Genomic DNA, 59140 nt, shown 5'->3' with positions numbered 1-59140 from the left:
ACTGAGCAATAATGAACTTTAAAATGCAGCTGCTGCCCGGAACTTCAAGTACAACTGGAGTTGTATTTGAATACAACCTGAGGTATCCTACTGAATAAATCTGACCAGATTAACTCTGACTATTGGAAAAGTAAGGTATCAGTAAAGGTAGCAATAAGGTCAAAAGTCTCCAACGGAAGCAAGTGAAGCTTACAGTAAATTATAGTGTTTAACTGGTTCACTGGGCTTCATTTCCTAACTGCAGCTGACAAGAAGTTAAAATGTAACTATACTTTATCAGGTTTGAAGTCAAAGGTATCACACAGGTGGAGGTTTGATGTTTGGGGTTCCCCCCTATGAAAGACTTATGAAAAGTTAAGAAGCAGAACATGAAAAAAAACCCACAAAGTTCAAAGTAAAAGAAGTCTGCTATCATAAGGTTCAAAAAAACACTGTTGCTACCACTAAGTTTTCATATCTAAAAACAAAAAAATCAGAACTCTTAACATCCTGATTTGGAAAACGCAACTAACATTCCAACCAACCTCAAACTTAATCAAGTAACAGCATACGTATCTTTTCCTACATAACCTTTTTGTGGAGTGTTTCAAAGAGCATTTTTATCTCAATTATTTTCAAGTTGATGTATTACATTCACAGAGTAGCTGCTATAATGTTGGCTACTATGCAAGACTGAACTTTACTTTTTGAGCAGCAATCAGATGCTCCAGGTCAGCACATTTTATGCCATTGGTAAGCGTGGGAGAGGTGATACAGCAGATCACTTCCAAAAACTTCAGGGATGGGGATTAAAACTAACGTTGCAGGAAATCAAAGTGTCAGCACCTGCATTTAGGATATGTACAACACACAAAATTAGAGCCTTTTTCATAATTACTGACCCAAAAGACTTAATAAGATGATATTCAAAAAAAAGAAAAATACTACTAGTCTTAGCCAACTGCTAGAAGTGGTGTTTCCATGCTACCTACCCACAGAACTGGATTTCATAAGAAAAAAATGGGGAATGAAGCTCTCCAGGTTGCTGATACCCAAATCTGCCTCCTTTCCTTACTGAAGCTTGGTACACCGTGTCCCAACAGAAGATTTTTAGTAACAATTCGGTTCTTCTGCTTCAGTAATGATATCAGGTATAATAATGATGATATAACAATAATCAACACCAGAAATTAAAAATTGTACATGATGAACTAAGTGTTACTAAATGCTGTCAAGAACACAGTAGTCATGCATCATTCTCCCAATTTCACCAACCATCTCGTTGCTGAAATACAGCCTTTTTCCACTCCACAGTCCACACAACTAGTGAGGCCGGGTGGCTGCTCATCAATTAAATACAGGGAACCACAAAAAACGTAAACAGGAGAGACACAAGGATCACTAATGCAAAAAGCAAGTCTTTGCAGGGCTTGTGCAGGAAGAACTTCATTAAACACAAATATTGCAGATGCATAGATCATGAGCATTAAATTGATGCGGGTTCGGTTTTTACATAACCGATATGGAAATGAGTTTAACACTCACAAGGCACACAGGATCACCTAAGGGGATTCATGGGAAAAGAAAAAACAACTGCATATCTCTGTCATACCAAAACCTTGGAATACGGCCAACCACCTGCACATGAGAACTACATTTGTTTCACTGGTTCAACATTTTCTCCTCCCAAGAATTACAAATAGCTCTCCCTTTACAAACTGACAAAGTTCAATTGAAAATACTCCCATTTGTAGGGGAGAACAACTTGCAAGATAAACTTCAGATCAGGGAGGGCTTGGCACCAAACATATAGTAATTTGACCAAGATAACTTAAACTTAAAAATGGGTTATTTGAATTCTTTTCTCCTTAGTTCGAATGAAGAGGGACTAAGAACAGTAAGCGAATCCCAAACCATGCACATCAGACCACAGCCACAAAACCTGCCTGTTCTTTAGAATCTCGTTTCAGAGTGCTAGAAATACTCTCAAAATTCAAACTGTGTTTTTACCAGAGCAGAGTGGGTATCTCTATCTAGGCCTAAGACCTTTTCAGTTTCTCAGATTAGTCTCTTAAGAAAAAGTGCCTTTACTAGTGCCACAGGACAAGGAACCCACCACCTTCAGAAACCAGTGATGCAATTGCACCTTTTCCCTCAATGCTAATGTCTTCTGACCATTCCTTTACCTTCCCTATTTTCTGACTTGATTTAGAGGAATGTTTCCTCAGCTGTACTACAGAACCAATTATTTTGGGCCCCCCAAAAAGTGACCTTAGTTATTTTGTATTGCACCAACTATAAATTGGGACTACAAATCTGAGAGAAAGTATTTCTGTGCTGCTTTTCAAGAAACTGCCTAACAGGAGTGTCCAATCTGCAAGTGATCTGCAGAGAACCAAAATTACAGCTCTCTCCTGTTAGCATCAGAGGTTACAAACAGTCCAGATGTTCAAGCTACCTTAAAGGGATGTTGCTTCTACCAGAAAACAGCTAAAACTAAGTCTGTGTAGTATTTAAAAATTTGTGTAGACACTCAAGTATTTCCAAGGGAAAAAATGAAAATAAGACTTCAGCTTGCCTAATCTTATGTCCCCCAGACATTTATCATCACCTGTGCCTTCCATGAGAACTTCCGTGAGAGAGCAGGGTAGGCAAGAAGCCTCAAACTCTGATCTCTGCACCACCACCACTATAGCAAAAACTGAAAACGCAAAAAAATGTCAAATGGCTTTAGAAACTAAAGTCATTCTCTTCCCCTTTACAAAATAAATTGTGAGCACAGCTAAACTAAAAATCAACCTATAAGCTTGAAACTAAATAAATTAAATCCAAGAACAGGACTTTATATCATACCTTCAAACTGCTTTTGGCAATTTCCTATTTTTGAAAGCATCTCAAACCAAAACCAAACATACCTTTTTATTCCATCAGCTTTCGGAGATCAGCATCTAGCAGGGTTCAAGCACTTGAAACTACTGAATCAAAAATAATCAACAGCTCTTGTACAACTTTTCCTCCCCAACAGACTGTTAAAGCCCAAAATACATTCTCTTTCTTAAAGAGTGCCAAAAACTATAAAACACTGACATTTCTGTTACTGTGTCCATTCTAGAAAAAGAAAATTGTGGCAAAATTCTTCTTAGCTATTATATAACATTACGAGGAACCATCACAAACTTTATGCACATTCAGTATCACAGTCCATATGGATTAAAAAAATAAATACTATCTCCCTTCTCCCCCAACCCCCACACCACTTTACTCCCTTGAACAAAGCAGGAAGCTGTTTTCCCCACTTCCTCCCCTCAAAGCATCTTCAACAGAGGTTAAACTCAGGTCCTATATATAAAACACTAGTAGGTTCTTCACACATGCTGACCAGACAACAACAAAGTATAACACTGATAATGTATAATATAGCAAGCATAACATCAGTTATACTGATTTCTTACCTACTCAAGTAGTTTCAGAAAAACATATTTAAACTGATATATCCCAATCTAGTGCAATAATCTCTGGCCCCTGGAAACAGAATACAAACACTAAATAAATCACAGTAATGCTAATTGCTTTTTAAATGCAACAATCAGAATGGGGACGGACTTTGTCATACTTGCAGACCATCTCGACCCATTCTTTTTTCTTAGACAGTATTTAACCTGAAGAGTCCATAGCATCTGTATTTACACAGGCTGAGATATCAATTTGTTGTTTTACTTTAACAGAAGTTCAGATTAGGTCAGTGCATTCCCCAGCATAACAATAAGATAAACAGAAAAGTAGTTGAAATATTATTGTTTCTAGACACAAAACATTATGAAAGCCCTAGTGTTTTCTCTCTCCTGTGCATTCTACTCTTCCCATAACAATTGCATAGTAGTTTTCAAACAGCCATCTGCTATGGAAGATTCAAAGTTACTTGTGTCCCTAACATATGCCAATTCTTAAACTTGGAACACCTGCATCACTTAAATGGAATCACACAGATCTTATGCCTTTAAACTATATAGTTATATTTAAAAGGTTTATATACTAGATATGGTGTGAAGGGAGCATGCAATAAAAGCTACTTAAAAAATATGGAAACTAGGAAATAGTTGAAAACAACTATTCATTCTTAATTTTAAAAGTCAAGACAAGAGAATAACACTTGCAGTACAGCATAACATGGAACTCACTATGCAGTACCATCTTTAGATATCCCCCCAGGAGACAGAAGGTTGAGCTTCAAATTGGATTGAATCAGTTGCATGTAATTTACCTCACTTCCACAAAAATACAAGTATAAACTGTGCCTAACTGATAGTTTGTTTACAGATTTTGAATAACAGACTACAATATCAAAGCCTGATCACGCCATACAGAAAGATAAGTGTTCTTAAATGCTTTTAAATAAGGTTAATTTTTCCCTAATATAGCAAAGGCTCCAAACTACACAAAAGTGTTGAAGAAATGTGTAGGTAAAAACTCTCAGATTCCTGCCCCAAAAGCTTGTTCTATTTATTCTGTGCTTTTATTTACCTAACTTTCTCTTCCCATGCTTGCTATCTACCACTTCTCACCAGCTATTCTAGAGCTATTCACCTATCAGTTCTGCAGTTGGGACATGTAAATATATATAAGCATACACACACCCATGTATCAGCTCCATCTGAAGAAATATCTCTGATCCCTCAATTTTATATGCAATATCTACCACCAAGTAGTTTCAAATGGGGAGGCAGAGGTGAGGTCTAAACTGAAGGAACTGAGGGAATGGGGAAGGATCTTCGTAATGTCTGTGTCAAGAAACAGGCTTGCCATATCCAAGCAAAGGTGCCAGGGAGCTGCTACTGCTACGAACTGCTACTCCTCCCAGGAATAACTGCACTCATTCCCAACTCCCTTCTCTTTATAAGCTGATGTGGGGTATCCTCAGAAGCTCCCTGAGTCACTGCCATCACAGGACCAGTAACTACTCATCACGATCTCCCAGGGAATAAACTGGCCAGTCACAGTGCACAAGGCAGTGACTATTCAGCTTTTTGGACATAATTTTTTGGATGATATCTACAGAGGTAGAAATCTTAGCAATTTTGCCTACAGCAATCTTTTTATTAACACAATCAGCATTAGTGGTAGATTAGATTCATTCAATTTAAGATCATGAAAATTCTGTCAATGTCAAAATGTTCAGCTGCCACAGGCACAACCCTAACAGTTCTTTCTGATTTAGCACAAGAACAGAAGTGGTGTTGACAAAGATTATTCTCATGCAAGACAGATAAAAATGACTAGGAACACCACAACCTATCTTCCATGCTAAAGCCTCTGCAGAGAATCAGCCTTTGTCCAGGTCTACTGTTAACTCCAAGTCCCCCTAAGGACTAAGGACATGACATTTACTAGAGAAGATGCTTCTTCATTTTGCAGAACTGGACAACAAAGTCAGTCTTTGCAATATCAGCTTCAAATGTGAATACCTGAGACCTTGTTTTATCATAACATCCTCAAGGCTTATGGTATAGATATTCCTTCTTTTAAATTCATTACACTTCTTTTATTCTCTTTTAACAGTCTCCCACACTGAATTGCTAGAGCCTTATCGTCTGGATCAAGCACAACAAAATTATCTGTATTTCTAGTTTTCACCACTCTACCCAGTTCTTATTTTATAAATATATCCAACATTATATTCAGTTACTCCAAACAAACAAACTTAACTGCATAGAGCTGGCAAAACTTACACAATTGTTGCCTTTGAAACTACTACAAAAAACAAGCAGTGAAAGATCAACAACATTAAGTCTTCTGTGAAAGGTTAAACAAATGAGTTGCATACTGCAAGACAAGTCTCGGCCATAATCTCACAGGGATCTTTTTAGCAAACCCAGGTTTTCTTTCTTCTCTTCTCCCTTGCTTATCCACACACTACTGGGGTATCTTTGAGCTCCTTAAATATTTTCTGCACAAGTATGATTAACATCACTTACTGTGACCTGAACTACAGTAGGCCCAAGGACTGTTAGAAACAATGATACTTCTTCCAAATGCTGCATTTAACCTATAGTGTCTCTTCCCACTTAATGCAACAGACTTGAGCAGTAATTTTTTTTGTTAAAAGTTGCAGTTTATGAAGACAAAGCAGAGAAACCTTGAGAGAACTAAGGAAAGAAAGGAGGATCCTAAGGTTTACCAGCAAGAACATATCTACCACAGTATTAAAAGACCTTTATAAAATCCCACTGTAACATTCTCTGGAGTACTTAATGCAAATCTGGTTAATGCATGCTAAAAAACATGCATCTTTCATATATGAAAAAAGGCAATGATGAGATTTTAGGATGATCAGGTGAACAGGAAATATCTCACCCAAACAAGAAAGAGTCTGGTTTAGCTGGTTTAGCAAAATTATACTATTACTCTCTGGAAACGCACTGAAGATAAGAGTGGGGGGAAGGAAACCCACATTAAAAAGAATTGCTACCTAAAAAAAAAATAATGTTGACAACTGCCACTGACAAACTGCTTTAACATACAACCTGAAAATTACAAATACTCCCAAAAGTATCACTTACTTAACTTTCAAGTACTCTTTCAATAGTTAGCTGACAAAACACACAAAGCTGGTTTTATCATCACTATCTCATGTAACTTCAATCAAAAAAATATTTTAAAAAGGGGAAAAAAAGGTCCAACCCAGCACTCTTCACCCATTTTCTAAAAAAGAAGACAAAAAAAGAAAATAGGTCACCACGCTACCTCCAAAGTGACCAGCTGCACCACTCAAGTGGCATGTCAGTAGTCCCAAGCTTATTGCTACAGACTCTGATGAAAAGTCAGCTATTTCAGGCTAACCCAGCCCCAGCTCTTGAAACATGAAGTTCTTACACCTCTATGGACCAGTTGCCAAAGCAGTGGCTGGAACTGAAAAAGAAAGGTCCTCCTGTGCCAAGGTCCGTGCGAACTCCACACAGCTCAGCTTTGACTATTGTCACTAAATGCAAGAAACAATTCTCATTAGAGCTGGTGACAAGGCAAGAATACCCACAGAATACCCATGTGAAGAACAAACCATGAAAACCCCAAAGCTTACAGCAAAAGCTTCTGGGCACTAGGCTATTGTATCAGACACAATATTTAGACATCTCAGAGAACCTCAAACTCAACTTTAGAAGTTTGGTTTGGGTTTGTTTTTAATATTTGTTCCTCTATTTTTGCATGCAAACATCGATCACTAGGAAGAACCAGGGATAAATACAAAAATCTCTCAAAACTGAAGCCATGTCAAGAGTAAATACTGTTGTTCAACTAGCTTGAGAGGATTTTTTACTTTATGATATCTTCTAGTGACAGTATTGGACATTTGCTATCTGAGACCGTATTTTGTCATTCTTCCTGGGACGTGTTCATGTCCGAGGGAATTAGGGATTATAATAGATTTGGGGGAGGGGAGGGAAGGAAGGAAGGAAGGGAGGACAACACATGCCTTAGAAGAGACAGAGCTGTATGGCAGTACACAGATACTTAGACAATTAACTGTCAAACACTTAAACAAGCTAAATACTAGAAAGAACTGCTTTTTTAGTCAATATAAAAGGCATAAGCAACCTTAACTGAGTCAGTCTGGCTAAGATCTATTACTTAAGTTTACCAGGTTTTAGAGCAAGACCAGACAAGAATAACGCTGAATTCTAAAACCTCCTAACATTGCAACACTTCTCCAGCCCACTGTTGTTCCTGGGAGGATTATTACAGATACAGAAGTTGTAAAGGTTCAAAGTTGTTTGGGTGAGAGCATGCAGAAGCAGTACAAAGCAACAGCCAGGCTGTATGCTAGGCCAGCTGCTCTCCCTCTGACCGATAAGCTACATTGAATTTCCTACTGGTAAGGCAGGTCAGTGACTACAGTCACAGGTCACAAACCCTGAACTATTATCCTCCTTTTTGTCACAGTAACTCACATAACCCATAGCTCCTTCCTCTGACATTATATAGTTTATGTTAAACTAAAGCTTAAATATAGACAAGAATTGCTAAAAGCTCATGGCACTCTAAGCTAGAGGGAGCATATTAGACACCCAAGTTCCATATTATGGAAGTGCACTGAAGTGGAAAGTTTGCCTATACGCCTCTTAAGGAACTCAAATAAACAAAAAAAAACAAACACCACAAAATTGTCTTTTGGTCCCTTACACAATAATGGAGTTGTCATCACTAGGCAAGATGACCAAGACAAAGCCCCCTGAAATACAAAGCTAGATATAAAATAGGCAAGATGCAGAATGTGTTCTTTTCCAAGTTGTTTTCCTTGATGCATAGCCACTGAAGAGAATTATAATCTTCTTAAGTTCTTAGAAAAAGTAAATACAGACAGCGTGTTCTCAACTGTGTTAGCGAAAACTTTCAGCATACCAATTAATTTTATCCCCCCAAATTAAAAAGACAAGCATCCACAGTGAAATAAACATGTGAGGACCACTCCTGAGCTTTGCAACACTCCAAATTCCCTCCTCAAAGGAACTATGCTACAAGAACCAGCTATCACCATGCTTTGGTTCACTTAGGCCAGCCAAACTGAAGCAGAATTTGTTTAATATTCCAACTTTACCTTAACTAACCTCAGAGAAGAATTAAACAACTCTTCTTTTGAAATGAAGTTCAGCAACAGTTTTCTACGACATCCCAAAGCAACACACCACTGTTCTGCTGCAGGGAAACCAATTCCAGAGAAGTTAGCACAGGCTTTAACCAAATCAATTTTGGAATGTAAATAAGGAGCCATTCACAGCAGTAATTTGCCCAGGGAAGTCAGTTGTCTACTGACAACCACCACCAAGTACCACCAAGGACCTCTACAAACCACAGATAAAAAAAGTTTTTGACACAGAGCATCGTTCTCATCTTTAAATACGTGACTGACTAAACCTGCAACACAATTTCTACCGAGGGGTTTGTTTCCTTCCTGCAGCAGTGTCACAAGATAAGAATCAGTGTGTGGTTTCACAGCGATTGGTGAACAATCTTCCACAGAGATTCTGAAGTATTCACACATATCCTCAGCATTACACAGAAGCAAAGCGACTGAAACACCCTACTGAGGAAACAACACATTGAGGAAATACTTCTTAAGAAACTACAGTTAATTTCTCTCTTTGCCCAATGCTTTGCCTAACCAAATCACCTTCTTTATCACAGTACTCTATATGCTTCATATGTCTTGTTCCTGCCAAGAAGTGGGCTCTTCGCCTGCTGCCTCAGTAACACAGAAACACCTTACTCTTTCAGTTCTGCATTTATAGGAAAGTCGCTTCCTATCCAAGTCTTTCTCACTCCATGAAGACTGCAGCTGGGAGATAGGCAGTGCACAAAGGACTAAAGAAGAACTTGCTTTCCAGTTTAGTATATTTCTTTCCTAACGATGATTTCAGATTTGCAATTCTGAAGGAAGTCCAGGTTACATTCTTGCTACCTCATCTCCAGATTGTCTTAGTATTCCTTAAAACTGTATCAGCGAACTGCTTTTGCAACTCACTCGGTATGAGTGACCACCAAAATATTTGAGGTTTTGTTGGGTTTGGGGGGGTTTTGTATGTTTTCCATTTGATTCCTTAGTATGTTTGACCTGGAGCTAACCCATTCGCCAGCCCAGTGATTTCTGGTCAAAACACAAAAATTAATTGCTCACCGAGCAACAAAAATTACCACATCACCAAAATACTAGAAACAAACACATGAAGGTGGAGAGGGGAAAGCTAATTAAGCCCTTCCAATACTTAGAGCCACGTTAGTACGTCCATGTGACGCTTCAAAAAACTGTAAAAGCCAACCTTCGTCCTCACAGCACCTCAGAGCGACTCCTTCTGCGAGGCGCTACACGCCGAGCAGGGCGCACACACACACGCATCTCTTACTTTGCCGCTCCGAACTCCCAAGTTTCACCCAAAGGCGAGGGAGCGGGACAGCTGCGCGGCGGGCGGCGGAGGCTGCCGGGGGCGTCGCTGTCCGCCCGCACCGCCCTTCCCACCCGAGGCCGGGGCGCACGTTTCTCCGCCGGAGCCCCCCGGCACCCCCCGTCGGGGCGGGGCCGGGAACAAAGCCCGGCTCCGTGCCACCCTTCCCGCTCCGTCCCGCCATTCCTGGCCGGCCTGTCCCGTTCCCAGCGCTGCCATCCCCCGCGGCCGTGACTGCCCCGGCGGTGCTCGGCCCCGCTGCCGCGGGGGCCGGCCGGGGCCGGCCGGGCGGGTGCGGACCAGGGGCGGGGGGGGACGAGCCCGGCGGCGGCCGCCGCTTTCCGCTCGGCCCGCGGGGCCGTGCGAGCGCCGCGGCCACCCCGGGGGCTCCGGGGGCCGCCGGCTGAGAAGCTGAAAAGGCTGGGCACGCACGGGCGGGGCCGCAGCAGGGGAGAAAGGGGCGGAAGAGGGCGGGAGACGACAGGGCGCGGGCCGCGGAGGGGCCGGGGGAGGCTCCGCGTCCCCAGGGCAGCAGGGCCGGAGCCCGGCGGGGGGGCGGCCGCCAGGTGCCGAGCGCACGCAGCACCGCCGGCCCCTCCTCAGCGCCGTCCCGCGCGTCCCCCGCGGAGGCGGGCAGGGCCGCCCGGCCACACGCTGCCCTCCCTCCCTCTCTTCCTTCCCCTCCCTCTCTCCCTCCCGTCCCCGCCGTAAACAAAGCGGCGCTGGCCAGGGCCGAGCCAGCGCCGCCAGCCGCACGGCACAGCCCGCGGGCTCCCTCTCGGTCGGGGAAGAGCACTCTCCTCCTCTCCCCGATCAGACACCACCGGATCCCGGCTCCGCCGCCTCACCTCTCCCGCCGCTGGAAGCTGCCGCAGCCCCGGGCGCCACCGCCTCCTCCTCAGCGCGGCTGCGTCTCCCCCCCGCCCTCAGAGCGACCCTGCTGGGACGCGGCGAGCGACTCTCGCCCCCGGCATCCCCCGCCGGCTTTATCCCTCGGCCGCCGCTCCCTCCGGCTCCTCGACGTCCCGGCGCGGCGCTCCCGCCCCCCCCGCCGCCCCATTGGCACGCGCCGCCCCGCCCGCGCCCGCGCTCACTGGGGCAGGCGCGCGGCACTCACGAGGCACCGCCCCCGCGCCCCCGCCCTGTTGGCTCCCGAGAGCCCGACCCGCCCTCCGGCCCCGCCCCCGCCCCGAGCTCCGGCCAATCGCCAGCCCGCAAGGGGCGTGCCGAGGCTCCGATTGGCGGCGCCCGCCCTCTTCCCGTGGCCACCATAGGCCGAGGCGGTGCTCGGTCCCGCCCCCCGGGAGCGCCCCGGGGCACCGCCCCCACCCCGGCCGCCCCGCCGGCTCCGGCACCGCGATCTCGGTCCCGGCAGCGCCGCGGACCCCGCTTCGTGCCGCCCGCCTTGCCTGGCAGGAGCGCGGCCAAGGAAGCCTCCGTGCCCCCGGCGAGAGCAGGACCGACCGCTGCCGTTAAGAAGGCCGGTATCATCAAGGTAGCCGGGAATAAAACCGCCTTCCGGGCACGCAGCATCAGCAGCGTGGCTGGGGAACATCAGGAAAGTTTCCTGGCTACCGAGGCCCCGCGGGTGCCCGTGCCGTCAGGGCGCTCCTTTCTCCCGTAGGAAGCGGTCGGAAAATCCGCCCTTCCCCCAAGCGAAAAAGGGCAAATACTTGTGTCTCGGCCAGCTCCACAAATGCTCAGATACCGCCTTTTTGCCAGGAATTATTCGCATTGTTCTACCAACGCCAGCCGCCGGGCTCCCCCGCAGGAGCTGCCTGGCTCCCGGGAAGCCTAGGGGGCAGGGAAGGGAGAGCTGTCGCCGCCCCAGCACAGCACATAAAGCAGTTGGGCTGCTCTGGCCATTGGAACTTTGATTTCACGCACTTCCCACCGGCGCCAAGCTGCAAGATTTATCGCAGTGCAAGTGACACTGGCAGCAAAGCAAAGTAATGAGATAATTACCAACATCACCCTCGGAAAATTCAGCTGGCGCTGGGTGGGACGGGACAGGATTTTACTAAGACAACAGGTCGAGTGGCTGGATGTAACAATGTATTTTTAAACAATGCAAAGATTTGGGAGACAATGTTAATAGAAACAGTACCAACATTAACATTTTGATAGTTAAAAAGTAACTCTATTTTCTGTTGAATTGCCTCAAAGCTTCGAGGCTTGAAAAGAAAACAAAGGGGAGAACGAAGAAAAAAAATAAATACACGTCGAGCAAGATAAAATAACACAAGATTTGCAGAACAGTATTAGAAAGAATGCTAAGTCACCATTTTCCCACAGTTAAACATAAGCCTGTTTTGCAAGTAATGTATTATAATAAGCATATCCAACAAAACCAGAACTGAGTGAAAACTATGCTTTTTACAAACGACAAATGCACCAGCACAACAGTTGGTATAGTTTCTGGTAGGAGAAGTCTAAAGTTCTGTTAAACACTTTGTACAATTCTAGGTTTTTTGGAGTAAAAAGTCCCTTCGTGCTCAACTACTTACGTCCATGTGCTGCATATCCTTAAGGCAGATATGTACATCAACCTGCAGAAACGCCTAGGAAAGGAAAGCAAGAGAGGAAAAAACAATGATATACTGGTAGCTGAGAAGAGGTTAACTCTTTCCTGTAGATTTAAGCATTTTGTGGAGTATTTTTTATTGTATTTTAACAGTTGTACCGCAGTCTAAATGCTGGGTGATAGAGCACCTAACAAGAAAAACAGGATTCATTGCTACTGGTGCTGTGCATCACTTCAGATATTTGGTTGAAGCAAAGTACATCACATGTTGGTTCTTATTTTGAAATTATCCCGAGTTAGGAGCTCAGCCTGATCTTCCCAAAAAAATGCATATATATCCATGGAATGGAGAGGAGCAGCAGAACCTCACCATCAGTGAAAATCAGACCACTGGTATTTAACCCTGAGCACCTGAACTTTAAAGGATGTACAGTGACACTACTTTCAAAACCCAAATTCTCCTGTTACCTGCCTGCTTTACAAAATAGCCCTAAGGACTGGTTAACATGTAAAGTACTTCACAAAATACATTACAGTACCAGTTAATAGCAATTATTATCTATGTGGGTAAAGTCCTTACTAATTGAGGCTTTGACTATCAGCTCCACAAAGACACCCACTCTTGGTTCTTGCTGATGTGCCATAATGCTTCAGGCAAATAACTGATTCTTTGTTTGCCACCAGTTATAGTAGTTACAACAATGCTCTTTTTTTGGTATGAGGCGCTGTCATTCTCTCGTTAGGGAGAGAGTGATTTTTCCAACACAGTCTTGTTAACTCTTGGCAGCCACTGAGGGACCAGAACGTCTCAGCTGTTACATTTTACCATATTTTCCAGAGCACCAAGCAAAAAACAGCAGCAACAAAAAAAAAAAAACCAAAACAAAACAAACAAAAAAAACCCACACACAACCAAACAAACAAAAAAAAAATCACTATTCCAGCTACGTACTTGAGTACATAAACTTGCAGTACTTGTTCTGTGACTTTCCTTACCAGATCAGCTTTTACCCCTACTCTCTTACACATCTACTTGTTTTAGTTATGTCTTACACATTATCATAAAACTAAAATAATATGTTAGGCCACCTCTTCGAGTGGATTTGTAGAAAGCCTTACACTAACTGTTAACAAGGGGATGAAAAAAAATTATCAGAAAGATAAGCTTTTAAACCACTTGACAGACTGCATATAACTAACCTTACTAATTCTTTGAGCTCTGGCTTCAAGAGTTCTGAATATTCACCAGTTACTTTGTTTTGCAAAATACTGCTATTAGAAACCATGTGACTTTCACACCTTCCAAGTTCTTATTAACCATAAGTAATCAGTTCATTTTAAAAGAATGTTGAAATGAAAGTTTTTCTTTTTCCTTCTTTCACTCATCTCCATCACAAGAAATAACTTCCAACTTCTAAATATTAACTATGAAGTTTCTGTATTACAGTATTTTGAATCCAAATATAGTTTCCTTTCTTAGATAATACTGTCATAAAAGATAAAAAGTTTAGAGACATGAGTTTTAATATGTCTAAAAATAAATTTGACTCCTAATGCAGTCCAAAAATATGACTTCATGCTTACAGCAAATTATCTATCAGTTTTGTAGATCTAGCCTTAAACCTTGCCAGAGAGCAACATTTTATGTTTCTCAGAAGGACTTGGTGATACCATTACCAATTTTAAAATGAAATTCTCACAGTTGCATGAAAGATGGCATGAGTATAAAGGAATTCATTGGCAGCAGCTGCCGCAAGAGAGGAGCCCCGAAGAGAAGATACAAGGACTCCCCGAAACAATCTTTCAGCCTTGGCCATATTGATCACCACCATTAGTCTACCCTGGCCTCCAGTCGGGAGGCCTGGAGACACACCATCTATAACGCTGCTGCTGCTTTTGAGAGCACACGCAGGATCATTCTTGAGGAGAATAGACGAGCAGGAAGAATCATGTCTTGCCTGTATCACCTGGGGAGTCTTCCTGCTGTACCTTCTGCAACTGGACTTGTCTATCTCACGTTGGCCTTTTTAGCCATCAGCGCACTTGCAGCAAGCGTGGGTAAAGCCCTTCCAAATCTTCGTTTACGAAGCCCAGCTATGAGGATGAAAGGAATTCATAGAGGTAGACCAGGTGTCAGAAACTGTGTCCTTGTTAACATTTCTTTCTATGCATGAACTTTATAAGAGGGCTGAGTACAGAGAACGAAATGCTAAGAATGTGGAGGTGCTCTATGCTGCCCATGGCCCTACAGCTGCAGTTTCAAGAGAACAAATGGATGTGTGTAGCCAGGTGAAACCTTCCAGTATCTCAGAAACAGGCTGTACTAGATAAGATTTTTGAAAGGACGGTAAACACACCAGTTTGCTGTATGACTGTAAATTTTTTTTCTCATTAGAAGTCTAAGGGACTTGAAGACAGTGAAGTGAGGAAATTGAATGGATAACTATTAATTTTACAATGGAGAAGCAAAATAGCAGCTTATTAATTTCTTCAGTGAAGGAAGCTGATTGCCATTTCCTTCCCATTGAAGCTCCACGTTTAGAGGATGTGCAGTTCATAAACATGCCCTACCCAAAAAAAAAGGCAGACTTAAAAAACCCATTGTAGTCTTTGCCTAGAATATACTGAAACACAAGGGGGAAAAGCATGAAATAAATTGCCTAAATAAGTGTACTTATTGTCCCATAAATAAAACAGTCATGAGCTGACAAGGCCAAAATCTTCTGCCTTCCAATTAATAATGCACATAATGGATGGTCATACATTGGACAGTGCTTAAACAGTATGGGCCCAGGTGACAGGCAGAGCTAAAGACTGCCTGACAACACCTATTACTTCCAATCTCATGCAAATTAGAAATGTATTTATGGTATGATTAGAGCTATGAATTAAGAATCCCACTATCCACAATTTCTGGTCCCATCTACCCAGCTTATTTCAAGAATCCAGCCTCAGAAACCAATCTCCTCTACAGCTTTCATTAGTCCATCTGTCTAGGTTCTTCACATGTTCACAGTGTTCCTTTTATAGTTGCATTCTCTACTAATTTCAGACACCTTTAATCTTGAAAACCTTCCCTCTCCTGTCTTCAGGCATGGGCCCTTCTTTGTACAACCATCAGAAAGCATCAAATTAAGTTGAATTACAGGATAAAGAGACAATAGCTTGCTCTAGGAAAGGCTAAAAGGGAGTGGTGCATTCCATGGGCAAGTACGGGCAGCTCAGGATGTGGTGAATTCAAGCCATAGTACTGCATGTTTACAAGAAAACGCCAAGGCATACACTGCACTACCAAAACATATGTTTGTTTTTTTCCTCAGCTTTTCCTGATTTCTATAAACGGCAAGCACCCGCTACAGCTGCCATTTCCACAGCATAAGCTAGAGGCAAGCACTCTCCTAGTCTTCCATACAACCCTAACCACGAAATTGGTATCACTTTCGCCCTTGCTTAGTCCCGATTCAGACAAGCTCTTTTTATAGGCAAGAGACTTTTTCGTTTTAGGAAATTCTGGCCACGCACCTTTAGCAGCCGGTTAACAAACCTGTGGGCAACATACCTACTCGAGCCAGGCACGGGCAGACCAGAAGACTTTTGCTACCCGCTATCAAGCCCAAGGAGCCGGTCGCCAGGCCGAGCAGCACCAATTCGCGTTATCCCTATGCCAATGCCGCGTTATCCCCGTGCCAGTCCCGCGTTATCCCTATGCCAATGCCGCGTTATCCCCGTGCCAGTCCCGCGTTATCCCCGTGCCAGTCCCGCGTTATCCCCATGCGAATCCCGCGTTATCCCCGGACCAGTCCCGCGTTATCCCTGTGCCAATCCCACCGCGCCGGGAAGGGCCGCCTTCCCCGGGACTCACCGCTCCGCGCATGCGCAGCGCGCCCGGCGGCGCGGCGCGCAGTTCCGGGTCAGGGCGGCCATGGAGGCCGGGCAGGGCCCCGGGCCCGGCGGCGACGCGGCCCAGGTAACTGCGCTGCTCGGCCGGGCTGGGCACACCTGCCGGGGCTGGCCGTGCTGCTGCTGGGGTAACGCGGGGGGCTCGGGCTCGGGGACGGGGCCGCAGAGCGGGAGTTCCTGTCAGTCACTCGGCCGCCCCTCCCCTGAGCTCCCCCCAGGCACGGTGCCCTTGAGGCCTCGGGGGCGGGGCGGGGGGTCCCGGCAGGGGGTGAGGAGGTGTTCGTATCTGAGAACGAGCCAGCAGTGTGCCCAGGTGGCCAGGAACGCCAGTGGCATCCTGGCTTGTGTCAGGAACAGTGTGGCTGGCAGGACCAGGGCAATGACCATCCCCGTGTACTCGGTTCTGGTGAGGCCGCACCTTGAGTGCTGTGTCCAGCTCTGAGCCCCTCACTTCAGGAAGGATATCGAGGTGTTACAGCGTGTCCGGAGAAGGGCAATGAAGCTGCTGAAGGGTCCGGAGCACAAGTCCTGTGAGAAGCGGCTGGGCGAGCTGAGGTTGTTTAGGCTGGAGAAGAGGAAGCTCAGGGGAGATCTTATCACACTCTACGACGAAAGGAGGTTGTAGCAAAGTGGGGCTTGGCCACTTCTCCCAGGCAGTTAGTGACAGGGCAAGAGGAAATGGCATCAAGCTGCGCCAGGAGAGGTTTAGGTTGGACATCAGGAAGAATTTCTTCACAGAACGGGCGATTAGACATTGGAATGGGCGGCTCAGGGAGGTGGTGGAGTCACCGTCCCTGAAGGGACTGGATGGGGCGCTTTGTGCCATGTGGAGTTGATGTACCGGTGTTCAGCCATGGGTTGAACTCAGTGATCTCAGAGGTCTTTTCCAACCTAATTGACCTGTGATTGTGTGTTCCTCCGGGTGCCATTGGCCTTTCGCACAGCTCTCCTGGCCAGCTGGTGGTCTGGAAACATGCCTGGCTGCACAGCTCTCATGGTGGGAGAGGGTCACACACCTCCAGCACAAACCTCTCACATGCTGGGGGAACAGCTGGTCAGCTCTCACTGAACACATATGTGGGAATCAACAACACGTGTTGTGTCACTGAAACCCTGAGAAATACTTAAAGAAGGCACTTCCTGACCTGTCAGATTTCATCTGCTTGAAAGGCCACTTGCAGGGACCAAAGCAGGCTTTTCCGAAGGAAAAGGAGTGAACTGAATTGGGATCTGACTATGCACAAAGTATTTTCTGCTCTCTCATATGGTTTGTAGAAGCGCTGATTTTTTTAATGATATATTTCACATGACAAAAGCCACTAGTTTTTTAAGTATAGAAAGTGGGTGAAACTACAGAAACTACAAGGTGTGAAAATTAGACATTAAGTTTTTTTGATTGAAAAATCCCCCAAAACCTTTGTTTTACTCATTCTTTTCTAATTTATTTCTTTAATGAAAGAGGGAAGTACCTAAGCCTTATGTGCCCACAGAGGAGGAGAGAAGACTCCTCAAGGAATGTGCTGAAGAGAGTGCCCGGTATAGAGGTAAGTTCAGTTTCTTGGTAAACTGTTTACTTTTATTCTACCCTTACCTTTTGCTGTTATCTGAGGCATTAAGGAAGGCCTGGGTCAATGTATCTCAGTGGTCCATCAACAAGCTTCGTGTGGTCTAAAATTGCATCCCAGTAAATGCTGATTCACGTAGTGTTTACCTTATTAAGAGTTTGCAGGCTAGAGTTTCGTGAAAGGTGCAAGGTAATTTCTAAGTTTTATTCTTGGCAACAAGATCTCTTCATAGTTTAAGTTAATGTGCTTATTAAAAGTCTGAAAATAGATGTAATTAATGAATCTTTCGTTTATGTTTCTGATTTTTTTGTTATTTCTGCATTTTAATTTTCAATTTTTATTGTTATTTTTAGCATGCAAGAATAAAACAGTTTCACTTCTAACCATTGCTTTCCATCTTTATGAAGAGTTGTGAAGAGAACAATATATAAGTAGTCACTCAACTTTTGGAGAAAATTTGTGCGTCTCTGCAAAGCCAGACATTTGGGCATAATTTCTGTAGTCCGTAGCATACTTGGTTTCTTTTTGCACCTGGTCATGAGGTTTGAACAGGCTTTCTGATGTGATTGTTACCTGCTGTTTTATTGACACTAGTAGACTACTCCTGATAGGTGGCTTGATAGAAACCAGGACAGGTGAAGAATTTAGCAGCTGATTTGCTAAATTTAGCAAACTGGGGCTCTGATTTCTTCTGGAAGTCAGTACTTTCAGAGGCAGCTTCTAAGGCATTGTGATTTTGATTTAATGAATCAGATATATGCCTTGTCCGTTGTTTTGGCAATCTCCTCTTCCACTTTTGTACAAATACTTGGAAACCTTCAGCATGTTTGCTAAAACGTAGCCATTTTCTGTATATTTGTGTAAGTGAAAAGAGCCAGGTCCATTAGTGGTATGATGGCAATTGGTTATGGCTTATTGAAAATCTCTCTTCTGGAAGACAAAGGGGAGAGGGAGTTGTTTGCTGTTCCAGAGGTGTTCTGCTGCTTGGCAATGTAACTCATAGCCCTGTGGGTCTTTGCACAGTCACTGAGGAAACAACATGAAGGTCCTATTGAGAAGCCCTAACAGTTTCTTGAGTCTTTTCTCTTTAGGGAGTTAAAACAGTAACCGAGAATTTTTGGAGGGGATGGGAGGGAGGTAGTGTGTGTACTGTGCTGTTATCTCACTGGGATAGCCTAAAGCCCATCACTATTTTCTAGGTCTCCTGTCTTTGTTTCCTTAGATTTTTGTGTTGACTGTATTAAATGCCTGCTGCTTGAACTTCCTCTTGCGAGAGATATGGGCTGTCTTTGTGACTGCCCTGAAATCCTCTCTTTGTAGTGAATCAGTTTTTGTTATTCACTGATGTTACTATAAATTTGTGTATTTTCAGTTTGTTTATTGAAATTTCAAGCTGTAGCAAATTTTTACCCATTCTTACAAACCCTCTGTGTTGTGGCATAGTTTCTATTGGCAGCTTCTGTTGGCAGTCATTTCATAATTCAATTTAATATATGCTATACTGGAGTTTCTAAATTTTAATCACATTATCATACAGTATAAATTCTAACACTGTTGAAAATTCACACTACAATCTACAACTTTAGCACTTTTAATCTTGCTAACAAAATCAAATCGTATTGCTACAACTTTTTCCCCATAAAACCATTGATAAGGGTACATTATATCCCTATCCTTATGTGCTATTGATATTTTCTGCCTTCCATTATTTTCTTCTTCCATACTTTTTCTTAAAGTGACATCCAGTCACATTTACCCTGAAATGCTGGTTGGACTCCTTACCTAGTTTAGACTTTCAGAATTTGTGAGGGAACAAACTCGTAATTTGCAGAGTATATTTTAATACTGTGACAAATATCATTTGTCTTCAGGTATGAACTTAATTAGCAAATTGTGTGCATCAAAACACTATAAACACCCAATGGTGTTGCAAAAATTTCTCTCCTAGGTAACTTCTACAGCCTTTTTGTAACTTCTACATTTTCAGACTTGCATAAAATTAAATTTCATGATGGCATATCTAAATATTTTATATAGTTAACTTTAGTCTTCTGTCATGTTCATTATTTCATTGTTCCTGTATCTTGTGTAGGGGTGGTGGTCTTTATGAATAGTTGCAAAGTTAATTTTCACAATAAAATAATTATCATTTCTTGAAATAAGCATTCCTTTTGTTTCTTGTGATCTGCAAATGCTTTTTGCCACCTCAAGTCTTTCAATATGATGAAACTGACATAAACTGCTAAGCTGATTGTGATAGGCAGTGATGTCTTAGGTCTTCAATGTTTGTTGTCTTCTCTGCATCCCTGGCCCTAACCCCAAGTTGTATAGTTTGACCCGTAAGCTACAGAAAAAGCTGCCCTGTTTGCTGGTGAATAAAACATGTTACTTAATTTTAATCAATTTGATTTATAGCTCTGTAAGAGTTAAACTTTTTCCAAAGTTCTTATGTTAAAACAATGTCAAGACTTTCGGTTTTCAAAAATTTTTAGGGGCCTTTATGCCTTCTGTCCTGAAGTGCGTGCTCTCTGAAGTTCTGCACGTTGATGCTGTAGTAGTTGTAGCTAGACCTTATCTGTAGAGCTTCCGCATGACATTGGCTTTTGTATTTTAGGAAGTACTCGTCTACCAGTACCACATAATTTGTAGTAGATCTTAAAAACTGGAGTTGAGAATGTTTGATAATTTATATACAATTTGTTAATTATATATGTCCTTATACTCTTATACAAATGAGCTTAGTAAGGCATAGCAACTGTCATTTTATCTCATATTTTGTTAAATGTGACTGAAAGTACTGAAAATCATATTTTAAGCAACTTCTTTTCTTCTTCACAGCTTTTCCTTTGGCTGCAGTAAGCATGCTTGGTACTAGTTTCTTAATTAGAAAAGGTAAAGTGTAAAAACACTTTGGTTTCATTTGAATTCGCTCAGGGGAAATATATTTTTGCTGTTAGTAAAGTTAACTATGGTAATATAATGGTCTAATCTACTTGTAACTAAAAGAAGTTTAGACTCTGCAGCTACATGATCTGAAGTTCCTCAAACTAAAGAAGGAGCTGAACTTAAAATGAAGGTCATGTGCATTTTATGTTGTGTGACAAATGCAATATCTCACTGATTATGAAACAGTATATTCTACAGTGTAATAACTCTATAATTAAATATTATTAAAGGGATAATTCTTAGATTTGTTAATTTTATGGGGAATTCAGATGGGGGGGTATTTTTCTTTAAGTGTAAAAGAGTAACTTGCTACCTACAAACATAACTACAGTTGAAGTTTTTCAGCTTAATTCTTAATATCTGATTACTAATTCTTTTTGATTCTCATTTTCAGGTGTTCTAAGAGATAGCTCAAGATTTGGCTCTTTTATGAAAGTTGCATGTAAGTAAAAGCTACATATAAATTCATCTTGTATTCATGCCCTATGTTCTGGAGTCTTACATTGGTGTAATTCCCATGAGACCAGCTGGTTGATTATTGTGAGTCCATTCTAGTAGAGTCATAGAATATCTCAGTTTGAAAGGGGCCCAGAAGGACCATAGAGTCCCAACTCCTTAATCCTCACAGGTCTACCTAAAACTAAACCATATGAGTAAGATGCTCCTTGAACTCTGACTGGCTTGGCGCTGTGACCACTTCCCTGGGGAGCCTGTTCACTGACTGACAACCCTCTCAGCGAAAAACCTTGTCCTAATGGCCAGTCTGAACTTCCCCTGATGCAGCCTCATACCTGTAACTGGTCACCAGACAGAAATCAGCACCTCCCCCTCCACTGCTCGTCTTGAGGAAGTTGTAGATGTAGACTGTGATGAGGTCACCCCTCATTCTTCTCTCCTCCAGGCTGAACAAACCAAGTGAACTCAGCTGCTCCTTGTAGGTCTGGTCCTTGAGACCTTTCACCCATCATTGGAAGTGTTTAAGGACAGGTTGGATGGGGCCCTGAGCAACCTGGCCTAGTGAAGGGCATCCCTGCTTGTGGCAGAAGGGTTGCAAGTAGATGGTCTTTAGGGTCCCTTTGCAACCCAAGCCATTTTATGATTCCATGATTTATCCACCGTCATTGAATTCGTGCTGTACCTTTTGTACAACTTTTGTTTATAAGCTTTGTATAAAATTGCGTGATAAATGCAGTGTAATCCTTTAAGATAAAAACATTGTAAACAAATACTCTACAAGCTTACTTTAAATTACATTACCATAATACACCCACCCCTCCCTTCCTAATTTGAAGGTCTTTTTTCTTGTATCTCACATGTCCCATTCAAGCTATTTTAATTACTTTTCTTCCCCTGGACATTATGTATGTACAATTGTAGGAAAACAGCAATTTCATGTGAATGATTTTTGGATTAAGTATAATCAAAAATAAATTAATAAATTAACCTTTTCAATGTAGTACAAGACAGTAAAACAGGAAGTTGCCATCTTGCCAATCTGCCCAGATGTAGCCAGTTTACTTCAGTGGGAAGAGGGTAAACCCCATGATTTGTGGTGAAGGAAGTTTTGTTTAAGCAGATAAATGAATGTGAGAGCCTAGGGCTCCCAGTTGTTTATGCTAAATTCTGCTTACTTTCTCTGAACACCAAACAATGGTATAACACAAACATTTCTAAGAAATAATGGAGTTGCAATTTTCCCGATCACTCCTACACATTTCTTGTTAAGCGCCACAGTCCCCCTATTTAACAGAACTAATTTTTTTGAAATCGGGGAAAAAATAAGGTGCAGCTGGACTAGCCAGGATGTCCTGCCTATAGGAATTACTATACTTGCCTCAGTAGTCTTCTAGGCACTCTGCCAATTTACTGGAAGTTCTAATTAGTCATAGCTGATACACTACATTGACAACATCCCTTCAACATAGCACAGAGCTATTGGTCCTCTGTCTGTCTTTGACAAAAAAGGGGAAGATCCGTATGTACTTCATGTTAGTCTGCCATGGGACCTGGCCTGTTTTATCCATCTCTGATCAGCTTCTCTAAGATCTTGTCACAGTGAATACAGAAGAAGCAGAGAACAACAATATCTAATTTACTGTGCTAACTTCAAAAATAGGATCGTCTGACTGTTAGTTCTGTAATAAGAGAAATCAAATATTTTAGCCAATAATTACTTTGAGTGAAACATCTTCCAGAGGGATGCTTCCACTTTTCTTGACTGGAAGGCCTCAATAAAAGGAGACTTTCTCTTTGTAGTTTATGCAAAAGATTAATCACCTTTTCTGCTTAGCTTTATTTTGCTAAATATTTAGTTTGAATTCTTCTCAAGCTGATTTAGGGGCTTGTAATTTTTCCCTTTGCACATATTTATAGTATTTGAGGTGTCTTTTTTATATTTACCTGCTAAACAGCTAAACCTTTACATTTCTCATTTGTAAACCTCACAGTTTTAGCTTTTTTTTTTTTCCCCTCGGAAAAGGATTTTTAACCTCCTTTTGAAAATACAGACATTGGAACAGGAGTCACAATTTCAGTACCAGTACAGCAGCCTAGGGTAATATCCCCTTTTCTGTTGATTCCTAGGCAATGTAATCTATAGTGTGAGAATCACAGACAGTTAATATTACTGGTAATTAACTCTGTCTTGACCTAAAGGTGATTGAGACTCTTTAGTCTTTATATGTAGGAAATACTCATTGCACATGAAAGAAGGTCTAGTCATTTTCTCCTACAGAGTCAGCAAAACTCATAATTGCCACACAATCCTTCATAGTCCATTTGACCCACTCATAAAACTTGAAGGAGCCAGCTGATGGAAATCATAAGTTTTAAGCCCAGAAATAACGATCTTGATAATTTAGTCTTATATCTGTGCAGCAGATGGAAATAGCTCAAGCACTAAATTGGAAGTGTTTGCCTGGTGATTGCAAGGGTTCAGCTAATTCAGTTGTTTGCCCTCTGGCAGCCAAACTATAGAATCCTCTTCAGAAGATACTGGGCCTAAATGTTAAGCTTATTTAGACCTCTGTTCATACTAGTGAAAGCCTTTGCAAGATCTGACTGTTCTACTGGATTCAATTAGTAGAATTTTCTACCTTTATTTACTCCTAACTGTTTAATCATTTTTGATAGTTAATTATGATTTTTGGATCTTAGGAAGAACTGATGCAATTATTTTTCTTTTTTTGTCACCTTTCATCAGGTACTAGCTGAAATCATCTGATGTTCATGCCATGTCTAAATCATTGTATTCTGTCTCTCTTCAGCTGTTGCATTTGGTTTTAGTACCCTTTGTCTGCAGAAAAAGCAGAGATGATTACTGCGTGTTTTTGGTTCAGATCTAAACTGTTTTATTTGTTAAACTTTCTTTTCATTCAAGATACTATATAATTTATTTGATATTATTATTATTTTTAAATTATGTTGAATATTATGGTATAGCATATAAATAAATCCATCTTTTTTTCTTTTTAAAAAGTTGCTGGAATGTGTGGATACCTGGCTGGAAAGATATCCTACTTGCCAATCTGTAGTGAGAAATTTAAGAAACTGAAGGATTCTCCGATAGGAGATGTTCTACGACAAGCTCAGAGACATAGTTCACCTAAGTAAGAATTTAATTCTCTTTTAAATTTAAAACTTACTCTTGAATAGGGCATTTTAAACATTACCAGATCGAGACTAGTTTTGCAGCTTTCAAAGACTTCCAGAGCTGCACTTTCTCTCATTCCCCATTATCCCAGATCTACCACTTTCAGGAAACTGTATCTGTATCAGTTGGCAAGCTAGAAAACATGCATTTTGAGCTCTCTGCATACAACTAATCATTTTGAGGAGTAGAAAAAGAAACATTTTACTTAGCAAACTGTATTCCTTGTAAATTAAAGAGTTTTCCCCATGGAATTTACTCACAGTAGTGTGACAGCACAAGTTGCCTCCTTAGTTTAGAAGTAAACTAAGTTAACTGAAATAAAATAGTGTTACATTCTGGCAGTTTTTCCCATAGTTCAGTTGGATTCAAGTAGGAAAAGGGTGGAAATGATTTCAGTGTTTATCAAAGGAAAGAACTCGGTAAACAATATCAGTGCAGGAAGAAGCATGGTGGTCAAACTTTCTGCTGTTTGTTTAAATCCTTTACATCTGTAACAGCATTATGCTGTACATATGAGAAACTCATCAGGTTCTTAAAACTATTTCCTGTTTTCTTCCAGAATGTTTTCTACCTCAACTGGTTTTTAATTGCAAGCTGCTTTCAGAATATCTCAATTAAACCCTTGGTTCAAAACTGGGAGAATAGTGTTTGGATAGTGAGTAGTGGTCCTCCTATGTATGTGCTAAGATTTGTTAAATGTTTCTAAAGGATTTGATTAAATTCTTAAGAATCAGATTTATGACAGTTTTTATTTTGTCTGCAAGGTTTACCTTTATTCTGAAATATTTATGGTTTTATGACCCCAAACATAATTTTAGGAATTACCTCTTCATATGTTTACTGTATAGACTCAGCTGAATTGGAGCTGGACTTGTCCCTTCACCCCCCTCCAGTTCCTAATATGAAATTGTCATGATTATTAACTGTGTTTACTCTGTGTGCAAACTTGTAAGTCCCTTCAACCTTGATTGATTGATTAATTGTTGAATGATTAATTCAAATTCGTGGCAATTGCGTTATCACTACATGCTATATGAGGGTTATAAGGTAGCAACAGAAATCATTACACTTCCATGGTCATTATATATGTACTAATTAGTGTATTTTGATAATTTGATTTGCAGTTAAAAATTGGTAGGGAGCTAAAAGATTAGGTAGTTTTTTAAAGCTGTCTTTCCATATATTTTAGAAACATAATTGAGGCAATAGAATGGATTCGCTCCTTATGGTTATTGTGAGAATAAAACAAAGCTAATTGTAAACGTTTTTCATAGGAAACTAAGCAGAAATTAAAAGATAAATAAATACTCCAGAGACGTTCTAGTGGCACCAAGTGCCATTCTTGATAGAGGGACATGTTGTGTACTGGTTTGCAGGGCCATATCATGAATGTAGCTAATGCTTTAAAATATCTGCCACCAGTTTCCAGACTATTCTTTATATGATTTTACCTCTCTCTCCCAAGAGAAAATTCATTAGCGTTTCTGCAGAATTCAGCAACGTGATAAACTTTCATAATTTAATTTCCCCAAGATAGCTGTTCGTTCTCCTTCTGTTCAATACTGATCAATTACAGCAGTTTCTAATGATGAAGGGTTTTAAACTGCAAATTCTTCCTAAAAGGCCTTTAACTCTAGTTCATACTAGCACTAGTTACGTGGGCACACCCTGTATTATTTGTGTCTGATAAGGGTTTTTTGTCTGAAGATTCCTTGGGGGAAGGGATTGTAATTTTAGTCTTGTAAAGTGCAATATGCTTAATCTCTTTTCTCTCCTGATCTGGAGATTTTCAGATATGAGTTAAGATTCTGTGAGGAAGGAATGAGTGTTGGGCAAAGGGCTATAGAAATCTTTGCAATGTAAAGGAAACATCCCAAAGTTTTTTTAAGATGATGATTCAGTTGGAAACTAAACCATTTAAAATAAAAGAGTATTTTCTTGAACTGCATGTATTGTTACTCTTATAGTTCTGTTTTAAACTTTTTTTAAATTTAATATTTAATTGTATTTAATATTTAATTGTATTCTTTTCCAGCCGTTCCAATCGGAAATCTGAATTTTCAGACATACCTTCTCAGTCTTTTACTGAATCTTCTTCTCCAAGGGCTGGATTTGCACCTTCTTCTAGCTATTCAGATGATTACAGCTCAACAGATAGAGGCCTCTCAAGTTATGAACCTATTCCATTCAGTGCTTCCCTGAATGAATCTTCACCTACAGGAATTACTGATTACACTGTTGAAGGTGAGTTTTGTGTTCATGTTTAGCAGTTGATACTACAAAGATTCTTGCCTTGTAGGTACTGCTCTTACTAAACTATGTGTTTTCATCCCATGCAAACATACATGATACAATACAGTGGTTTTGAGTGAAAGATCCTGAAGTTACCAGAATTGTTTTTTACACAGAAGAGAAATGTAAGTATTATTTTGTGTAACTGTAAAATAAATTCAGGGGTTTTTCATGTTTTGTAGCGCTAATTGCAAGTAAAGATCTTGGATTAACTTACCAGGTGCAATCTGTTGTGGAACTAATCCTGCAAAAAACTCAGCCTGACTGAAAGTTCTTTTTGATTGAAAGAAGGGTGAATACACCATCCTTTCACTTAACTGAATAAACCACAGCCTACCAATTCCTGCTGGCCCTTCTGAGGTGATTGCAGTTCCACCAACCGTGGTGCTGTAACTGGATACTGCTGTAACTCTGTGACACTAAACTATTTCTTTTTTTTTTATTTTTTTATAACGTGATAACATTTAGGTCTCCTGAGAATTGAATGAATATTGTGTTCTATCCGGAAACAGTCTGATTGTCTCACAGAGAACTAAAATGGTTTTCAAGTGCTGTACTGTACAGCTGTTCCCTTCCTTCCAGTATGAATTCTGCTCAGCTGTTGCAGGAGAAATGCAGGATTCTGAATTCAGATGTCTCTGGTACACAAAGGAGGAAGTTACTGTCAAATGCAGAATTTTTTACTTTGAATTAGTTTGGATTTTGTCAACTCCATTATGAAAAATGTTTTATTTCACAAAAAAAGCCACTGTGCCACTTGATTATAACTATATGAATGTATCAGGTGTAAATGTGTCGTGGAAATTGTAATTGGACTTCATAAAAAATATCAGTAGTTGGTAAAACCTTAATTATAGAACCGAGATTTTGCATTATAAATGTAGATAAAAAGATTAAAATTTTATCAGGTGACAGATGATGGTTACTAATTCTTTAAAGCAGAATGTAAAGCCTTAATGCAAACCCTCAAGCTTCACCCACATTTGTTTTCAGAAATCATATACATATCAAATGTGTGATTATCATAAATTTTACATCAAGTGACCTGAACTGTTTTGTCCATTAACTACCACATGGATGTTAGAATTTCCATTGGATAAAATTAAGAAAATTAATTAACTGCCAGTCTTTCAAAGCAGCTTGACAAAATTAAAAGGATAAAAGGAATGGATTAACTAAAGACCATATGCATTCTCTATTGTATTTAGAATTGCAGCTTCCTTTCATTTGGGATTGAGCAGTAATGAACTGGCATTCTAAACACACTGTAGCCAAATTTTGGTGTGTGATGCCATATTTAGTATATTTATAAGTTTGTTTTCTTTTCAGAACCTGCTCCAATTCCAGAAGAAAGTCGTAAGAAAAAAGGCATCACATACGAGGAATTAAGGAATAAACACAGAGGGACATATGATGTAATGCTACCACCAAAGGCAGAAACTCCAAACAAGTTTTTGCAGGAAAAACCAGCTAAGGAAGGTAATATACTCATTTACAGAAATACTTAGAAAAGTCAAATATTGACCATAATGTTAAAAATGGTTGCAAACATGATGCTTAATTCTGCACACAAGCAATTTATTTTTACAGTGTCTTCAGGTATCTCATATGTGATGTGGTCTGTAGTTTCTTGTTTCAAATTAGTTATTTTTTCTCAAAAATACTGAACATCCAATAGCAAATTATAATTCTTTTTCTCTAGACGTATTGCTTGGTGCCAGACTGAAAAGCTCATAACTTTTGCTTGATTGAGTATATCAAGCAACCTCTTTTAACAAAGAATTCTCTGAGCTCAGATTTTTACTGAAAAAACTGAAGAGTTTTAGCTATGGGAGGGGGGGTGTGTTTTAGATAGCATTGTTCTCTCAAAATAGAGTACATGGTTGATGGTTTTGAAGGGGAGGGTATTTATTTTTATGAATTGTTTCATGTGGAATGAGTGGATTTCTATAGAGGCATTGTTTGTAGAGGTTCATTTTCTACATTAAAACCCAAAGGAAGGAAACAGTATTTGGCAGCAATATTGGGATTTGTTTTCACAGTGAAAAAGAAAACTTTACTGAGCAAAATAAGAATGCAATGTCCTGTAGAATAAGACGCCATTCAGACAACTTTTTGACTCAATCAGTTTTTTGAAAAGGAGACACAAAAGCAATTCATAATTGCTTGCTCTAGAACTTTTTTGAATTTAATGTGGCATCTGTGAAAACGATTTTAGCAAGAGGAATGTTTTACCATTTAACACACTGCTGGACCAGTCACCTTGAATTGTTTGGGTTTGTGTGCAGTGCACAGTCTTGGCAGCCATACCAAAACAAGACCTGTAGGAACAGCTGTCATCTCCTGTTAGGCATAACGAGGGGCAGTAAGTACATAAGAGTGTATTAAAGCAAAAAGTTCTGAAGCAGTAATACTAAGCTTTGGAACACTGTTGCTTAAGTGTCAGTCTATTTGATGGTTGTGAACTACTTTCTCCAGATCATCTTATCTTCGGACAGATCTGCAGTCTTAAAAGAAAAATTATAAACAATTATTGTGTAATGATTTCAATCTGTTATTTCAAGGATAAAAGGGTTTTTCCTCTTATCATGGGACTGTGCCAAATGAGACATGAAAAAATTACTGAAGCTGTGGTTTTAGATTGCTTTTAAATTCCATCAGCTGACACTTGGTGCATTTACACAATGTTTCTTTTTCAAGATACTTCTCCATAAATAGAAAGCCTAGAAATATCCTTTGAAAACCACAGACAGAAATATTAAGCAGCATTCTGCAAACCTCGCCATATTCCATTGCAAATGTTGTGGCTGTGAAATGACAATGTGAATTTGCTATTTTATTTTTAATTATTCGAGGTCTATAAAAGACCTCTATAAAATGTTGATTAAATAATTCATTCTGTTATATATCTATGTTCTGTTTGAAGGCTGTACTCAGGCTTTGAGAATAAAACTGCTCTGAGCAGTGCATGAGATTTGTAAATAAACTTTTTAAACTATCTCTGTATTTTTAGTGAAAAAGAGTAAGGAGGAAATACAGAAATTCAGAAATGCTTTACTTGTGCAAGTACATTTAAATCTACGGTTCAGAGATTACACTGATATTGCTGGCTAAGATCCGATTTAGCTTCTTGTGTCACACTGGACATGTTACTCGTTGTGTGCCTGTTCATACTCTGAGTCCCTACCCCTTGGTTCATCCTCTTATCTTTGGTCCCTAACAAATGGGAGACAGTGATTTCTGCCCTCCCTTGCAAAGACAGAAGGGAAACCAAACCGTGTCTAAACCAGCTTTAAGCAATCCCTAACTTCCATCTGCTGGTGCCTTCTCCCTTCGTTGTAGCTGTACAGATACGTGCATGTGCATAGTGACTAGACTGGCCCATTTTCCAGGGAATGAGTGCAGCCTGTTCAGCTGCCATGGTGAATGGAAATGGAAATCAAATTGTACTTACAAAGAGCTTCTCATTGTGCCTCTCTGCAATATCAGTCACTCCAAAGAGATTTGTCAGGGTATGATGATCAGTTTGCTGATAGCTCAGTGAGACAAGGACCAGGCATTCTGCTCTATTCCATGGGTTCTGCTGCAGACAGTTAGTAATTAACAGTGAGCTTAGTAATTAACTTGCAAGCAGATTTATAAAGGGTTGCCTGACTACTGTCAACATTCCTACTGGATCATATAGGTCCATCCTTAACCTTTTCAGTGACGGCAGTCAGTTACAGACTGCTTTGCAGATCACTTTCAGGAGAGCCTATTTTCACTTTCTGGTCACTCAGTTATGGGTGACATATTTCTGGACAGAGCCGTTAGACCAGTACCCTGTTTTTTTACTCTCTGACTCACTCCTATGCTAAAGGAAGCTGCCAAATAATAATGGCTGAGTAGTTTCCTAGTAGGGATTACTGATTTCTGTTTGTTTGTCTTTGAACATGTTTTTAACTACCCTGAATCCGTCCAACTGTACATGTAACTAGATTATGTAGCCTCATTATTTATTGTAACATTCCTTGCCTGTTTCCTCCAATTGTCTTTGTTTCATCCACATGTTACATTTGTTTAGAAGTCATTACAAATTCTATAGACCAGGAATTAGCACAGTAGGCCTTCTGGTTGAATATTAATTTATTAACGAATAACGATTAACCAGCTCCTCTCCCCATTTATTCAAAAGTAGCTTTAATTAGATGTCTGTTACACTGTGAGTGACACTCCCTCTACTCGCCACTTCAAATGATAGTGCACTACTTTTTGGCATTGTTTATATGATAAACTTTTGCAGTTAAACTGTCATATATGACTACTTTTTTTTTTCTTTTCTTTAGTTAAAGTAAATAAATATGGAGATACCTGGGATGAGTAAGAGTCAAATGAAGAAATGAAGAAAATTACCTCCTGTCTGCTAACTTGAACTTCATCTAGATTAGTCACGAGTATCACCACTTATGGTGTAGCTCTGCCAGGCACAGCTGTTAATAAATGAGGAGAAAATCCTGACTTGCCAGAAGATTTAAAAGAAGTATTTATGCTTAATTTTTTTTTAATTTTGCATAAGTGGCAAATGAGGCTATTGTGATGTGTCATGACTACAAACCACTTCTGCTGTTGTTTAAGAATGAAAAGGGTAACTGAATGTATATGAATGTATAGCAAAAGGTAAAAATACATGTAAATAAATGCAATTACATGTATTGAGAAGTGAAGAATATCAGAGTCTTCTCAAATTTTCAAGACTTGCATTAAAAGTTACCTGTAGAACTCACCTCTCACTTTGTTTTGTGTGAAAGTGATATGCTGGAAACTTCAGATTGTTGTCATGCTTGGTTTGTCATGTCAGGAATAAGACTGAACTATTCAGGAGGAAGGGGCCAAGGAGCTGAGCTGGACACAGAAGTAACCATACTTAATTTTTTCAAAACTGTTTCATGGTGCCAGTTGTATTTTTAGACCGATGCCGTGACTTGCCCACAATGGGTTTCCACAGGCACTCAGTTCCAAAGAAGATGATTGAATGAAACTGCAGGTATTTTAAAAAGCTACAGTTAAGTGCAGAAGGCTGAGCCTGACAAACTTTGGTAAAAGTTTGAACAATATTTTGACTGTTAATATCAGGCTCTGTGTATTCAGCCTTACTTCTCAGTTTGTGCATGTCATGACAAACTCCCATGTTTACGGAGAAAAGATCCCAATAATTGGAATATTGTGTTAAAATTATCTGTAAGGAAAGAGCTACACTGGCAAAACTTTGAAGAGTATTTCCTACTGTTTGCATCACCTGCTCTGTCTCAACCAAAATGTTTCCCTTGCTTAGGGATTCTCATATTCCCACCTGTGCAGTTTCATCTCATAGCATTTTGTTTATTTCGGGGTTTTGGCTATAATGAAGCAAAAACCACGATGAAGTTGATAGCATAAAAGCGTTACTGACATCCTTGTTGGAGCTGAAAAATAACTTACCTACCAAGTTGAAAATTCTCAAAGGCTGCATTGATTGAGTGGACTTGCAGCAGAATATCATAAGTGAGAAGATAATTGGGAGGGGGTAAAGAGCAATTGGCTGAAGTGAGGAGGAAAAGGGGAAGAGAAGGATGCTTAAAGAGCTAAATACTACTTATAGTAATCAAAACAGGGAGATTGCTTTCAGAAAAGCTGATCTTCTAAAAAAATGAATGTGCTAATCAGATAATGAAGCTGTGTCTGAAATTTACCTTGTAGAGAATGCTGCTCATGGCTGTGGTGAGTGAACTCTGAAAATACAGTCTGCCAGAATTACACTGCTGTGGTGTTCAGTGTGCTATTCCAAAGCTGATTAGCTTTATCATGAAAATATTCACAGAATCTCTTAGTTGTGACTTATCCTGCAAGTAACAAGAGGTAGAAGCTTTAGATGATGTTGTGGTTTTGCTCTGGGTCAATTTTGCCTTCCACCCCTCACATAATTACTACTAGTTGAGAGAAGGTATTTGCAGACAAAAGAGAGACAGGACTTGGGGGAACAGTATAAACATTTATTACTAGTAAAATAAAAACTACTAATACTACTAATAAGTTAAAAACTAAAGAATTATATCTATAACAATTTCTACTTAAGTTGTTGGAATGCTATATATATATATACAGAAATACTTCTTCCCTTTTATACCAGTCCAAGGAGAAGAAGTAGTCTCATTCTGTATTTTCAGAGTTTCAGTTCTCTTTCTTTCTAGTAACAAATCCTTAGCAGCAGCACTTTCATTGCAGTTGGAACTTCTTTTCTCTCCTTCTCGCTCTGTGTTGGCTTCTGGGGCTGGGCTTACCCCCCTCCTGGGCTAAGACTGAAGGCTGGAGATTATTCAGGTCCTGAAGGGTTTTCCTTCCATAGGCTTGCAAGGGGACACTTGCTTACTATGGATCTTCTTCCACAGGGTTACAGGGGATAATGGTTTAAGAGTCCACCCCTGTTTCCCTATGGAGGTCCCTCCCCATGGGAGAACAGTCTTTGATAGACTTCTCGGCATGGGTCTAGCACGGATCCCACACACACACGGGTTCCAGCATCTCACATGGGCCATCTCGCTCCAGCATGAGATTTCTCAGAGTTACAAAATCTTCAACAGCAGTATAGATCCACACACGCACGGATCTCAGTATCTCACCTGAGTCATCACTGCTTCAGCACAGGTTTCCCTCAGGGTTGCAAATTTCCACCAGGACCCTGTCTCACTTCAGTCCTTTTCATGAAGCCTTGGTTCTCTTTGGTACATCCACAGACTTCTTTATCAGTTGCATGGGAAGTCTCCTTACTTCAACAAGTTTTTACAAGTAGCAAGGTTTACTTTTCAGTCTNCTTAGCAGCAGCACTTTCATTGCAGTTGGAACTTCTTTTCTCTCCTTCTCGCTCTGTGTTGGCTTCTGGGGCTGGGCTTACCCCCCTCCTGGGCTAAGACTGAAGGCTGGAGATTATTCAGGTCCTGAAGGGTTTTCCTTCCATAGGCTTGCAAGGGGACACTTGCTTACTATGGATCTTCTTCCACAGGGTTACAGGGGATAATGGTTTAAGAGTCCACCCCTGTTTCCCTATGGAGGTCCCTCCCCATGGGAGAACAGTCTTTGATAGACTTCTCGGCATGGGTCTAGCACGGATCCCACACACACACGGGTTCCAGCATCTCACATGGGCCATCTCGCTCCAGCATGAGATTTCTCAGAGTTACAAAATCTTCAACAGCAGTATAGATCCACACACGCACGGATCTCAGTATCTCACCTGAGTCATCACTGCTTCAGCACAGGTTTCCCTCAGGGTTGCAAATTTCCACCAGGACCCTGTCTCACTTCAGTCCTTTTCATGAAGCCTTGGTTCTCTTTGGTACATCCACAGACTTCTTTATCAGTTGCATGGGAAGTCTCCTTACTTCAACAAGTTTTTACAAGTAGCAAGGTTTACTTTTCAGTCTTTTCCCTGCTAAGGAGAGAGAGTAGAAAGGCAGGAGGGAAACAAGCCTCCCCCCCTTTCGCACTTTACTTATTTTGCTGCAGTTTCAGCTGCCAGCTTCGACCTTGGAAGCTCCGTTATCTTTCGGCTGGAATTCTTCCACAGCAGTTTCTGTTCAAGCAGTCCATCTTTTAAACTTTTTTTTTCTTTTCACTCTCTTACTAGAGAGAAGGGAGGACTTCAGTACTGCACCTGCTCCCCCCTCCCCCCGGCCCAAGCCGGGGGAGGAGGGAGTCTGGCCCTACTTCGGGCTGCTACTCCTCTCCCCTACATGGCTGCTACTCTAATTCCAACTGCGCCAACAACCTTCTCTTCCGTTTTCTTGAAGATGTAATTAGCAAAAGCGTTTCTGGACTTTTGATTGGCCTTTTTGTCCGGAAATTACCTGGACAAAACCATCATCAGCCCCAAGAATGGGCTGAGAGGGCAAAACCACGACAGATGATAATGGTGGAACAGATTTTGTGAAGGTGCCTTCCTGGAAAATGTCTTGCCTAAAATTAATGTTTTTGGGTGGACAAGCACAGCATTTTATATAAATTGTATTGGATTTTTTTTCCCTTTCTTAGAGGAGAAAATAAAAGGCATGCTAATTAATGTTGTTCTGCTTGAGGTAACATTGTGTATACACAGGATTTCTAAATTGAATATAAAGCTTTCATTCTGTTGCATCTAGATAATATCTCTCAGAGGACATAACTTTTTTTTGTACTTAGGAACAAATTTGGCTTGCCATCAAACAATTTAAAATTCTTTGGCTCTCCATCAAATCCTTAATAAGTAGTAAACACTGGAGGGTTCACAATCATAGCTGTTAATTTAATAGGAACTGATGTTTTGTCGAACTTGGGTCATGTTCAGTTTGCTGTGACGTGCGTGTGGAGCCCCTGATTCACTAAAGAGCCTTGGGAATTCAGTCTTCTTCCTGCCCTTTTCCTGCACATCTTCCATCAGTACTACCTTGTTTCAGAGTGGGTTTTTACAGTCTCATGATTTCATAGCAGCGACTCAGTCACCCGTGAGCAGCTTGCTCACACTGCACTTCCATGACTTCTGGGAATTTTTAACTGAATCCAAGTGTCTTGGAGCTGACAGCAGGGTTATGGTTGCTGGAAGCAACCATAGGACTAGCAGGAAGGGAAAATGTGCAAAGAAAACACGACAGACCCTCTCATTTTATGTTTACATGTAATTCTATCTAATGGATGCCATATTTTTCTTAATTCATTAAACAGTCTAGCTGTTTTCCTGGAATATAGATCCCTCATTATCCTTCAAAAAACACAGTAAGAATTCACTTAGCATTATAACTTGTATTTCCAATCACATATTTTTACAATCTGGCCTAACCATAAAGACAATGACATTAAAAAAGACTTGAGGTAGTCATATGGGCCATCATACCTGTATGTTCATCAATAAATGTGAATTGATGTTTATTGTAAAGCTAAGTAAATTTTCTTTTCTTCCTCAAAATAAATTTTAAGTGCATAAAAAAATTAACTCGTATACCTTAAATCAAACACCAGGAAATGAGTTCAAATACTTCGCAATGAACGTTTCTAAAAAATAAACCCCAAAAACCTGTAAAGTAACAGTTTTCACAATTTCTTAAAACTCTTAAAAATAAGCAGGCCAGTTTAAAGGAGCCAGTCGCATTATCCCCAAGTTAGTTGTTTCTAACGTGCACAGAGAGAAGAGGATTGCGAAAATGTGCCTCAGCTCTTTTACAGCTGGTAAAGCTCTACCAAAAATCCTGGTGCTGAATTTTTTGTGTTTCCCTAAATTAGCAGGCATGTTTAGAGCGCCAAGTAAGTACCAATCTGACCTTTCCAGGGTTTTGTTCCTGCTAAAGTTGTTTGGAACACATCTACATGAAGGACAAAAGTGTAAATGAAAAGTGATTTGATTTGCTTAATGAAAGTTAAATAGATTTGCAGAAGCCTGGGGAAATCATTAATATCCTAGACTGAACCCACAACTTTTTTGCCTCCTTGAGAGTCAAAAAGAAATCCTGACTTGTCCACTATTTGCTGGAAGCTAAAAGACCTGTTTGTTCTCCTCATGCTGGACTCTTGAGTTTGTGGCCTTGAGTGAGGACCTTGTCCAGGTTCAGGAGGCACATCCAGCTCAGTTCCTTGGCTGCCACACACACACCACACCTGCCGTAGAAAGGCTTTACTTGCAGCCCCATCTTCATGACTTACAAGTTCTCTGTAATCTCTTACATGAGACAGGGCGTCTACAAATATCCCTTTACTTTTTGCAGTTTGGTCTCCTATGAAGTTGTTTGTAGAAATCCACAAATCATGTTTGGCTTTTAATCTCAAGGCAACAAATGGGACAGTTTGCATCTCGTTACTTTTTCAGGTTCTTGCCCTGGGTCTGTTCACATGGGTTTGCACTAGTTCAGCATAGCCAGTGCAGGCTGGGACACAGATATGCCTCGAGTTTATACTTTTAAATATTTTCTTTGCTGATGTAAGAGCTGGACATAAACCACCAGCACCAGACAGAAGTTTTAAGGCATCTTTGAGCATTAGAACATCAACCAAGAAATACCAGGGAGTCTTCATCTGAACAACCTTGGCCAGGCTACGGATTTCCAGTTCGTAAGATCATAAAGTGTAATTCTACTTCTTTCCAAATAACGAGGGAAATAAGAAACTGGTCTTTTTATTTAACCAAAGTGAAGCAATATAGCAAAACCAGAAATGCATAGCTGTTTGAGTTATAAGATAGGGTAAAAAATAAACAGATTCTTGGATCTAACAGCTATTGAGAGAGCTGCTGGAGAGTATGTGATAATCCCTTGGGAACATAATTCATATGTGTTTACTTCAGATAAATGAAAACCGTATGATTCTAAAAGACCCAGCCATTAACAGCTGTGATTTAAAGTATTTGTCTCTGTTTGTTCTCTTTGATATTAATGGATACCAGTTACTATGCTACTTATATATTAGTGATTTAATACTTACCACTTGTTTACTCCTTTTTACTAAGTTGCTGTTAATTTTTTGGTTGAGCAATACAAAATATACTGAGATTTTAATATAGATGGCAGAATGGTAATACACCATTTCAACATAAGGTCATGTCTTAGCAGAAGCATAACTTTAGAAAACTAAAAAGCAAGAGTCTGGTAAGAGCTACTTTCATAATTTGATGCCATGTAAACAAAAAAAGGATGTATGATAAAGACACTGCACCATCTCATAACCATCTGATACAACAGATAATCAAATACAACTTTCACTTAGCCTTGAAAGGAGAAAAAAACCTGAAGATGAAGGAGAAAGGGAGAGTTTGATAGATTTCCTTCACCAGAACTTGAAGTAAATTATTCAGGATTAAAAATCTTTAGTGTATAACCTTTGTGTTGCTGTTCTTCCAGTCGCTCAGTGATGATGCAGGACTCCATTTTCAGGATATGCAATCTTCATGAACAGCTTCTAAATATCAAAATTTTCAATTCATTCATTACATGGAATGCTATACATTCTTTTCTACTCACTCCAACCTGTAGAGTAAGCACATCTCTAGTGCATTAGATTTTTATTTTTAATTATGAAGCCAAGATTAGTTTCTATATAAATCTAATGCCCAAACAAATAATTTAGTTAGGCTTAATTCTGTAGTTTAAATAGAATTGTTAACCTGAACTACTTTATGATAACTAGAATTTTAGATAAGACAGTGCAACTGATTCAGGTAAGAGTGAATTTGGTTGCAGCAGCTAATGCCTAAACATCAATGATGGATTATTAACAATGTAAAAAAAAAAAGTTCTAAATAAGCTGTGCTAAGTAGAACACACTTTTGCTGGTACAGCATCATGCACTCAGTGTATATGGCTGTGTGTTTGCATTGAAGAGCTGTGTTCTTTAGCGTCCCCTGAGGGTTCTATGAAAGACTCCATTCATTTTTTCTCACTTACCCTCTACATGCCAGAGGACGTGCAGCTGTCAACCCCCTTTGAGGCTACACTGCAGACGCGAGTCACACGCCATTCTGTGGGAGCAAGGAGCCTCTCCAGCCTGGGCAAGCTCTTGCTGTGCCAGGAGAAGCAAGGGAGAGTTGTGGAAGGGGAGAAGGCTGGGCTGGTGGAGCAGCTGTCTGCCGGAGGTGCCAGCTGTGCAGCAGCGTGGTGTGAAACCCACCGAGACACGGGCAGGCTCTGTGCCTGACAGCAGTCAGAGACAGCTCCTGAGGCTACTGCTAGATCTCTCGGATCTGTGGAGCTAATCAGGGGAATGGGAGCGAGTAAATGGCAGGCATTTGCTGCTGGGAAAGGTTTCCTATTTGTATTTTGAAGTCCTACAGATGAAACAGCGTAGATGTGGCATGTCCGGCCCAACCATGTCCAACCTCAGGCTCCAGCTAGCCGAGGGAAAGGGAGGTTTAAAATGCACCTCTGGGGGGAAGTCTGAAAAGGTGTTCTTGCTCAGAAACACCTGAGCTTGCCAATGTGCCTGAGCAAGAGAGTGATGCTGCAAAATGCTCAAAATGCACCTAAGTGAGAAGTAACACTTAAAAGTTCAGGTAATCGGGATTTGTCTGTGCAACAAGTTGGAAGTGCCATTGCTCTCAAAGAGTCTCTATGTCCAAGACAATGGGAAAAACATCCATTCCCACCTTTAGTACTTTTTTACCCTTCATCTACAGAGAAAGTCACTACACTGTAATTAAAATAATTTAAAGGTGTGTTTTCTCAGGAATCTTGGATCTTGTGCTCTCTGCACAGGATCTTCCAGTCTCCATTTGTAAGTATGAGCTACGTGAGGTTTAGTTCAGATGGCAAGGCTCTAACATGTTTTTTTCAGTAGTTTTAAGATGTAAGAATCACCACAATGGTCACCCTGTCTCCCACACTGGCTAGTGATCCTTCTAGGAGATCTTCCACCAGTGCACCCTGCTGTCCTTCTCTGATGAGAGAGGAGAAGTTTCCTGACACAAAGGTTTGGATTTTGCAAATGCAGGTGTTTTACGGCCACCAAGTCTGTGCAGGTTGTGTCTTTAGGAACTGTTTTGTTTGTTTCTACCATATCCTGTGGTGAGAATCCCCCCAATGTAATTGCGCTGTATAAAGATGAGTTTCGTTTCTGTTTGCTTTAAATCTTATTTCCCTGAGTGCTGACTACTTTTGATTTTACAAAACCAGCAATTACTCGTTCCCTATTCATCTTTCACACGGTTACAGATACTGTATTCCTCATCTTGAGGTGTTTTCAGCCTGGAAAGTGAATTATCTAATCCCTTTTGAAGAAACCACTTTGTATCTCTGATCATTCTAATTTTTATTTCTCCTCTTTCTGTCTCTCAGCTCCATTGTACACTTTCTGAGCTGCATTCGAAGCACCATCATATTCAAGACGAGGGCATGCCATAGAATTGCTCTGTACTATAAGTCTATTTTTCCCCCCATTTTTTTCCCAGGAATTGTTAATGTTCTATTTGCCTTTTGGCTGTCATAGCCCACTGATCTTAGGTCTTGCAGATATGCAAAACAACTCTCAGATCTCTGTACTGAGAAAGTCAGAGTAATTTAAAACCAACTGTGTGATACAGTTAGTATTTTTCCCCATGATTATGAAGCTTATTACTCAGCCTTTCAGTATGGAGATTTTTTTTCCCAGCTCTGTAATTTTGTCATCAAGGAACACTCATGTTTTCTTTTATCAGATTATCTGTTAATATGTTGACCAGATGTCTCCTCGCGTGTCCCCAGAAGGCTTCTCAAGCCTTCTAGATTTTAAAATGGCCTTGAGAAGAGTCTCATTTCCTGAGAATCTAATTTTCTTGAGGGCTTTACTCAGAAAAAAAAAATCAGAACCAAGACTTCAAACTCATACCAAAGTACAAGTGGCTTAGTATTTCCAGAATGTGGAACTACTGCAATACTGATGTCAGAAGCTGGATCCCTTTTTTTTTTTGGCTCTCTCAAAGGGAGTTTCTGTGTGTGATGCCAAAAACAAGTTGGGCAAGTGGGACAAGTTACCAGCAGCTCTTTCACTGCTAGAAATGGTCATGAGGAAGACGCTGCTGCTCCCAAATTCGTGTTGCTGTCAGAGGTACCAGAGCAGCGCCCAAGCCAGCTGCCTCTTCATACTTCCCACTTGGCCTGGTCGAGCATGCTCCTGTTGTAAATCCTGCCCCAGAGCCTGCTCCCTTCTTACCAGTACCTCCCAGAGCTCCCCTCCCATTACCTGTCATTGGATAGCACACCCTGTTCTCTCATTCTTCTCTAAAATGTAATAAAATAAGCCACGGATCTTGTTTTTTGATAGGGATTTATAAAAACTCAGATACTGAGCTTTCACCTCCCCTTGATTTCCAGTTTTAAGAGAGAATTATAGACCAGCTGGCTTGCCTAGAGTCCAGCTACTAAGGATTTAAACAGGAGTGTGCTGTTTTCAACCTACAATTGCTTTTTCTTCTAAAATACATTTCTTTCTTTTTTTTTTTTAATTTGAATATTCTGTTTGTAAACTGATTTTAAACAGCTAACACAAACGTTCTTAAAGATAAGAAGTCTACTGCAATTGTTTGAGGTTAATGCAGCCATAGCTTTCCTCTTTGACTAGTCATAATTTTTCTAGTCATAATTTCATAAAGCACATCAAGGCTTCCATTCAGCTACTCACTTTATGTATTACAGCTGAAGGATGTGTTTTGTTTCCTGATTTTAACAAGTACATAGCCTTCAACTAAGCTGTGATATGCCTGAGCACACAGTTAAAAACTCCCTTGTCTCTAGGTGAAGAAAGCGAGTTCTACTTTCCAGATACAAATGATTCATAGGAAGCTGAGTAAGTTCACTGGACTTTTTTTAGCCTCTTTGTAATATCTTCCTGCCAAAAGGGAATGTACATCTATCTTATTATCAGTGTAAGAAAATACTAAGAAAAGCATATAAAATACTAAGAAAATGCTTGACCCTTCGCACTGTCAACTGTTTTTCCTTCTGGAGATCTCTTCCTTTCTTATTAAAGAAGCAACTGATTATCTCAAATATTTCCCCATTTTTTTAATAGGTCATCTCTAAATTCAATGTATTCAACTTCTGGTTCAATTAAAAACAAATTCTTTAACTGACTTGTACAGAATTCACAATAGTAACAGTCAGCAAGGGTTGGCTCATTAAACTGTGCATAATTGCTACTAAATGACTGTACTTCCAGTCCTTAGACTACTCCTTGTTAATCATCAGGAGCTTATCTTCCAAGTAGAAAAATCATGAAGGTCTGGCCATGATACCACATGAGGTTTTCTCCAGCTCTTAGAATCATAAAATAGTTTGGGTTGGAATGAACCTTAAAGATGATCTAGTTCAAACCCCTCTGCTGTGGGCAAGGACACCTCCCACTAGACCAGGTTGTTCAAAGCCCCATCCAATCTGGCCTTAAACACTTCCAGGGATGGGGCATCCACAGCTTCTCTGGGAAACCTGCACCGGGGCCTCACCACCCTCCCAGTAAAGATTTTTTTTCTAATATATCTAAACCTGCACTTTTTCAGTTTGAAGCCATTTCCCCTTGTTCTGTCACTCCACACTCTTGTAAAAAGTCCCTCTCCATCTTTCTTGTACGCTCCCTTTAGGCACTGGAAGGCTGCAATTAGGTCACCCCAAATCCACCTCTTCTCCAGGCTAAACAGCCTTACCTCATAGCAGAGGTGCTCCATCCCTCTGATCACTTGGTGGCCTCCTCTGGACTCAATCCAACAGCTCAGTGTCCTTCCTGTGCTGGGGACCTGTCCCTCTTTTGCATAAAGTAACAAGTGTGCATTTCAGTTGTCCCTTCTGTATCACGCAGCACAACTACCCACCCAACACCTGCTATCGTACAGTGCTTCTCCTGTGAACTACAAGGCACCTTTTTATATTTCTCTGTCAAATCTTAAGAACCTTAAAAGTTTAATTAGATCCTATAAACCATCCAATGCTAAAAAATCCAATGTCAGGCTGATTCCACCCCTAGAACACACATACAGCCACCAGGAAAATTCCAACACACCTGAAAGTCACAGAACAATGAAAGCCATTTGGCTTCAATTTAATCAAATTAAGTAATATCACAGAGAATATGTTGCAAGTCTCACCTATCCTTCCATAGCTGATGCTTTTGGAAAAGTCAGTTAACTTAAATTTTAAATTACTTTAAACATTTTAAGTCATATTTAAGAAATAATGCAACATTATTACTACCTCATCATAAGGACTTACAGTCCAGCTGCAAACTTGACTAGATTGTTGGTCATGCAAAGCACCTGACAGGCTTAAAAAATTATGTGGCTATAAATCCCCTGAGATACAGAAAAATGCTTTTAAGGACCTTTTAAAGAACAGTTTGCCCATTAGCTGTGCTCATTTTTCCTTTGATATACATAAATTTAGTGCTAATATAGCCTAGATTCACAAACTCTCTTTTTTTCATACCTGTATCAGAAAACTCATGCACTTAGCTTTTTGCAAAGTATGGAAATAAATTTAGAGAATAAGGAGACAAAATTACACAAGAGTATATTTATTACAGCAAAGTAATTAAAAATAAAAAGTAAATGAAATTACATTTAAAGCAAAGTTAAGTAGGTAAGTTGTAACCCCAGGAGGTAACACCAACCACAAGAACAACCTCTGAGAATCTGACATGAAAGGTCCTCTGTCACAGGCATCACTCTCCTCGGCATCACCTGGATGTAGGAATGGCTTACCTCAGATAACCCAGGCATAACAAACCCCGGTGCAGCTTCTTGCTCTTACTCTGACAGCAGATGTCAGATGAAGGGAAAGTAGCTAACACATGTCACCATACAAGTTTTGCTGGCTATCCCAGTACACTCGTGACAGCTACATTATTTTCACAAAGGAGGCGACTTCCCTGTGGTTGTGTAACCCCCCCCTCCCTGGAGTCCCTGAGGAAGGCTCTCCAAGGCTTACCTGACTATACACAGCATCGCTGTGTATCCCTGACTCCGATGGCTGAGAAAGAGCTGTGGAAAAATTCTGTAGAAAAGTAAAAAGTGTAAAATTAAAGTCCCTGTTGAGACAGGAGTTCTTAGGAGCTCAAGAATTCAAGAGGCCAAACACCAAGTGGAAAAGTATAAAATCTTACAGGAAAAAAAAAAGAAAAGGGAATCTAGGCAGTCTAACCCTTCTCCCACTTCATGTCTTTCTGGTTAGGAAAGTCTGTCCAAGTGCTTTGTCAGGGAGTTGAGTATTCAGTCTAGCAGTTTTGTTAAATCCAGAATGTCTTTTGTGTGTGCTAACCAATTAATAGTTACTTTATACTTTTCCATACTATATATCCTGCTTGCAGAGTCTCTTTGGATTCAGGAAAGGATGCACAAAGAAGCTAGTTCAAAAGAGGGGCACTAATCACAGGTATAGTATAAAAGGCATAGTATAAAAGCAAACAGAAAAACCCCATGAAAAACAGTCTTCATCAACTGACAGTGAAGTCCAAACTTTTCAGTAGCTGTGCATTTGACTTTCCATGTGAATACCATCACTACGTTTGGGGAAAGTGTCTGCTTTTGATTTCCTGAGATGTTTCATGGAGGTTTGTGTGTCCTGCTGCTTGCAGAGCTCACGTGCCATCTAGGTGTTTTGTTTTCATCAACATCTGGTGGCCTCAGATTGTGCACAGACCATAAATTGTTCCAAAATATCGTGTGTTCTTGTTCATGAGTATGGCACATGCTTTTGATATCCCTGGCAAAGTGGACCTTTGGGTAAAGCTGGCCTATTGGAAGCTGGTTCAGGACAGTAACTGCAGTGTGACAATACCCTGAACTCCCTAACCAAGGAGCCAGCTCAGAGACTGGACAGCTCCTTAACTGTGCAAATAATTTACACATCCTTGCACTCTTTCCATTTGACATAGGTGGCGAACATTCCAACATACGGCATTTGGCTTGCTACATAAAGTCTTGCCACAACCCAAGTACAATAGACAAATTTAATTTTTCAGCACTAAGAGCTAAATTGCACCAAAGAGAGGAAAATAAACCAGATCATGCTGAGAAGAGAGGAGTGTATTTCAAAAAGTGCATTACAAGAAACTGGTATTTAGCACAAACAGTACTATGCAACAGAACAATATGCAACTACTTCAAATAAGTCAATCTACATCAAATCAAAGACACAGAATCACAAAACTATTATTTCTTCTCTACACAAAAGTGCCTGGAAAGAAGCCGATCCGTAAGATCTTTATCATCTTCGCCACATCTGTAAATGGAATAAAAGGACCCATTATTTAGCTGAGTGACACCTTGCTTTCAATGCGAAATGTGCAGCTTCTTGGTGATTTCTCTGAGAACGCTCCCAAGCCCCTGAGGATAAATGACATTACCTTTGGACACATTAACACGAGTATAATTTTATCTGGGTGGTCCTCCTAGGCACTGCCAGAGCTTGCACCATACACTTAGCATGGATAGTGGCAAGATATGCTCAGTAGGGTCCCTGTACATTTTTAGAGCACAGTTTCTAAAACCTGCCCATCAAAACTGATTTCTGGCAAATTCAAAATACCAAACTGACCCAAATATAATGGCTCTTTCCTTCCAGCAATTAAAAGCTCTTTTAAAAACCAAACAAGAAGACCTAAGTTGCTGTTAAAAAGTGTAGCAATCAAGGTCTTTGATGAACATGTGAGCTGGAACAGCAAACAGGTTCCACAGCAGAAATTCCAGGAGGAAAACAAAGAAAGGGGCCTATGGCATCCTGCATTCTTCCCCTCATACAGCTGCAATACTCCTTTGTATTTGAGGCAGTTTGCAATTTATTTAACAGCTAATTGGTAGTTATACAAGAGACAAATATTGTCAGCACATAGTAGAAGGCTGAAAAAGAAAATATATTTGGAGCACGGTTCAGCAAGCTGCAGCTGTGACAAACAGCAGAGGCAACTCCCATCATGAACACTTGATTCCACCACACAGGTGGAATCACATATGCCAGCTTGTGACTGTCCTCAATGAAATATGCTTTGGGGTCCCTATTTGAAACAGGTGAGGACACTGGCCTACATAAGGATTCCTTTAAGAGAAAATCATCAAAAGCACTTAATCAGCACAGTAATGCAAGGCCTTAATTAGGTTCACATCTGCTGATGGACTGACGGTGTCATTCATTCCCAGTTACCTAAGTCTGGCTCACTCCCTCCTTCATACTGGCACTAGCAAGAAACCTTTCAGAAAGGTCTGGGGGTTTTTTTACCCCTTTCCTCACATGGAGCAGTAAGCTGATCTGGCCCACCAATTTGCTTCATGATCTCTACAGCCGGCACAAGAGACATGCTGCCCCTTTGGGCAGAAACCCTACTAGGTGAGCCTAAGCCAAACTGTATTTTCTGCCAGTGGCTGAGCACTTGCAGCACTTGATATAAAACAATCAAGCAGTGACAAAATTGTTTAAAACCAGGACTTTATTCTAATGGCTTCTTTCAGGACAATCCTCACTGCCATGACGTATTGTTGCATAGTAAAAATCCACCTTAATCTCTCTTCTGGGTAAGTAAACAGATTCTGATAGGATACTCCTGCTTATAGAGTGTTTGCACTCAAGCACTTCAGATTAAGAAAGGGACCATTATCAATATCCTTGACTAAATTCCTACATAATATATACCAGACTCAATCTAACAATTGCTGCATCAGACTCCTGTTCCGAGCTACACAAACTGACATGGCAAGATTTCAAACAGTCCCTCTGCTCTCCTCTCTTGCAGGCAGCCAAGCTATTTGCAAACACTTTCACACATTCTCCTGCCTGTGAGAAATGTAGGCCAGCTTACCACAAGCAGAAAGTGTGAAAATGTTCTTAAAAAGCCCAGCTGCTGGCCTGTTTTTCATAGACAGAGTACAAGTGCCTCTGTAAATCCTCCTTTTTTGAAAGGGGAACTTTCCCTTTCTGAGGAGAGAACACCCCCTGAGCCGTGTCCCTTGCCCCACTTTTATATTAGCCCACTAAAGCTCTACCCAAACTATAGTACTGGATGCAAAAAACCCACCCCCACCTCCCTCAAATAAACAAATCCACACCCAACTGTGTCTGCTTTTAGTTCTGAGTATTTCAATGCACTTTTAAATATCAGTATAATCCATAATTATTTGATTCTTAAGTAAAAAAAGTTGTAAATTAAAAGGAGATATATTTGTTTTCATACAAGCAGTTGTCCAAATTAATTCCACTTAGGTGAATAAGCAATACTCTGCTACAGCTAAAGCAAAATTTCCTCAGAAATGGGGGATTTAAAACTAGCATGAAAGGTATGTAAGCTAAAAGTTAAGAAACTAATTTAATTAGAAACCACAGAATAAAGAATATTTCCTTCAGTAATGCTCAGATTTTAATCCATTATTAAAATCCATGATTTTCACTATATTGTTCAAAGGTTTCAAAGAAGAATACCACTCAACATGGAAAATGACATGAGAATTTATTTTAAATTTCAAGGTTGCCTACCTGGACTAAGATGCTGAAGGAATTGAACCTTCTTTCTCACTTGATCCCAGTTTTGCTTTACATTCCTTGCAAGCATGATGACACTGCCTAAAATATTGAAAGCAAATAAAATACTGAAGAATTTTGCTGGATTTCTTCTAATACAACTATATAGCACAATGGCAAAAGTTCTTGAAGAAGTAATCTCCTGCTTATATTCCCCAGTTCTTGTTAGCGCTTTATGTGACTTAAACTGCAAAAGATGACATTTAAATGTCTCAGCCAATAATTAGTATTAATCCCCTTCCAGCAATTGCCAAAATATAACAGGATTTTCTATGCAGGTAAAGGCAGTCCTTGCCATTGTACTTATGGGCAAACTGAGTGAGGAGCAAGAGGTATAACACAAAAGAGGGACAAACAGCCATTTTGTGTAATACCAAGTGAGGAAAAAGTAATAGCTTTGTTATGTGGGGGGAAATGCAAGTAGAGAAATAGATGAACAGTGAAGAAGCTTCCTGCTATCAGTCGGGCATTTTTATAGGCATAAAAGCTCATGCTGGTCCGGGGAAAAGATGTGGAAAGACAGAGGCGAATGATTTTGTGGATAGGATCTTTGGAACTGTATTTTGCATATGAAAGGCGCATACCAGAAGCCGTATTGAGAATGAAAAGTAGTACAGGCAGTTAAGGTGGAGCTTGGAAGGAAGTCAGAGACTGATTTGATGGGAAGGAGTACTTTATGTGAACAATGACTAAAACATGGAGGTACCAGGTGACAGAAGTCAACCATTGAGATCTATCCTACAGTTAGGGTTGCAAGGTGGAAAAAAATACCCTTGCAGTTTGTGCTCTTCGTGATTTGGCATGACAGTATGAGGTCAGGCAAAGCCACGGAGGAGGAGGCTGGAATATGGGTTGAGATTGAAATTGTTGTTAAAATATGGGGACACTGTAAAAAAATCTGTAAGCATATTTGGCCTGCTGGTCTAAAGGAAGGCTAAAAAACTGAAGTGATAACATGGACAACCGTAGCTGCATAATACTAGATGAAAACAGCAACTGTTGTCACATCATACATCAAAATACAGTAATTTCATTTAAACCATATCCTAATAACAGGCATTACACTGAGTTTAATTTGCATTTTCTGAAGAATGCATAGTAGTCCCTAATACTGCCATATATAGCCTAAGACTATGAACAGTACCTCATGACCTGATTACAGAATTTAAATTCCAAGTTTTGCTGCATATAATTTTTACTATGTTTTAGACTAATTTGATCTAGGATTAATACTTCAAATAAGCACAAACCTTTTTTGTTGTGGACCAAATGGTGTCATACCAATTTTCTCGAACTTTTTTTGGCATTCTCCAAAGTATGAAATCTTTCCAATAGCAAAACCTAAGATACCAGCAACTATAAAGACAGATAACAAAACACTGTTAATACAAGAGTTTAAATCAGGAGTCTTCTATTAGCTTATTTTAATCATAGGATGAATTGTACGCAACATATCTTCTCAAAACATGTCACAAACACATGTGAAGTTATACAGGGATTACAGGCATGATTTCAATAACTACTGAAAACTGGTTACCTATCAGGAGAGATAGCAACTGGTACAAAACAATGCGTACAGGAAAAGGGTATAATATTCCTGCATCCAGGAAAAGGATGTAATATTTAGAGGAACAGATTATAGAGATAGCCCACAGTAAAATTAATTCACAATGTCAGCACTAATTGTTCTTGCCCTTGTTTGCACACCTTTTTAATGATCACACTTTTAACACCGACTTCTCTGGACTTCTAAGAAGCTAGAACATCAGCCTGCCATACTATCACATTATGGTTTTTACTTCTTACAGAGTCAGAATAAAAGACTACTTCAACATCCTCAAGTTCCCACTGAGTTTCTGCTGAAGAAGGAATCAATTTCATTTCTTGCTATTTAAGAGCCACCTCACTGTACAGTACAATTCCATGCTTTTATTTGTTTTGTTTATCAATCCATGGTTATGAATTAGACAGCTGAGATCAATCAAATGAGCATATGAAAAGGAACATAGTATTTTATATATTAGAGTATAGTGACTCCTTAATACCACAAGCTGCACCAAGCACGGCTGATCAATGAGGCTGACACCATTTATAAAGCAAAGCTGAGACTGGAGTTTTTAGGAATTTGAGAGGTTGTATTAAGGAAATGTAAGCTGCTATTGGAAGTGTTTACATTTAAAGAATCTGGTTGCATACAATTATTTTTAAACACATAAGAATTCTGATTTCCTTAAGTGCTGGGGTAACATCTCATGAATTCCAAAAGAGGAAGAGTTTGGAAATAAATTCAGAGAGATACATTTACAGTCTGCATATTGCCCGTAAATAATCTTTCCTTTTAGAATTGGGTACAACTTACTTGCCATCTTGGGGTATGGACCAAATCTTGGACTTGCTGAGAAAACGCCTACAATAAAAGGAAACAGTCAGCAAGCTTATTGCAGCACTCAAAACCAAGGCAGTATTCTTCCTGCAAGCTTTTGCACTGCTTAAGGTGAAGACAGTATGAATAACTTAGAAGTCCACTAGCTCAGATTTCTGAACATCAGGGTACTTTCCATTCCACAAGTTCTTAGTGCATGTGTTTTGGGGCTGTCCTAGAGTCACAGGCGGAAAAGGATCTGGACTTTGCAGGATTCAGTTCAGGCAGGAGTTCAGAGTGTAAAATAACATGACAGCAGCATGTCTGCCACTGGTGACACCTGCAGCACTGCAGGAGAAAGATGGTGGTTTATGTTTCAGCACAAACCAACCCCATAAATATAACAGTGAAATTAAATCCCTTACTCAGGGTCCAGCTCCCCATGCTGTGATAAGTATGACAAGACCATTCTTCAGTAGTTTTCTGTGGCTATTGATTAAAACTGTACCACTGGTATCTAGCCATCCTCTGGAGACGAAAGATCACACATTTTGGCCTTTAAGAGCGTGCCAAACAAGAAAACTAAAAAATTATCTTTAGCTTTTTCACCAAAATCCATCTTCCCCCCAGTTAACCTCAGGAGGTGGAACCAGTATTCCTCCAAGAGTTATGTATCTGACAGAGGAGTGCCATGCTGTGGAAGAAGGTTCCACGCAGCAAGATTACCATGGCAAAGGGAAGGGCAGTGAACACTGGTTGCACTGTTACGTGCATTCAGACAGTAAGAATGAGGCTTAGAGGCTCCAGCTTCTTCTAGAGGCAAGCTACTGTGTGCAGCCACAAGAAAGGAGTCTTTAGACAGAGGAGCATTCAGCCTATGTTTAGCACAAGGGCCTTTGCACACTGACATTTATGCAATTTTAAACTGGGTCTCTCGGGGCGGGAGGAACAAAAGTGTTGTTTGTTTCTACTCAACCCTCCCCTCCAATTGTTGACACACAGTAATGATTATTTAATAAGGCCATTTGTTATCTCACAGCTAATCAAAAACATTCAAGTACAATGAACAGAAACTGAGAAGAGTACCAGGTGCCAGAGCGTGCAGCTACTGAGACAACCCCAGAGCCCTTCCTATCACTGCTCAACCTTTTTCGAATGTGTAATCCTTCACCTTCTCTGACACACTCTCCCTTGCTCCTTCTCTCCCTGTCTGCCTACAAGCTCATACGTCAAGGATGCAATAGGGAACCCACATCAGCCTCTTGTGGTATAGCTGAGCTTTTAGGTTTAAGTAACATGGTAACAGTGGCTGGAACAAAACAAGGGGCTTGCAACCACACACACTGAGAAATGGATGAGCCATTTCCACCACCTCCATTTGCTGTCTCCCACCACCCACCTTTATTAGCCCTGCTCCTTGCTTCAGGCCCTATGAATTTTTTCTTCTCCTGCTGTAACCAGCCGCTGATGCAGGCTGAAGGACTGTCTTACTTGCTCCTGTGGGATATATCCATCTTAGCATTCTTCAGGATGGATGCCCTTCCCTCTTTACCCAAACGCTAACCCCAGCCTTAGCTAAGACCCCCAGAAGGGAAGCTCAAGGTGCCCTGCGTAGAACCAGGTTCATCCACAAATACAATTATATTTTGTGTTAGCCTGCAGATCACAAGCCATCCCTATGAAAAGCTCTCCATCTCCTCACTTTGGCAGTATTCCCTGTCCCTCTGTATCAAAGCTGTAGTCATACTGGTAAATGGTCACTATAAAAACACTGCCAGCATTTTTCAAATAATCCAACAGTTAGAGCTACAGTACCTGATTCTGATGCCCCTGCTCAGGCTATACAACAACCTGCCCTACAAGCTGTCCCAGTGAAGATTTTACACAAATCCATGTAGTCATAGTGACAGAATCCAGCCACCAGTCTTTGGATTTGTGAATTCTGTTTTCAGTTCATGCTCTTTCAAAAGAATGACTGTGGCAACGCATACACTCTAAAAATGATGGCAATGAATAAGAGGAATATTGATATTGAAAAAAAGCACTTCAATAATGTACTTTTTTATCTTTACCTTTGGAGATCAGCCCCTGGGTGACAAGCATGCTCCCGAGAGACAAAGGAAGAGCTGTGAAAATGAAAAGGAGGTATCTTGTACAAGCCAAAATTTGTTCCTTATTTGGTAAATACTTTACTCTCTTATACATTACATGTTTAATATGTTTCTAATGTTAAACACATTCCTTCTAAACATTAACTTTGCCTACTGTCCTAATCACTTATTACATCTGCTCACTCAGATCACATTCTCTTCAAAGTAAGAATGTGCTCACACAGTGCCAGACATCAGCCATGTTGTAACATCTGGAGCTAATGCATTAGGTATACTTATTAAATAGTAGCTTCCATTATCTGAATATCTCCTCTTGCTACCGCAGCACTGGTAATGTCAGCAGCTCCGATGAAATGCTGAAATCCTTTTCGATATTCTCCATTCAGAAAATACATAATTTAGATACAAACTGATGTGGTGGACTTAAAAGGCACTAAAACATTGAGTAACTAATCTTTCAGATGTCCTAATCCTGAAGAATTTTACAAATCCAAGACACATAGCCATGGCCTGCCTTGCATTCAAAGGCAAGAATAAGTATATAACAAAGTAAAACACTCCTAAGGTGGTTGTATTAATGGACCTCAAGAATAGAACCAACTCTACAGTTGTTAAAGTAAGTTCATATTAAACAAGAGCTTAATTCAACCACCTTTACGTACAATAGTTATGCAAATAATTCAATTAACTCTATAATAACACAGTGGTTAACTTAAGATGACAGAGTTAACCCACAACAATATTCTGACAAAAAAGGATTTTGCAGCCAATTTCGCATATGTACATCCAGAAATCATTCTCAGTATGGTAAGAATAACTTCAGATCACCCACCTCTGTACCAGAAACTTTCCTGTTTGCATTCCCTACGGATCCTTGCAATTTCTCCAGCATCTTGAATTTGGGAGGTGGGGCAAAAGAACATTGGCTGAAAGCATAAACCTGGATTAGTTTAATGAATTTAATTTCACAGGAAGAAAAAAAAATGACTAAAGAAGATAAATTATTAAAACAAAAACCGAATAAAATACAATGCAAAAAAACAACCAACCAAGCAAAACTCCTTACTCTGTTATTAGCAGTGTGATTAAATACGGATACCCCAATACAGAAACAGAAAGAACTACACAGGTTTTATGTTAAAACCACTCACCCTGTTGGTCCGCTTCCCAAAAATAGCTCAGCTGCTGCTTACCCCAGAAGTATATTGCTTTTTTTCTGCTAGTCATTTCATTCTCCTGAGCTACCTTATCTTTCTGGGAAAGAAACGACAGGAAATAAAGGCAGAGTGGCAGTTTCCAAAAATTAAATTCTGCCCCGTACAGAAGTCAACTGAAGTTCAGTAAGAGTAGATTTTCCAAGTATTCAGAAGAGGGTCAACATAAACTCCACCAGATTCCACACTTGCAGAACTTTCTCTCTGAGTAGTTTAAATATATTCATGGCATTAACTGAACTCAACCAAACTGGCTTCACCCTTATAATAATTTAGCTCACCAACAGACTCCTTTTAGGTTAACAGTAGCTCTTTTTTTCCCCCATTTTGATTGTGAGAAAAAAGTGCCAGTATTCTCTCTTGCATTCTACCATCCAGGGTATTGACATGCAGATAGAAGTAGATTATTTTTCTTTAAGAAAAGAGTTATGAGTGTTAACACTTGCAGTATCATTATTGGACATCTGAAATATGTGGGTGTACTGGTTTGGACTGGGAAAGAGTTTATTTTCTCCACAGTAACTCGTATGGTGCTAGGTTTTGGATTTGACCAAACCAGTGTCGGTAATACAGGGTTGTTTTAGTTACTGCTGAGCAATGCTTACACAGAGTGAAGGCCTTTTCTGTTTCTCAGGATGCTCCACCAGCAAATGGGCTGGGAGTGCACAAGAATTTGGGAAGAGACATGGCCAGGACAGCTGACCCCAACTGACCAAAGGGATATTTCATGGCATATGATGTTGTGCTCAGCAAGAAAAGCTGGGGGGAAGAAGGAGTTGTCATTAAGTTAAAATTAACTGAAATTTTAACATTTTTCTGTAAAAACACCACATCTACAAACATACTTATTCCTGAAAGCTAAAATCACAGAGCAAGCAGTGCCTTGGGAAAAAGTGCACATTCGTCTGTTACAGGATTCTATCTCATTTTATGCCTGACTGATCCATGATTTTGTAACCATAATAATGAAATGCATTTATTGGCTACAGCTACGGGTTTCATATTTTAGCTAATTAATATCTCAGTCCTTCTTCGAGCACTGCTCCCACAGAAGTTAATGGTAGTTCTGCTTGGATAAACAGTACAGGAATTACTCCACCCCAGACCCTAGAGAACCGCTCCAAACTGGTTTCAGAGCAAAGTCACAGCAAATACAGTAAAGTCCAAACAGGCTGAGTGAAAGATAAGGAAATGAGTGTCAGGGCCCTACATGCACCAACAGGCTTTGCAACCTTTCTGCCTCCATACACACCCTGCCACGGGTTTAGCTGCTTGGGCTCAAAGTCAGCTCTAACATGGCACAGTTGTGTAACCCTGAATCAGATTGCTGTGAAAACAGCAAAGCTGGGAGAAAGAGTTGCAAGAAGCTTTGCTCAGGGCCTCTGCCCTTTGGCTCAGGAGCTGCATATAAGCACAGGCCCTTATCCTAACTGTGTTGTAGGGCCTGTACCTGGCCCTTTACCATGAAGATCCTTATCTTGCCTTGCTAACTTCACTTTCTGGCTTACCATCAGACTTGCCTTATTCCTAAGGAATGGCCTGGCAGTCACTGAACTGACTGTAAGCTGACCCTGGTTAACATCATTGGATCTGCTCTCCTCTTTTCTGGGTACTGTGGGACTGCGCTCCTTATCCCTGAGGTGCCAGCCCCTACCACCTTGCAGTCACTCATGACTCCAAGGCCCCCTTTCCTTGCAGATCAACGAACTTTTGCTGCCCTCTGGTAATGACTGGTTAGCAACAAGGTCATACCACATTTAAATTTCTCAATTTCTCCATCAGAGGAGAATGCTCATCTTCTGTACATCTGGAGGGCAGACTCTTGTGCAGTACTGTTCCCTTCTCTGCTTCTGAATACTTGGACACACACACACACACACACACACACAGAGCTTACTGGGGACGGGTTATACTGGGTTTGTACTCACACACTACGGCTCTGCCAGTTCATAACTAGTTTAACTAATATTGCATAAATCAGTGCCTTAACCTTAAGACTCACAACTCCTATCCCTCCAACCATAGTGAGCCTGGAAAAATAACACATAGCCCTTCTTTTCTTCATTTATATGCTTAAGCTAACCGACATCTGTTTCTGTCTTCAGTAAGAGCAATTGAGGCAAAATCCCAGTTATTCACTAGCAATAGAATTAAAATAAAAGGGAGAAAACCCAGCTTACCCATCCAGATTGCTTTACTGGACGTGTCTGAACTTCCTGTTTGACTGTTTCAGAAGACATCGTCTCTTTCCTTGTAGTACTCCTTGCTCACCAGAAGCTCTTCGTTTTATGCTCGGCTACTTCTCTTTCTGCTATGTACAAAGGTAAAAAGCCAAACTGTCATGCTGATACTTTAAGTTCAATGTTCATCTAGAAATAAAAATGCCCAAGTTGAAAGGTTGACAGCAGATAGCATCCAATCACCTGATATGCCGTTCACAGCACAGTGTATCACTTATCGGCAACACAGAGTTCTGTGTAACCCAACGCAAACAGGAAGGTGGGGAACTACGATTACGTGCTGAGTCATGACCCAACATAGCATGCTCAGTGATAGAGAAATGAGAATAAATGTGAGCAAGTCATCTAAAACCTTTCTAATTTTTATTGCAGGTCAAAAAAATAGCTTCTTTAGTGTGCTCTCTGGAATTACTGCACTGTTTCTATCCTCACTGCTGTCATCTAAAGTCTGGATTACACAGGACCCACAAGGCAAGCTTATCACAAACCACATTTGCGTTTTTCCAACAAACACTATCCAGTTACAAATATCCTTAAAAAAAAAATTAATCTAGAAGCATAAATAGATTCCAAAGAGTTTTAGAGTTGCAGTCTTCCATGCCTGAGAATTGGGATACTAGGGAAAAGCAAGAAGGAATCCCATTTATTTCCAGAGTAATTCAAACACCTAAACTGTGATTTTTACCTAGCACTTTGGTGCATGGTCTGGCACTTTATTTACCAACATATAGGGCGTTGATGCTTTTCCAAATGTACTTTCTGTGAATGGTGTCACTGAGCAAGGCTAAAGTGACTGTGAAGGGCAGAGTTAAAAGAAAAGATAAGCAACAATTTAGTAACATAATTTTTTTTTTGCACTCATAATGTTACCATATAAACCACTTTCTGCACTTATTTTGGAGACAATTACACAGCTATAAAGTTCAAACAATGTCTGCTTCACACACACAACATATTCAGACAGCAAAGCTTTCTTAAATAATACCAAGGAAGCAACATTACCTTATCTGCCCTGGGTAAAAAAGAAGTCAAGTATTGCATTCATACCAATCTGCACTTTATTCCCAGACACTTGAAAAAACGACAGTGACCACTGTGTCTCTGAAAAAAGTTACGTTTGAAAATCCACATATTACCTGGAAAGCTCACAGCTCTACATTGTCTGCCTCAATCTGAGAGCAATTTAATTTCCAATTAAGCAATTTGCATCACTTAACACAAAAAAGGACATAAAAGATGAGAGAAATGCATAAAACTTTAAAGAGGTTTGTGTCAATGAAAGATCAATCAAATTTTCTTACTCTTATCTGCTTTCTTATCTACTCACAAAGGCTACTTGTGCAGATGGTTGCATAAAAATAATCACTGGAAACAGTTTCTAACTGTTGCAACAAAGTGCTTATCCTTTTCATGATGATAAAAAACCTGAGTCACTGGAGAAAAATAAATAAAATAAACCAAATCAAAAAACAAAGGAGTATAAACTAAGATTATAAAAATTTGCAGCTTGCCATTTACCTCCTGTATTGTCTTCGGCATACATTTTCCCTGAATCATAACTTATTCTACTACGCTACTGCTTCAACAGTAGCGAAGAATAACGAAGAATCCCAAAAATATTTAGCCCTTTAAGCAGCTTCCTGGTACATCTCTCACACGGCATGAAAGCTGAAAGCTACACTGGCAAGAATGAAACAAAGAGACAAAGTTAAGGTCATCAAAATATTAATATAACTGAATTATTAGTATTCAAACTTACCAGACCAAGGAATGTAAAAGTGTTCCAGTATTTTGAAGCCCTATGTCTTGGAAAAACAACCACCATCCCAAAAAATAACTTTATTTGCATTAACCTACTGAAGAAACTTTCTTGTCACTCTCTGTAACACTTATTACTGTTTTCTCAACCTACATATGTAATTCTTAGTGTAATATTTAACAGTATATTCTCTTAGCTGCCTTGAGAAGAATTCCCAAAAATGTTGTTCTTCTGTTTAACTGAAATACTCTATAATAGATTGATTAAATCAATGTGGTTTGCAAAGATCAAATATCAAAAAAACTTCTTCCTCTTCTACAAGAACTGTCCTGGATCATTTATTCATTTACAGAAGAAAAGGCTAATATTAGGCTCCTGAAAGATCTCATGGTTTCAATACTTCTAACTGGATGATAAAGAAGCAGTATGCAAGAAGATAGTGTGAGAATTGTCAAGTTCATATACTCTGTTTACAATAAGACACCTCCTTCCAAACAGGAATGGTGACCACATAATAGGGTAACCTGGGGGAGAAGGTGGGAGCCAAAATTGCATGTGTTATCTGGTCCCTGCAGCAGACTGTGACCTGCAGTGAACACTGCACATCTGCCCAAGGCAGGCACCACTCATCACCGAGACTACTCATTAGGACTTCAGAGAGGCACTCCGAGGACTGTGTCCATTGTGAGGAACAGGGGAAGATTCACCATGATGTTCCACACCCCTCTGAACTGGCTCTTTGTTTTAAATGCAGGCTCTTATTTCAGTAAGAATCTACAGAGCAGCTGCACTAGGTCTTCAAGGAAAAGCTGCCTACCAACACCTGTGCCCACAGCAGGGAGCAGGGGAACGCTCCACATTTGCCCGGCCGTGCCTCCGCAGCAGCTGCTCAGTGCCCTCACCCTGGGTACAGCACACGGTATTGCTTTCACTGCATCACAGAATCATTTAGGCTGGAAAAGAGATCACTGAGTCCAACCTTTGACTCATCACCAACATATCAACTAGACCACGGCACCAAGTGCCCCGTCCAATCTTTCCTTAAACACCTCCAGGGACGGTGACTCCATCACCTCCCTGGGCAGCCCATTCCAATGTCTAATCACCCTGTCTGTGGATAAATTCTTCCTGATGTCCAGCCTAAACCTCTCCTGGCGCAGCTTGAGGCCATTTCCTCTTTCCCTGTCATTAGTCGTCTGGGAGAGGAGGCCGAGCCCCACCTGGCTACAATCTCCTTTCACGTAGTTGTGGAGGTCTCCCCTGAGCCTCCTCTTCTCCGGGCTGAACAAACTAAGCTCGCTTAGCCGCTTCTCACAGGATTTGTGCTCTAGTCCCTTCACCAGCCTCTTTCCCTTTCTGTGGACATGCTACAGCACCTCAGTGTCCTTTCTGAATCGAGGGGCCCCGTCCCCGGCACTGGCGAGAGACACCCCGTATGAGCTACCCCCTGCCCCGGGCCGGCTGCCGAGAGCCACCGCCCGGCCCCGCCTTCCCCCGCCGTGACGCCAGAGAAATCCGGCCCCGCGGAGCTCAGCCCCTCCGGCACAGAAAGTAGGAAGCTGCCGCTCCCCCGATCCAGAGCAGCACTTACCTTTCTCGGGCCACCGGAGGAAGCGGAAGGGGGTGGCCCGGCCGGCCCCGGAAGGCTGTGAGGGGGCCCGGCTGCATCGGAGGCACGACCGGGGAGGGACGGGCTGCGCCCCGCACCCGCCTCGGCTTCCGGGGCTGAGCCGCCCTGGAGCGGCGCCGAGCCATCGCCACCTCCCAGCCCCGCTGCCGGGCTCCGCCGCCACCTCCCGGCCGCCGGCCGCAGGGACCAGCCTGCAGCGCCCCGCCCGGCTCCCCTCACGCCCCGGGCCCTCGGCCCTGCCGGCATCTCCTACTACGCGAGCCGTTCTCGCCTCCCTGTGGTCTGCTCCGGCCGGCGAACAGCGAGCGCGCCGGGAAGGTTCCGCGTTCTCGTGTTTCCCGAGTGAAGTTCTTAACGCTGTTTTAGCAAGGGTATTTGTTAATGAAGTTAACAGAATCATTAGGGTCGGAAGGGACCTCTGGAGATCATCTGGTCCAACCCCCCCTGCCAAGGGAAGGTCACCTGCAGCAGGTGACGCAGGAACTTTTCCGAGGGGCTTGGAATGTCTCCAGAGAGGGAGACTCTGCGACCTCCCTGGGCAGCCTGTTCGGTGCTCTGCCACCCTCAGTTCTTCCTCAGGTGAAACTTCTTATGTTTTAGTTTATGGCCATTGCTCCTCATCCTGTCCCTGGGCACCACCCAAGAGTCCGGCACCATCCTTTTCGCACCTGCCTTTGGCACCTACCTGAGACTAATGAGATCCCTCTTAGTCTTCTCTAGACTAAACATGTACAGCTTCCGCAATCTTTCCTCATAAGAGAGATGCTCCAGACACCTAATCATTCTTCTGGCTCTCCGACAGACCTTCTCGAGTAGCTCCTTGTCTTTCTTGTAGTGAGGAGCCCACTGTATGACACGTGGTGCTGGAGGCTGTCGCATGAATTGAAAATATTTTTTGGGGAAATGAAATCTCGTTCTTTAAAGAGGAAGTGACAAATTATATTTTGACCATTTTGGAATGAAAAGCACTGCTTATCTGCTTGGATCTTAATACTATGATGCTTATGTAAGTATAACAATGAATTTTAATATTAGCAAGA

At 40.9% G+C, this 59140-nt stretch overlaps 2 protein-coding genes across 4 annotated transcripts; one reads left to right on the top strand and one right to left on the bottom strand.

Annotated features, from left to right (window-relative positions):
• The first annotated feature begins 16318 nt into the window (after positions 1 to 16318).
• OCIAD1 (OCIA domain containing 1) lies at positions 16319 to 31551 on the top strand. Its single transcript, XM_027899612.1, has 8 exons — positions 16319 to 16402; positions 17795 to 17879; positions 20739 to 20792; positions 21241 to 21288; positions 24325 to 24454; positions 26534 to 26742; positions 28120 to 28269; positions 31116 to 31551. Exons 1-8 carry the CDS (start codon positions 16358 to 16360, stop codon positions 31151 to 31153), a joined length of 759 nt encoding a protein of 252 aa, XP_027755413.1. The 5' UTR covers positions 16319 to 16357; the 3' UTR covers positions 31154 to 31551.
• A 12732-nt stretch (positions 31552 to 44283) lies between these two features.
• OCIAD2 (OCIA domain containing 2) lies at positions 44284 to 58162 on the bottom strand. Of its 3 annotated transcripts, none has more exons than XM_027899614.1 (8): positions 58062 to 58162; positions 54652 to 54782; positions 52090 to 52183; positions 51219 to 51272; positions 49144 to 49191; positions 48035 to 48140; positions 46740 to 46826; positions 44284 to 44498 (listed from the first exon to the last, which is right to left on the bottom strand). In XM_027899614.1, exons 2-7 carry the CDS (start codon positions 54709 to 54711, stop codon positions 46745 to 46747), a joined length of 444 nt encoding a protein of 147 aa, XP_027755415.1. In that variant the 5' UTR covers positions 54712 to 54782; positions 58062 to 58162; the 3' UTR covers positions 44284 to 44498; positions 46740 to 46744. The 3 variants fall into 3 exon arrangements, with proteins under 3 accessions (XP_027755415.1, XP_027755418.1, XP_027755416.1); XM_027899617.1 differs by having other exon boundaries at positions 54652 to 54779; positions 58062 to 58160; XM_027899615.1 differs by lacking the exon at positions 58062 to 58162 and adding an exon at positions 56230 to 56320.
• Positions 58163 to 59140: the final 978 nt, after the last annotated feature.

The sequence above is a fragment of the Empidonax traillii genome, unplaced genomic scaffold (assembly GCF_003031625.1).
Source record: "Empidonax traillii isolate 1590-97213 ecotype Southwest subspecies unplaced genomic scaffold, ASM303162v1 scaffold678:size492020, whole genome shotgun sequence".
In the NCBI taxonomy this organism is placed as follows: Eukaryota; Metazoa; Chordata; class Aves; order Passeriformes; family Tyrannidae; genus Empidonax; species Empidonax traillii.
The sequence above is the reverse complement of the archived record's forward strand: the minus strand, read 5'-3'. Positions and strand labels throughout refer to the sequence as shown.

Coding starts and splice junctions, on each gene's coding strand:
- OCIAD2 (XM_027899614.1), bottom strand. CDS start 54,711: ATGTCTTCTGAAACAGTCAAACAGGAAGTTCAGACACGTCCAGTAAAG. Junction 52,184..54,651: donor CAGTAAAGCAATCTGGATGG/GTAAGCTGGGTT, acceptor TTATGCTTTCAG/CCAATGTTCTTTTGCCCCAC. Junction 49,192..51,218: donor CCAGGGGCTGATCTCCAAAG/GTAAAGATAAAA, acceptor CTTTTATTGTAG/GCGTTTTCTCAGCAAGTCCA.
- OCIAD1 (XM_027899612.1), top strand. CDS start 16,358: ATGGAGGCCGGGCAGGGCCCCGGGCCCGGCGGCGACGCGGCCCAG. Junction 24,455..26,533: donor CAGAGACATAGTTCACCTAA/GTAAGAATTTAA, acceptor ATTCTTTTCCAG/CCGTTCCAATCGGAAATCTG. Junction 28,270..31,115: donor GGAAAAACCAGCTAAGGAAG/GTAATATACTCA, acceptor TCTTTTCTTTAG/TTAAAGTAAATAAATATGGA.